This window comes from Lynx rufus, unplaced genomic scaffold (assembly GCF_022079265.1).
Source record: "Lynx rufus isolate CCGP_SWC_20201006 ecotype Redwood Valley unplaced genomic scaffold, mLynRuf1.p SCAF_2, whole genome shotgun sequence".
NCBI lineage: Eukaryota > Metazoa > Chordata > Mammalia > Carnivora > Felidae > Lynx > Lynx rufus.
The window spans coordinates 128,387,645-128,449,460 of NW_025814834.1; the positions used below are offsets into that span (position 1 = coordinate 128,387,645).

The 61,816-nt window shown below is 54.8% G+C and overlaps 1 protein-coding gene across 2 annotated transcripts; it reads right to left on the reverse strand.

Moving 5' to 3' along the window:
* Positions 1-29,438: 29,438 nt before the first annotated feature.
* On the reverse strand, positions 29,439-51,342 carry KCNC4 (potassium voltage-gated channel subfamily C member 4). 2 transcript variants are annotated; one of them, XM_047085937.1, is made up of 4 exons: positions 50,386-51,342; positions 38,230-39,166; positions 35,972-36,175; positions 29,439-29,932 (listed from the first exon to the last, which is right to left on the reverse strand). In XM_047085937.1, the coding sequence occupies exons 1-4, from the start codon at positions 51,061-51,063 to the stop codon at positions 29,871-29,873; spliced, it is 1,881 nt and encodes a 626-aa protein (XP_046941893.1). In that variant the 5' UTR covers positions 51,064-51,342; the 3' UTR covers positions 29,439-29,870. The 2 variants fall into 2 exon arrangements, with proteins under 2 accessions (XP_046941893.1, XP_046941894.1); XM_047085938.1 differs by having other exon boundaries at positions 29,439-29,994.
* Between the last annotated feature and the right edge of the window lie 10,474 nt (positions 51,343-61,816).

A 61,816-nucleotide genomic window follows, 5' to 3' on the forward strand; every position in this document is an offset into this window, starting at 1 on the left:
CCTAATATTAGCTCAGACGTGAGGACATATTCCCCCAGCAGGTGTGTGTGGGGGGGTGGGGGAAGGCCCTTAAATTCTCATGTATTTTTAAAGTGTGCCTCATACACTCAATTCTCCCAGGCATCACTAAATGTATTTTGGTCCAGAAGAGCAGTTATTACCATAGCTTTTGCCCGAGGGTAGTTTTGCCAGTTCCCCAGGCTCGAGGTGGCCAGCTGTCCCCAGCACGGGGTGAGAGCCCGTATATCTCCTCAGCCCACGGTCCCCTCTGCCGCCAGGCAGGCAGTGATTCCAGGGTCACAGTGCATGGCCACTCCTCCCGCCAGAGAAAAATGTGCATGTGGCAGTTGCGGACAGTTCCCCACGCGGACCCCAGGTGTCGCGCTGTCACCAATGAGCATCTGCTGTATACAACAGCGGTATTGTATGGTAAGTCACGAGGCCTGCATACCGCACGTCCGTTGTTTACGAGGCTCTGTTCTCGGCACTGGGCCTACCCGGAGGCCCACAGTCTGGTGGTCGAAGGTTTGGCAGTCCAGCAGGAGAGACAGGACATTGTCAGCATGCTGTGTGCTGATAGTGGCGGCTGGGCATGTAAGTGCTAGCTATAGGAAAGCTCCCAGAGGAGGGACAGCCCAGACAGGACCACAGAGGCCAGGGAGGAAGAGGTCCAAGCAGAAAATGGGTTCGGAGCCGGGTCTCGCTCGGTGCGCACCGAGACCTCACTGAGTAGGCAGGAGGAAGGCTCCCGGAGAATGGAGAAAAGGGGGTTTGATGGGGTTGATGGAGACCAGGAGAGGCAGGAGCACGGCATTTCTCTGTGCTGCCTACAACCGAGAGTTTATCCCGTGACCGGATAAGGAGGCCGGAGGAGGTTAAAGCAACAGGTGTCAAAATGCAAGGTTTTGATGCAAGGTTTGGGAAATCCCCCGCTGGCCTGAACTTTACCTTCCCCTTCACAAACCTGTAGAGCAATGCTACGCCTTGGGGCAAGGTGGGCCGGGGAGGCCTAGAGAGAGGAGAGGCAGGGAAAAGAGACTGAGAAACAGCCAAGGAGCTTTCTCCTGCTGGGTCAGAAGACGACGTGCGCGCTCCCCTGCCATGAGACAGCCCGCAGCGTGAGGCAGTGTCTGATAAGCACCACATGATTGCTGTAACACCTGACGTCTGTTCTTTTAAGCACACAATCATATAACTATTTATAATATATTATACAATTATTCTTTTATAATTTTACAAAAGGGTAGTCAAAATCTATGGAGACTTCTCATTTAAAAGATTTTAGGGGCGCCTGGGTGGCTCAGTCGGTTAAGCGTCCAACTTCAGCTCAGGTCATGATCTCGCGGTCCATGAGTTCGAGCCCCGTGTCAGGCTCTGTGCTGATGGCTCAGAGCCTGGAGGCTGCTTCAGATCCTCTGTCTCCCTCTCTCTCTGCCCCTCCCCTGCTCTCGCTCTGTCTCTCTCTCTCTCAAAACTAAATAAACATTAAAAAAATTTTCTTTTAGTAAAAGATTTTAAAACAAGTTAGAAAATTCTGTTGCCAATTCTTTTCTCAGTGTTCAGGTAGGAGAGATTGAAAGGTATTATAAGCAGGTCATTGGATAAAATTGTGTAACAATGGCAACATCCAAACACCTGTATTCAAGCGCTCTTTTCCTGGCATGAGTTTATTTTTTAGGCGATGATAGAGCATCACCTTTATCTTGAAGACACAGATCAAGAGTGCGTATTAAAAATACCTGACAGCCATTTGTCATTCATCACACAGAAGAGCAATAAAAATGGAACATTTTGTCTTTATAAGAAAACCGTGTGATTTATGGTTACGTTTGGTGGCTCTTTTAAGTACTTGCCATGAGAAAACCGAGGAACCCCCGTGTGAAATGGAAGATCTTCCTGGTGACTTGAGACCCCATTACAAAGTAGGGTGAAGACCCCATAGTTTAAAGACCTTATTTTTTATAAAAGTAATGACGTGAATGACAGCGCTCAGCGTTCGTGCACATCTGGCTTTTGCTTCCTGGCTGCCAAGTGAATGAGTAGCAAGGGTGTCTCTCCTTCGTACTCTCACTCCAGGCTCCCCTTTTCATATTGGTCAATCGTTTTCCCATAAACGATTTTTTTTCTGAGAAAGTCATTTCCTCATGTTTCCCTTGGTGATTCAAAAATAATTCTTTCCAGGACATAAACGAAGTAACAAATCCCATTAATTGAGATCTTAGAAGGCTCTCTGTGTTCAGTCGTATACAAAGCAAACTTCCTATCAGACATACTCTGTTTCCATGTTCATTTTTTAAAATTTTCAGCAATGTTTTCTATGCATCTTTCAATAAGGTCTGCTGACAAAAGATTTCATGTTGTTGCCATGGTGTTTTTCGAGTATTTCAGCCATTTTTCATGGTAAAGAAGCAAGCATTTCCCTAAGGGCATGTGGCTTTTTGTGTTTTGCAATTACTAAGAAACACCAAAAGACTCCTGTATACACTTATCATCACATTTAATGAGATTTTGTTAAATACTGGGGTAAGTATTGTTAATAACTTTAAGCATCAATGAAATAATTGAGGAAGTTTGCATTCATTGTCTGGATGCTTAATTTTTAAATGTCTTACTAATTCGGAAGCTTTCTACAATCAAGAGCTAATATCTCAAGGCAAAAACTCTTAGGGCAATAACCTTCATTAACAATAATAAATGTCAACCACATTTCAGGGAATTATCTTGAAAACGTTGTGGTTTTTTTGTCAACTTCTTTTTTAAAAAGTTTTTATTGATTTAAGAGAGAGAGTGAGAGTGAGAGAGAGAGAGAGAGTGGGAGAGGGGCAGAGAGAGAGGGAGAGAGAATCCCAAACAGTCCTCCTGACATAGGGCTTGAACTCACAACCATGAGATCGTGACCTGAGCCGAAATCAAGAGTCAGGCACTTAACCAACTGAGCCACTCAGGCACCCCATCAAGTTTGTTTTAGGTCCAATTAGACTGTCATTGCTTTTCCCAGCTAATAATAAGAGCTTATTCAGGAGGAGAAAGGTCATCCCAGATTATTTTTTTATTGTTTCTTACGTTTGCATTATTGATAGTATCTCTAATCCAGGTCTCTTTGCAAGAATCTTTTAAAGCCACTTGTTCATTTTGTAAAGATTATATAGACACATAGTAAGCACGCAATAAGATTTTGGTTGAATCGAGAAAAATCTGACAGATGATACAGTCATCATTTCCTCCTTACAAAGCCTTAAGATCTTATGGTTCTCTTGGGGTGCCTGGGTGGCTCAGTCGGTTGACCGTCCGACTTCGGCTCAGGTCACGATCTCACAGTTTGTGGGTTCGAGCCCCGCGTCGGGCTCTGTGCTGACAGCTCAGAGCCTGGAGTCTGCTACAGAGTCTGTGTCTCCCTCTTTCTCTGCCCACCACCCCCCCCACTCACACTCTGTCTCTCTCTCCTTCAAAAATAAACAAACATTTAAAAAAAATGTTTTTTAAAAAAAGATGGTTCTCAAAGGATTGAGATCTATGGGGATCCCATAGATCCCATCTGTGGGGAGCAGTCCTATGGCCTCAATGGTTTGAAATGGGAAGTGAGAAGATTCTATTCCTGAGTTTGGGAGGATCAAGTTCTTAATTCTCAGGGACTTCTCAGCCAAGAAGCATTTTCCTGGATGTCATGCTCTCTCTTGGGAGGAGTAAAAACAGTCCATGGGACTTAATTCTTCACTTTCCCCCAGAGGGATGTATAAAGATGAACAGTCAAGACGCAAGCCCAGGCCTGCCGGCAATTCTGCTGGGAGAATCCAGCCAGTTTCCTTCCCCGATACACAGGGTGGTCTGCTCCAAGCTGGCCTGGTTCTAAGCTCTGAGGAAGTGAGCCTGGGGACAGAACCAGGACAGGATCTACATATGGGTTGGCGAGTCCGGGATCACACTCAAGAAGGCATAGCCCTGTGGCAATCTTTAGGCATCAGTTAGGATTGCATTTGGCTTTCCCTTAACAGAAACCCACGCTGCCTCACCCACATGGGGCTTTGAGTTTTGCCGTATAACAAGAAGTCAGGAAGCAGGGGAGGGGTGTTGTCAGGAGAGTCATGAAGGACTCAGATCCTTCTAGCTTCCTGCTCTGCTATCCTAGTCTGGGGCTTTTCTTTTCAGGGTCGTGGGATGGCCCCCTTCATTCCCACGCATCTCTGTCTCACCCCAGGCAGGAAGAAGGGGAGGGGTGAGGCCAAAATGTAGTCTTTTCCTCTGGGGACTCTGCCTTTTATTAAGGGAGGGACAGTCTTCCCGGAGACATTTACCTCTATGTTATTGTCCAGCCCTGTAGGCATTTGCAAGTGAGCCAGAAAGGCCAGGTATTTCAACTGAACACATCATTGCTCCCACATCAAAGTGGCGTTCAGTTAGTAAAGATTAAGCGGAGAATGGATTCTAAGTGCACCGGGAGCGTCTGGGTGGTCGTGAGTGAACCACCTGATTTCATATTGAATAGACTGACCCTTGCTTTTTCACTCCCCACTTCTCAAAAACCTTTCATCATGCCTTGGGCAATGTGTGACTTAGAAGTATTGTCAGGAAGAACCACACTGACTTGTAACCGGTTCCCTGGGTGCCCCATCATGCCCCCGTGCTGGCCTGCGGTCCACTCTTCGAGTATGGGTGGCAGGAGTCAGGATGCCCGGTCCCAGGCTTTAGTTTACCATGGGGCTCTCCGTGTCCTTGACCTACCTTGCGGGTACTTGAGGACAGCTCCAATTCATAAATAACCGGGGCCATCTGTGAGAAGCTGTGCAAAGGCTGAGGCTCCCCGGTGAAGCCACAGCACCCCCCCTCTGCCGTTCACCCTGACTCCAGGGGGGCACACAGCCCAGCAGCCCAGCAGCCCCAGAGGGCGCTGGATTTCAGCGTCCAGGAGACTGTGTGGGAGGCGTTCCCAGACAAGATGAGCTGGGGGCTGGCAGCGGGGGAGGCCCAGGGCTGGGGAGCTGGCTCTGCAATGAAGCTGTGACTTTCTACAGCTCCTTGGTGAATTTGCCACTTCTGCTCCAAGCCTCTTCCAAGGGGGATATCCACAAGGTCTGTAGATTTTGCTCAAACTGAATTGAATCGATACTAAGTTTGTTCAAACCCTGCGTTAAGAATTTTTGTGCTGTCCTCATGACAGTAGCATAACATACTTGACCCTGAGCAGAGCTAATAATCACCTATGTGGATGATTAGGAGGACGGACGAGTAGTTTTTTGTGTTTTTTTTCCCTCATTTTCTTTTTTTTTAATTGTCCTTTTTTTAATTGTTTTTGAATGTTTCTTATTTTTGAAGGAGAGAGAGAGAGCGTGAGCAGGGGAGGAGCAGAGAGAAAGGGAGACACAGAATCCAAAGTGGGCTCTGGGCTCTGAGCTGTCAGCACAGAGCCGGATACGGGGCTCAAACTCACAAACCGTGAGATCATGACCTGAGACGAAGTTGGACGCTTAACCGACTGAGCCACCCAGGGGCCCCTTTTTTCCCCCTCATTTTCAAATAGATAGATGATAGATAGATAGATAGATAGATGACAGACAGATGATAGAAGTATACACACACACACACACACACACACACACACAAACTGCAGAAAATTTAGAAGTATCATGTTCCCGCTCTTCATTCCTACCATAACCCCAATTTTATTTAGGGTAGCAATGCGCCCAGGTAAAAGATGACATTTCTTAACCTTTCTTGCAACTAGCAAGTGCTAATGGGCTATAAGTGGAACTTAGATGGGCTTTCGGGAAGATTCCTAAAGGAGAGAGGGGGGCAGACAGGGCAGGCACACATGCCCTTTTGTTCCAGTTTCTTCCTCCTTTTCGTGCCTGGAATGTGGATGTGATGGCTCAAACTCCAGCAGCCATCTTGGGTGTTTAGAATCGAACCCCTGTGTTGAAGGCAGTGATGCAGAAAAGTAGCAGGGACCTGCATCCCTGATGACTTTGTCCATCTGTCAAACAGCCCTGTAATACCTGCCTCTGGACTTCTTTTATGAGAGAGAATGACTTCCTCTGCTTAAGTCACCAGGGTCGGGTCTCTGTTAACAACAACAAAAGTAATTCGTAGCTTGCTTAGTACTTGACACAGAGTGAGTGTCCAGTAAAAGTCTGGGGCCGCACAGTTCTCTGGAAAGACCTCTGGGTGATGAGAAGAAGCATGGGCTGAAGAATCCCGTTCCTGTTTTGTCACCAGCTCCCTGAGTGACCAAGTCCGTGCCCTCTCTGGGTCTCAGTTTATTTTCTGTGAGGCATGAGGTCAGGGTAAATGCCCCCTCTGAGAGCTTCTTCGGCTGTTATCCCTCTGAATCTGTGGACTGAACAGACCTGGGTACTCTTTTGGTTTTATATCTTGCTAATTTTGTAGTAGTAGGTGGGTCATTTAGCCTCTTGGAGTCCTGGATTTAAAAAAGAAAAAAATCTCAGTCACCTTGCTTATCAGGCATGCAGGAAATGTTTATTGAATGAATGAGGAAGGTTGGGGACCATGTCACCTGTCTGGTTGCCTCCCCAGATGATAGCAAGGATAAAATGAGCTAAGCCTGCACAATGCCGTCCCAAGAGTAGATCCCCGAAACTCAAATGCCTCCAGGACTGGGTTGACCTGGCCTCCCCCTGCCCCTCACAGAGCTTGGGTTCTAGGTATTTGCCAGGACTGACCTCTACTCAGGATGACCCTGCCACTCTCCCCCCCGCCCCAAGCATCTTCCAGACTGCTTCTTAGATGGCCAAAGTCCCTGGGCGAAGGAACAGAGAAAGAACCAAACCAGTCCTATGCCAGATGTGAGGAAGAAGAAATAGAATCAATCCCTCCGTGAATGAAGTTCCAGAGACAGCATTGCCCGTCTCCCCGCTGACCTCCTTCTGAGGATGCCAGGACTCCCGCCATCATTTGCCGTCAGGAGAGGAGCTCCCGCCATCCAAGGAGCTCCTTGGTTCCCATTGGCCCAGAGCTCTACCTGTGCTGCTGTTTCCCAACAGGAAATTCAGTTGCCCTGACACTCAATCTCCATAGCAACCCTTGCTTTTGAGACACTGAATGGAAACTGCTGGTGTGGGGAGGCCAGTAGCAGAATACTGATTTCTCCTGTGTCTGTAACCACGGCTGCGTCTCAATACCTTTCCAGATACCTAAGGAGCTAAAAATACATCTGGTTCTGTCTGGGGCTCTCCGCCCAGGCTAAGCATCTTAAAGTGCATCTGTGCTCTGACCTGCTAATATCAGTTACCTCAGGCAACTTGGGCCTGGGGGCCACGGAACGGGGCACAAGTCTGGAGGGGTCTGCTGGAAAGAAGAGAGACAAGTGAGCAGGGTCTCCGGAGAGGAAACTGAGGCGTTCCGGGGGACAGCCAGCAGACAGCACTAACTCCCTGCAGAGCGCCAGTGAACTTGTCAGTGCAACCCACGATCCCGGCATTTGGCCATTGGCTCATTTGACAACCTCGGATTAAGCCTCTACTCCATCCTGGAGTCCGTGCGGGGCGCTGGGATTACAGGCGTGAAGAAGAGAGGGCCCACGTGGGCCGTCTGGGCGGCTCGGTTAAGCGTCTGACTCTTGATTTCGGCTCAGGTCTTGATCTCACAGTTTGTGAGATCGAGCCTGGTGTCAGGCTCCACACCGACAGTGTGGGGCTTCTTGGGATTCTTTCCCTCTCCCTCTCTCTCTCTGCCCCTCCCCCACTTGCGCTCTCTCTCGAAAATACATCAACTTAAAAAAAAAGAGAGAGAGCGCACACGTTCCCTGCTCTCACCGGTTTACAGGATGTTTGAAATGGGGATTATCCCTGAAAGTGCAAGCCTACTACGTGTATTCCTGGATGCTGTCTCTGCTCTGCCGTGAGCCTCCCGGCTCAAAGATTATTTGGACTCGTAACCTGGGCAGGGTTTCGAGGCACGGAGTAGGTGGCAAGATAACACGGGGCTGACTGCAATGGCATGGAGCTGAGTGGCATTGCCCCTGCGGCCGGGGCCCGTCCCACCCAGGGCAGCCTCCGTCTCCGGGGGCCTCCCACGCACTCTGGCCAGCACTGCAGAGGGGGTGCTCGGGCTGTGAGGTACTGCATTCAGGATAGATAGTGACCACTCCACCGACACCTGTTAAGGCAGCTCAGGACAAAGCGACAGGTTGAATTACTTCCTAGTGTCCTTGGCAGGATTTGCAGACAGTCCTCCCCACCCCCCACCTCCTTCTTCCCGTAATCACTGCACATGTCATTCAATTACTCCTGCATTTCCCAGAGCCGGAAGCTGTGCAGAGTTTAGAGCAAGCGGTGCGTGCCAGGGCTGCTCCGGAAAAGCAGGTGCCACACGGCCCCGGCCCCAGTCCCCGCTCGAACCCCGGCCTCCGCCATAAGGCACATGGGCCACAAGATGGAGAGACGAGGTTACGCGGCAGGCGCCGTGCAGGCACAGGAAGATCCCACAGATGATGCACCAGGTCACATGAGGGTGCCACCACGACCCTGACTGACTTCTTGAGCCTCAGGGCCTCAGATCCCGTGGCCGGCTGTTTGGCCTGGAGCAAAGAAAAGGGGCTGGGCTCCTGGACGCATCCCAAATCCGTTGGGCCATCTGGCGGAGAATGAGAATGATTCCATGCAGCCTAATTCTCTTTTTTTGGCAAAGCAGCTCCAGATCTGCCCGACGGGGGCATCTTTGCTTTTGGTTCCCTCCTGCAACTCTGTGGGCAAAACAACACCCTGACTCCTTCTGCCCGGATCATTTCCTCCTTCACCCAAGGGAGTAGCAGCTCTCTGATGGTTTTCCTTTCCTTTCCTGCTGGAGAAAGGATCCTGTGGCTACCTGGGGATTGCTCTGTAACTGACCACCTGTCCCTACTGGTGGCTTCCTGCAGGGCCTTGGGTGGAGCAGGGACTCCACAGACCTTAGACGCTGCACGAACCCTTTGCGGGGGTTGGGGGGGGCACCGGGACTGTCCTCTCTTGGACCAGGACCTCTTTGCCAGGTGCTGGTCTCATTCAGGGCTGCACCTCGGGTGCTTCCGACCACTTCTACCCTCTGACTCAAGCTGCCTTCAGAGCCCATCTAAAGACACCTTCCAGAAACAGAGTCCCAGCAGGGCCCTTCCCACAGCTCTGTGGGGGAAGAAACAGTGGACAAAATTAGCTGATCAGGGATACCATTCCATGGCACTGCCGAGCCTATGCCCATGGCCTGGTTGAGGAAAGCGCCCTGTACCCAGGATCAAAAATCTGGGTCCTAGTCCTGGTCTTCCAGCGACCAGACAGCCACCTTAGTTGTGGCGAACCCCTCCGAATCTGTAACCCACCTCACCAGGTTTTCAGGAAGATTCATCCAACTAAGGGATATTCAGATGCTTTGAACAATAACATGGAGATGTGTGAATTTATTCAACACCTACTTTGTGGTTGGCACTGAGCTGGATGATATGGCAGACACAGAAATGGTGGCCTCCACCCTGAGGAAGTTTGCATAATCTGGAGCTGACGCCTCAGGGCCTCAGGGCCAAGAGCCTCAGGGCCGCAAGCAGTGTGACCTCTCTGATGGTTGTTGTTCTTTAGGAAAGGCAAGAGGAGGCAGGAGCAGGGTGGACATGTGACACGTGTGAAACAGGCCAAGGGCAAAGTCCGTGCTCTTCTGGGCCGTTAAGTGTAATAGGAGATTGGGGAGGAGAGAAAAGGGGAGTATGTAGGGCAGGGTCCCAAGCATCCGGGAGGCCTGGTGAAGGAAGCCCATTTTGAGTCGGACTGCATAGATGGCCCGCAAAGGTATTCAGAGCTGGCTTCAGAGAGGTGGCTGAGAGGGTGGTGGGGGAGAAGGGCGCTGAGGGTGGGGGGCACATAGTGAGCGAAGGTATGGAGGCCCAGCTCTGAGAGACACGACGGAGACAACCCTCCCAGTGGGGAGATACGCTTGTGAACACAGGTCGGGCTTTGTGAACACAGGTCGGACTTTGGGCTCCAATTTTAGGCGTGTCACTTAGCAGTCGTTTGTCTTGGACAAGCTTTGTTTGTTTATTTATTTATAAATGTTTATTTATTTTTGAGAGAGCGCGAGTGGGGGAGGGGCAGAGAGAGAGGGGGAGACACAGAATCCGAAGTAGGCTCCAGGCTCTGAGCTGTTGGCACAGAGCCCAACGTGGGGCTCGAACTCACGAATCAGGAGATCGTGACCTGAGCCGAAGTCGGATGCTCAACCCACTGAGCCACCCAGGCGTCCCCGTCTTGGACAAGCTTAATTAGCCTGTCTGAGTCTCAGGTTCTTCGCCTATGAAGACTTGCTAGCCATAATTATGTGCAATAGCCAGCGTGAGGATTATATTAGATCCGGGCCTGAATTTACGGCTCACTAGCTGCCTGACCCAAACAAGTGAACTTCTCTGAGTCTCAGATTTCTCATCTTTACAGTAGGGATTATACCTCCTCCAAAGGACGGGGGTAGGATTGAAGGAGCTGATGTACGTAAACTATTTGGCATAGGGTAAACGCCCAGGGAATGGCGGAATGTGCCAGAACCATTCGAGGGAGGTGGGGAGTCGGGAAGTTGTTTGAGCAGAGGGGAAGGGTTTGAGCCGAGCCACCCACCCACATGAGTGTTCCATGTGAGGGGGAGCCCGGTGGGGAGCAAAGCCTCTCTCCATGCCTCTCCCAGGCTTGAGCCAGTGAGCTAACCAGGCCAGTACCACAGCCCTGCAGGGAAGGCTTTCATACCCTGGACCCAAATGATCAACTTAACGGCTTTATAGCAGAGGCAGGGAAGGAATTCAGAGAGGGCTCTCCTCTGGCAGCCGAGCGTGAGCTGTAAACCTCTTTTCTTTGTTGGAAGGAAAAAGAAATCATTTTAGTGCATTTCTTTTCTTGCAGGCACACTGAGTCACAGAGCCTGGACATCTTCTCCCTGGAGGAAGCCTCCGAATTCCCCCAGACACCCCTGCTGAGGCCTGGAAAGGTAAGTGAGCTCAAGCTGCCAGGGTCACTGGGCCCTGGGTGCCTGGCTGAAGAGTGGGGGTGGGGTACGGCAGGCTGCACAGGCCCCAGGTGACTCGGAACCGCCCATCCCTTCCTGTGGGGTGCCTCCTGGGTGCTCCTTCCTGTGGCCAGTCCTTAGACTGCTACCCGGAGCACCCAGACAGCTCATCGTCACGGGCTTGGTCTCTAAGTCCCCCTGATGTGGGACCTCCCTTGGGCCTATGCAGTCAGGAGAGGCAGCCTGGCGTGAGCAAGAACCGTGGATCCAGGACAGAAACGCTAGCGTTAAATCTCCTTGTTTTCTCTGCCTGCACGATGGGACAGTGTCCTGCCCTGCCTGTCTCTAGGTTCCACGTGCAGGCCGTTTGGGTTAATGTTGTCATCCTAACACCTTACGGACAGTCATGAATGCCCAAGTCGCTTACATGCTTCCTTCCCTCTTGGGTAAATAATCCCAAACCCTTGCCTTCCAATCCAGTTCAAGTCCTGTCCCTCTTTCTGCTACATATTTTCACGTTCATAGCCTGTGGAGCTTAAAGCCCTCTCACTAGACAGCCCCTAAGCCAGGCCGGGCTAGCGTGCAGTGGTGGGGAAGGACCTCACGGCGCCTAACATGGAGGTCCCACAGGGACTCTGGCCAAGCATTCCCTGCCTTGCTGGCACTCCTAAGACCCTCTGGTGGGAGCGGCTGCCGCCCTGGACACCCGGCGTTTTCTCTGTCACCTGTTACTGCCTCCCCTGCCCTCCATGCCTCCTGCACGGCACCCAAAGGCCGGAGAGTTAGCCAAGCCTCCAGGTGAGGCCAGTGCCTCCCAGCAATGCAGACACTTGGCTTCGGGAAGGAACAGCCACCCACGTCCTGCCCGTGGGCTTGGTTGAGCCTCCCAGAGAGGCCGCCGGCCTCTCCTGTCCCAATGGCTGTGTCTGAGCACACAGCACTGCAGGAGCAGGTCTGACTTCCCTCTCTTCCCTCAGGTGCTGAGCTGGGTGCCTGGCTCAGAGCAAGTGTGGCCCTGATCACTGGGCTGGTTACAGGAAGGAAGGAAGGAAGGAAGGAAGGAAGGAAGGAAGGAAGGAAGGAAGAATTGTGCTAAAGGTCTCATCCCCTGAGGATCTGGTTTTCCTCAGGACATGAAATCTCTCCCAACACTGAAAACTCCTCCTCCCCTTCCTTGGGCCAGCCACGCGGGCATATTTCTCCAAGAGGATAATTCCATCTCTTTCCCTGGGAGTTTCCAACCCCAAAATGGCTCAGGCTTGCGCAGTGGTGCCAAATATGGCACACAGATTATTCTGAGCAACTCACAGCCTGGTCTTACACAAATAGTGAAGTAGAAGTGGAGAAGTGGATAATTCTGGTGTTCTCTTTCTTCGTGCCTGTCCTCCCTACCGTCATTGATTGAGTGAGTCACTCATTGATTCATTGATTCAAACTGTTACAGAGCGCGGGACACTGGTAGGTTCAGGCTATACACAGGGACCATGTGAGCTGTGGCCTGGGGAGTTTGCGGCCTGGAGGGAATTTGTCTGTCAGCCAGGAACACAAAGTGCAGGGGGTCTAGTTGATGGAAGGAAGGCCAGGGAAGCTAGGAGGAGGGGGACGAGGCCGGGAAAAAAGGAGTTTGGTCTGGGAAACATCTGGAAGACAGTGTTTCATCTGATCTGAGCAAGGGGGATCCTTCTGCCGGATTCCTGCTAAGGTGTTGGTTGTTAATTAAAGAAAGTGCTAGCCGCCGACAGCGTTAAAGTGTGGCCCTTCCTTTTGACAACCGTATTTGTTTTCGTTGCCTGCTGCCCGGGAAGCGTGAGGCATTGGCATCAAGTCGACCTGGGTTCAACACCTGACTGCCCATCGCTGTCTCTAACTTGGAGCAAGTCATTTGGTTTCTGGAATCTTCACTTGGTATAAACCGGAGACTATCTTCTTCACCCCAAAGGGTTGTTGTATGGATTAAATGGGATGTCACATAGAAAGGGCTTAGCTCAGAGCTGGAACTGCACAGGTGCTCAGTAATGTGGTTTTGACCTCAGAAAATTAAACAAGCATTAATATGATCCAATTCTACTTCCAGGTGTGTTCAGAGGAAATGAAAGGAGACTCTCAAAGAAATGTTTGTACACCCGTTATTCACAATAGCCCCAAACTGGAAGCAACCCAGGTTGGATGAATGGATAAACAAAATGTGATACACACACACACACACTGGACATTAGGCTTAGCCAATCACAAAGGGACAAATACTGCATGATTCCACTTATATGAGGCACCTAGAGTAGTTACATTCATAGAGCCAGACAGCAGAATGGTGGCTCCCAGGGGCTGGGAGGAGAGGAGAATGGGGAGTTGGTGTTTAGTGGGCCGAGTTTCATTTTGGGGTGATGGGAAAGTTCTGGAGATGGACGGTGGTGACAGTTGTACAATAATGTGAATGTACTTTGGTGGGGGGAAGGGCAGAGGGACAGAGGGAGAGAGAGAGTCCCAAGTAGGCTCTATGCTCAGCACGGAGCCGACTCGGGGCTCAATCCCACCACCCTGGAATCATGACCTGAGCTGAAATCAAGAGTCAGGTGCTTGGCCAACTGAACCAGCCAGGGGCGCCAACAATGTGGATGTACTTAATGCCATCAAACTCTACAGTTAAAAATAGAAAATGTTGTTATGTATATTCTATCACAATAAGAAATGTTGCTTTTACTCTCTTTCTCCAGCAGCGGAGTCTCTACAGACTTCTCTCTTGTTCATAAGGGACGTGGACAACCGCAAGCTTGGTGTGACACTTCTAAAAGGTCACCGCCCCTGAGCTTGATGCCTCATTATCAACGGATCCTGCCCAGACTCCCAGAGAGGGCGATTGATTAATCAATGTTCTGTCGAGGCCAAAGAGTCTATACATCACGCTGTTTGGAAGGAAGCTGGCTGTAGACTGGAGTCAGGCAGAGGGAGGAGAGGCGGACGAACATTCACCGAGTGTCCACCGTGGGCTGGGAAAAGTGCTCAGCAGTTGCCAGGCATACGAATGACAAGCTTCTGCCCTCAAGGAATTCACAAGGAACTTCTCCCCTTATGGCCAGCCGGCCATCCCCCACTGTGGAGGTGGCAAGGAGGGGAAAGGGGAAACGATACAGTTTTGCAATTGTCTCTCTGGACTCAGGACCCAGAGAGTTTTCTAGGGCCCCCAGAAGACCTGGCTCCTGAGGCTAGCCCTGCTTACTGACCTTCAACACAAAAGTGCCTCTGTGTCCAGACCTGGAGGAACAGTCAGGGTTGTCTGGTGGGATCGTCACAGTGCTGAGGTTGGTAAGAGCCCAGGTCATGGGCAGAAAGGAAGGGAAACCTATCTGGGTATCCTGCTTCCTGCAGCCCCTGGGCGGGGATGGGGGGTGGGGGGATGGGGGTGCAGGAGGGCCAGGATTTGCTTCTGCTAGCATTCTCTGGGGATCACATGGCCCAAGAGTTGGGGAATCTTTATGGGGAGCCCCCCCCAAATAGTTTAGGGTCCTGAAAAGAAGCTCTCATATTTCCTACATCCCCCCACTAGCCTCAGGCATATGGCAGATAGGGATCCCACTGCAGAGGGTGCCTGGCAGTTCAAACATGAGGTCCCAAGTCCAAGGAAGTGTTTTAACTCATTCAACAAACACCTATCAAGCCCTTACTTACTACCAGGCATGTTAATAATTCAGGCTATGCTCTTAAGCTGGACAGGAGATAGAGGCCTAATTGTAATTTCTAAAAAGTTGAAAGTATAAGTCTCCTACAGATACAGAATAAACGTGTCAAAGATTTTATTTAACTCATCCATTAACGAGGTAACCAATAAAATATGCTGGTTCAAAGAGCCTTTAAGGAACTGGATTTAAAGGGAAGACACACCAGTGCACCTGGATGGCTCAGTCGGCTGAGTGTCCAACTTTGGCCCAGGTTATGATCTCAAAGTCTGTGAGTTCGAGCCCCGCGTTGGGCTCTGTGCTGACAGCTCAGAGCCTGGAGCTGCTTCGGATTCTGTGTCTCCCTCTCTCTCTGCCCCGCCCCGCTCACGTTCTGTTTCTCTGTCTTTCAAAAATAAATAGATGTTAAAAAAAAAAATTCAAAGGGAAGACACATCAAAATAAATTTCTTTGTAAGTTGGAGACAAATCTGTTAAGTGTCCTGCAGAGCAATTAAACGGGTTATCTCTCCTACCAGCCAGAAATCATTTGACTCTCTACTGGACGGTGAACTGGTCTTCTAGAGCATGCCATCCAATAGATATACACTGGGAACCATGCCTGTGATTCAAATTTTTTTAGTAGTCACGTTAAAAAGTAAAAATGAACAGGTGAAATCAATGTTAATAATACATTTTATTGGGGCGCCTGGGTGGCTTGGTCAGTTGAGCATCCAACTCTTGATTCCAGCTCAGGTCAGGATCTCAAGGTTGTGGGATTGAGCCCCGTGTGGGGCTCTGTGCTGAGCGTGAAACCTACTTAAGATTCTCCCTCTCTCTCTCTGTCTCTCTCTCTCCTTCTGATCCTCTCCCTTGCTCACACACGCTCGCTCTCTCTCTCTAAAATAAAAAAAAAAATTAATTAATAATATACTTTATTTAACCCAACAGGTCCAAAATACTGTCATTTTAACATGTGGCATTAGCACTTAACATGTTAAGTGCTCAAAAGCTCTATGTTGATAGCACAGTTCTAGAGAATTAAATAAGCTTTGTGTAGGTCTGTTAAACAAAGCTTCACTATGACAGGGCAGGAGTATGCAGTCATCCTTTTGACCTTATCTAAATTTTGGATAATTTAAATTTTCCCTAATATAGTTAATATCCTAACATCTACATAGGTTCCTTGGCCCAATTAGCAGAAGTACAGGGAAGGTGAGTCCAAACTATGACTCTTAACACAGTTTGTGCAGGGGTGTGTGGGTGGCTCAGTCAATTAAGCGTGGGACTCTTGATTTCGGCTCGGGTCACGATCTTGCGTTTTGAGAGATCGAGCCCTGGGTGGGGCCTGTACCGTCAGCGTGGAGCCTGCTTGGGATTCTCTCTCTCTCCCTCTTTCTTTGCCCTTCCCCAGATCATGCTCTCTTTGAAAATACATAAATAAACTAAAAAAAAAAAAAAAAAAAGTTTTGTGCAAGGAATTCAGGTAAATACTGAGTGCAAACAAATTCTCTTGTAAAGGTGTATCAGGGGCTGTGCAGGGAGAAAATTCTGCTGGTGGGATGGGTGGATCAGGAAAGACTTCCCAAGAGATGAGTAGTTTTCACAAGGTAGACCAAGTGGGGGCTGCTTTGAGCAACCTGCTAAAGCAGGACAGTGTATTAGTTCAAAGAACACTCCTCCTTGAATGTGTGGGGAGGGAGGGACAGGAAATGAGGGTTGATGGGCCAGACGGTCAAGGGTCTTGGGCATCTCACCTCTACCCAACAGGGAGCCATAGAAGGGTTTCCAGAAAGGGAAGGACATGGTCAGACTTGTCTATTAGGAAGACCCTTCAAACAGCTGTTTGCCGTGTGGCTGGTGGAATTTTCCAATTCTTTCCCCTCTCGTTACCCCAGTGGTGAATGGGGATGAAGTCTGCATCAAGGTTGGTAGCTAAAAATATTTCCTAGGCATCAAATTACAGATGTGATGCCCAAATCCAGAGTGAAGAAGGCACTGGCCAAGCGGGCAAGGTGGCTTCTGAGGTCAGAACAGAGCAAAGATTCCTTCTGGGACCTGTGGAGGGGCTGCAGGTGGCTTTTGTGGATTCGTGACTTAGTAGCCAGTACCCTGGCAGCCTTTGGGGCCAAGTGAGTACAAAGTAAGAGAAATCTCAGCTTGGCATTCACTCAGCCACTGGCCAAGCGAGGCAGGCCAGGACACAGGTTTGGGCTGTGTTTATCCCCATCATCTGGATAGAGATAAGGGCTGCCTTTGATTTCTCTTGCCCTTTACATCTGAGAAGCTCAGAGTACTTCATGGGCATTCTCGAAGATGCTGGTCTCTCACTCTGGCAAGAGGAGGGTCAGACAAGGGCAAGGAAAGCTGGGACGGGCACAAATGGTGCCAAGAACCAGGAAGAACTCCTGAATTTTCTTGAGACACCCTCCTTGGTCCCCCAGCTCATCAATGTCAGAGAAGAGGAAGCTAACCTGTGTTACTTCTAATTCTATCTGAAGTGCACAGAACAAGCCACTTTGGGCCAAGAGCCTGTGGCCCCAAGGAAGGTGAGAGGTAGCGTAGGGAAGGAGAGATTTCGGATGGCTTGGTAATCAGTGTCTGTCTTGGTGGTGTGCGCAGTGAGGGTGGGCACCGAGGGGTCCTCGGTCAGCTTCCTTACAACTGATGTGTCACTAAGTGGCCCGTCCGCCAGCTGGCTGTGTTCCGAATATCTGACATGGGTGCGGTTGCCTTCCCGCCACGGTTGAGACCTTCTGTTGACGAAGACCTCCTCTCTTCTGTCCTCCCCCAGAGCTAACCCTCCTGCCCCGGCACCTCCTGGAAAGGCTGTAGGATGGCCTGGGCTCTTTCTCTCCGGTTTAGGTCTCCCCAACAATCCTCTAGTAGAGTCTACCTGCTCAATTTGGGAAGGTTCCTTAGTGTTCATCCAGGAAAGAAGGGGGAGAGGGAGGAAGTTAAGCTTTATGAATGAAATGTCAGGTACTGCGCTAAAGCAGTAAGAATGCAGGATCTTTTTTTTATTTTTTTTTTAAGTTTTTTTTTTCAACGTTTTTTATTTATTTTTGGGACAGAGAGAGACAGAGCATGAACGGGGGAGGGGCAGAGAGAGAGGGAGACACAGAATCGGAAACAGGCTCCAGGCTCCGAGCCATCAGCCCAGAGCCTGACGCGGGGCTCGAACTCACGGACCGCGAGATCGTGACCTGGCTGAAGTCGGACGCTTAACTGACTGCGCCACCCAGGCGCCCCAAGAATGCAGGATCTTAATTGAGCCTTTGGGGGAACCTGCTAAGATGGGCAGTATTATCCCCAATTTTGTAAGCGCTGTAGCTCAGCAGGCAAGTTGTCAAAGATAGCACAGCCAGCGGTAGATGCAAGGCTAGAGCTCCAGTTCTCCAGAGCTGTCCACGGTCAGTCCCAAGTAGAGCTGATCTAACTCTAGAGAGATCTGTGATGGAGCAAAAACCCCAGAGTGACGGCTGGCTAAAAGGAGCCACCAGGGGCCACCTGGCTCCACCTGTTTTCACAGTCTGTGCTGGCCCAGCCTCTAACTTCCAGACTAATCGTTCTTCACGTTGGCGGGAAGTGGGCACAGCAAGTCTGATGAAAGATTCGAATCCTGCCTGTAGAATATAACATACAAACAACGTTGGCTGCAACTTCGGGGGGCGCACGCACCCTGAGAGTCCGGAAATGGTCTTTGAGACCCAGGAAGTCTGCATAGGAGCCTAGGTGGGAAAGAGAGCCAGGGTTTGGAAGGGTGGAGGAAGACAGAAACAGTGCTGTGGGGGCAGGGCGGGAGCAGAGAGGTGGCCACTGACGGCCAGGGAAGGGGTCCCTGGGCTGAGCGTCAGGTGCACGGGGCACCTCCCGGGGTGAAGTGTGTTGGCATCAAGTGAGGTCACCAGAAGGCATCATGGAGCCCTGGGGGTGCTGAGGGGGGCAGGGTCCCCCAGGCCAGTCCTGGCCCATTCCAGAACTGGGTTTTGTTCTACAAATGGATTCAGGAATACAACTCAGAATTCTAAACCTCCATTTGGCAAGCGGGTTAAGATTTCTCCCCCTGGGGCGCCTGGATGGCTTAGTTGGTTGAGCGTCCGACTTCCGCCTAGGTCATGATCTCACAGTTCAGGAGTTGGAGCCCTGCATCGGGCTCTGTGCTGACGGCTCAGAGCCTGGAGCTGCTTCGGATTCTGTGTCTCCCTCTCTCTCTGCTCGTCCCCCGCTCACACTCTGTCTCTCTCTCAAAAGTAAGTAATAAACATAAAAAAAGATTAAAAAAAAAAAAGATTTCTTCCCCTGAAGCCAGAAGTGTCCACAATGACAATAAAAACCCGGAGTGGTCTTGGTCTCAGAGTAACCCAAACCTTCCATCCTCCAAGCAAGGGTGGGGTGGCGTCAGGCTAACCCAGCCGCCAAGGCAGCCTGTTAAAAATAATGCTTACGTAAAGAAAACACCCCCAGAAAAAGAATCCCGAGTAATCTGGGCGGGCTGGAATAAACGCCTCCTGTTCGGACCTACCTCTGAGATGAAATGATCTATTTCTTCCTTGAACTGCTCCCCCAGTTCTGTTCATTCACGTGCTTGCTCAGCAGACACCCAAACAGTGTTTTGGGTTTGCCCAGCTGTTCTATTTCCAGCCTGTTGAGTTCATTTTAGGTTCCACGGTCGGGATTGGTCCCTCCTCCTTCTCCCTCCTCCCTTTCTCGGTCCTCCTCTTCCCGCATTTTCTCACTCCTCCCGCCCCACTTCCCTTCCGACTCCTCCGTCTCCCACCCGTCCTCCCTGCCTCTCTCCCCCACCCCCCTCCAGGATCCCTGCTCTCTGTCTCTCCTCTAGTGCTTTCTCCCACGTCCCTACTCTTTCGGCTCCTATGCCCCAGAGCTCGCGGGTGTGTGTAGACAAGCCCTGGGAGAGAGGAGGACTGCAAGGTGGGGTGCAGGTGGTAGCCCTGGCAGCAGGCAGCTTGGCGGGCTTCTCTCTGGCTTCTCACGGTCAAGTACACAGGTATCACACAGGTGCTTCACGGCCACCAGGAGGGAAATGGCCTCACCAGCCAGTCACCTCGAGAGCATCCATGCCCCGGGGCCCTGCATCATGCTTGGACACTGCCTCCGTCCTGTCATCCCCCTAGTGAATGGCCCTAGCAAGGATTTCGGGAAAAGGGTTTCTAGTGCTTTCTGTTGTGGAAGTCACACCTGCCAAGCCCTACTCCCCTGACTGTGTCTCTACAACACGGCGGATGTGCACAGAGCACCATTCGCCTGCCTGAGCCTGGCTAGCTGTTTCACCTATTTCACCTCTCTTTGCTCCTCCTGGCAAAAAAAAAAAAAAAAAAAAAAAAAAAAAAAAAGGCACAAGCAGCAAAGCCAGTGGCAGCTGAAATTCTGGGTGTGGGCAGTTAATCGATGACAGGAGAGGGGCCAGTGCCACGGGGCCAGCCGCAGCCTGTAGAGCCAGCGGTCAGGGGCATGGGGGTGGGGCAGAGTCAGGCTGCATGGGTTCAGGTCAAAATCGGGATGTGAAATCTGTCTGTGAGATTGCTGTTGGGCTGATCTCCGTGCCTTGGTTCCTTATCTGTCACATGGAAGTGATTAAAAGAGCTCTTACCTCCTAGGTTTGTTCTGAAGATGAATCCGCACAGAAGGCTTAGGACAACGCTTGGCCTGTCAGGCGCTCAGTGTGAGCTATTACTATTTCCAGAAGCACCAGCTCTCCTCTTCTGGAGGAACACCCCAGCCCCTGAGGGAAGGTCAGAGGAATGATAACCTTTCACCTCAGGTAGTGCTCCAGGGGTTCCAGAAGACCCGTCTACCTACTTCCTCATTTAACCTTCATACCTCCTGTGGATGAGGGCAGGGGAGGTTTAATTCCCATTTCACAGCCATGGAAACTGAGGCCAAGCAATGTCATGGGACTGGGCCAGGCTCCTATGGAAACAACCCTCTCCAGCTTCTCTCTCTATGGCCCACTCAGGCAGCGGGGATTTTGCCCACATTGGTGCTCAGAGAGTTGGAGAGGGCAGGAGGCTCATAAAAGAACACTGGTGAAGACTGAGAACGTGGAATATGGAGAAGGGAAGAACCTGGGACACGAGCCCTTGGCTGGTCCACGTAGACTCCAGGGACGGTCTGAAGCCATTAGCACCAGGAGAGAAAGGCTCGCTGGCCGGCCAGAGCCTGGGAAGCTGAGGGGAGTGGGGGGCTGTGGATGGGGGCACTGCTGGCAGTGGGGGGGGGCTGGGCTGGCACACAGTGGTGGGTGGTAGAGGGAGGGGCCCAGCATCCCAGGGAACTGTTCTGGACAGATTCTGAGACCAGACATGGGCTAGAATGACAAGTGTGAATGGCAGAAGTCAGGAGTGAGCGGCTAGCTCATTCCCTGTCTACTCATTCATTCCTCCATTCATTCATTCATCATTGAGCTCCTGAGCACCGAGCAGGAGCTAGAGATAAAAGTCTTAATAAGTGAGTAAATAGTAAGTCCCCATAAACAAGTAAATAAGCAACAGGCTATCCCTGTGCTAAGTACTACACTAGAGGGGCGTACCAGGTACTGTGAGGGTATAAAGGAAGAGTCCAGGGAAGGTTCTCACCGGAGGTGACAGGTGAGCGGGCCTTGAGGGACGTATAAGTCCCTTGAGGGATGTATAAGTGTTTGCCAGGCAGGGGACTCAATACTGGAATATGGAAGGGGGTCCAAAAGGAGAGAGAGGGTCTTCAAGACAGAGGCAACTCCTATCACATATCACTTCTGATTTCCCTTTCGTGCTCCATTTTCTTTTAGTAATCAAAGCAAAGCCAAAATTCCTTGTAGAACTCTGGCCTCTACCTTGACTCACACAAGGAGCTCCTGCTTTCTCTCTCCTCTGGTCAAAACAAACAAACAAAACATCTACCCTCCCTAGAGTTCTCTGGTGTGAGGACTTCTGATAACAGAGAACAAGGCTCTTACTCTATAAGCTGAGAGGAGGTCTAGTAATCCTATGTCCTGGGAAATGAAATACACATGGACCCTGATTTATACTACCGTGTGGATGACTGGCACAAGATACTTTTCTCTGCATATATTAGAACATGAAGAGAGGGTGGAGAGACTAGAAGGACCTGGGAAATGTGCGGGTGTTTGAGGTGCAGTAAGGGTGTAGCGTATTTAGTGAGGATAGACACAAACTCAAGAAGAGACATGGAGGGTTCTAGAAACCAATTTTCCAGTTCTGTCCAGGGAAATGCAGCTGGTCACAGTGCAGCACACTATGTCCAGAGGGAGAGTGCTGCCATTGGAGCCTTCTCACACACCCCCTACCCTCACCATCCCCCCCCCCCACCAGGCTCTCTGGGAGCTGGTTGCCACCTGGGGGGGGGGGGGAGGAAGGTCCTGAGAGAAATGAGGTCCCTAATGGATCTGCCAGGAGTACAAACAGTATCGTTCCCTCAGGGGGAGGAGGCAGTCCTGAGGCATGAGGCTAGACGCAGCTGGGGTGCTGGGAAGGAAACTGGTTCTGACTCCTATTCCTATAGTGCCCCCCTGGTCCACTGAGACGACAGCATAAGCTGGCCACCAGGCTGACCATGTATTGGCCTGGGAAGGGGGAGGGTCCTGGGGGAGCTTGGTGCCGGTAGTGGAAGCCGTGGCAAAACTCCGCTCTCCATAGCAACCTGGCAGCCGCCACCCCAGGGAGGGCCACCATGGCAACAGCCGGGCCAGGAGCCGCTCCTCTGGGGGCTCTGGGCCTCCTGGGATCACCCCTGGTCTTCCCGAGGGCCAGCTGCCTGGGCCTGGGCCAGGCGGGACACTGAGGGTATGGGGAAAAGTCTGTTTTTGTTTGTTGCCCCCCTCCTTTTTTTTTTTTTTTTAAGTTTATTTATTTTTTAGAGACAGAGAGAGAGAGAGAATATGAGTGGGGAGGCGCAGAGAGAGAGAATCCCAAGCAGACTCCACACTGTGTGCAGAGCCTGACTTGGGACTTGAACTCACAAACCATGAGATCATGACCGGAGCCCAAGTCAGGAGTCAGACACTTAACCGACTGAGCCACCCAGGCTCCCCTCCCTTGTTTGTTTGATTTGAACATTTGATCACGGATATTGAATTTTAAGTGACTGTCCTTGGACCTGGGGCCTAAAGGTGAGAAACCGTGGGGGGAGGTGGTGAGTGGGTCTCTAGGGAGATAAAGAACAGAGTTGCCCATGGTTAAGGAATCCCAGGCTTTGGTCCCTACAGAGGTCCCCTCAGGGGTAGTGACACCCCAGTGGCCCGAGGCTCTGTCAGCTGAGGGCTCAGGATGACCCGGGAGGAGCCCCACTGTCCCACCCAGAGGCCTGAGCTGGACCAGGAGGCTCAGAGTTCCAGAAAGAGTGCATATGGGTGAGGGGGACTGGCTTGAGGGCCATGCTGGGCCAGGAAACTTGTTTTCTGTCCCTCTTTCCCACCCCCCAACCTCTCTCGCCGCCGCCAGCCTTGTCTTTTGCCTCTTCCCATCTGCCTTTTCCCCAGAGCACTTACCCCACAGGGCTCGGCCCTGAGGGGAGCCAGGGTGAATGAGCTCCCTCAGGTGGCTCACCGGTTGGGGAGGGGGTTTGACAAGTTCCTGAAGTTCCGAAGTTCTGGAAGGAAGAGCAAGAAGAGCTAAGAGAACTCCCCTCTCCGCCTCCCTCTCTCTCAGTCCTCATTATTCTGACAGTTTCTCAGGCAGGAAATGCATAATGTAAAGAGAAGAGCTTTCACGTTACTCCCCAAGGACTCCCAGGAATGCCCTAGAAGTGAGGTGCAGAAGCCAGCTGGAGACAGCTTGGAGGAAAAACATAGGACGCAGTTCAGCGGCTGCTTATGGCACGGCCATGTCTGCCCATTCATTCATTCATAAACTATTTACTGAGCCCCTAGCACTGTGCGAGGCCCCAGGTACTTACAGGGAGGCAGCCAAGGGGCAAATACGTGGTTACAAAGCATGCTAAGCACCCCGAAGAAAACAACACGGGGCACTGGAGGGGGCCACCAGGGAAGTGACATTTAAAGCCACACCAGAGGGGTGAGACAAAGGGGTCAGGTGAGGTGGGCACAGTGTTCTATTAAAGGTGGAAGAGGGGCGCCTGGGTGGCGCAGTCGGTTAAGCGTCCGACTTCAGCCAGGTCACGATCTCGCGGTCCGTGAGTTCGAGCCCCGCGTCGGGCTCTGGGCTGACGGCTCAGAGCCTGGAACCTGTTTCCGATTCTGTGTCTCCCTCTCTCTCTGCCCCTCCCCCGTTCATGCTCTGTCTCTCTCTGTCCCAAAAATAAAACGTTGAAAAAAAAAAAATTAAAAAAAAAAATAAAGGTGGAAGAGACGCTGTGTGTAACAAAGGTTCGGGGGCTGAGGGAAGAGGGGTGTGGGGGGGGGCACGGACAGAGGCAGGGAGGGGTCTGAGGAGGCACAGGGCCGTGAGGGCCCCCCTTTACCTTGACAGAGTTTAGATTTTACTCAAAGTGCAGTGGGAATCCAGCCACTGTGGGTTGAAGATGGGTTAACGTGATCTAGTGTCCATTTTCGGAAGGCCTGTCTGGCTGCTGGGAGGACACTGGGGTGTAGACAGGCAGCTGGGGCCCAGTGAGGAAGGGGTGAGAGATGGAAGGCTTGCGAGGCATATTTCAGAACTAGGAATGACAGCATTGAAGTGGGCTGGAATGAGGGTGGGAGAGGTTATTATGTGTGTATTTAGTCTACCGGTCTTTTGGCCTAGCCCCCCATTAGAATGTCAGCTCCATGAGGGCAGGGGTCCCGCCGACTGGGTCACTGTTGGTTCCCCAGGATGCAGTATGGGCATCTGATAAAGATTTAACGTGAGTGAGTGAGTAAGGTATGAGAGGGAGGGGTTAACGATGACACCCTGGTTTTTGCTCAGCCTCAGTGTGGATGGTGGTAGCACATGGACGGGGAGAGGAGGACAGGGAGGGAGAACCGTGAAATCAGAGTCCAATGTCAGGGGAGCGTGGGGGTGCTTTTGAGGGGCTGAGCAGGCAGGGTGAGTGGGTGTGGAGAGCAGGGAGGGGAGGGGGTCGTGCTCTCTGGTCACTGATGCACATACAACATGGAAAGCAGTGCCTGGAATAGAGAAAAAGTTTAATATATGTTTGTTGGATGAATTAATGAATAAATGAACAAATGAATGAAGTTGAGAGGAGAGTTCTGGGGCTGGACCTACAAACATGGCTGTCACCAGCTTCTGGAAGGCGTTTATGACTATAGGAGTGGGTGAGATCACCTAGCAAAGTGGGTGTAGAGAGAGAAAGGAAGGGACCTCCTCAGGCCAACCCTAGTCCCCACACCGGAAATTGCTGATTTACGAAGCAGGGAGCCTAGCTTAGCAAAAGCAGAGCCTGGCCGTTCTGGGAGACTCTTATGGAATAGCCCTAAAGACAGGTAAATATGGTGACTGGGGGTGGGGGTGCAGGCTGGCCCCTCAGCCCTGTGAGAAACGGAGAAGCTTCCAGCACCAACAGCAGGCCTCTGACCCCTCTGACCTGGAGCCACAGCTCTCCTGGCTCCCTCTCCTCAGCCCGTGATGCTATGGTCAGGCCCAGGTGAGGTTCCCCGGGAGAAAGCAGCTCCGAGCGTCCCTGGCAGCCCTTGTGGCCCCTAGAGCAACCCATGCTGTCCGGGGCTGAGGTGTGGTGACCACAGCCCCAGGTGACTGGGCCAGCTCACGTGCCACCTGTCGTGTTGATCCCACAAAGGCCTGGAGCCGGGCAATGAGGGCAGGTGCTCACGGTGATAACGCTGTCAGGGCCCGGGAGGCTGCAGGGGCGGGTACTGGCCACACATCGCAGGGTATCAACCCAAGCGAGGGTATCAACCGAGTCATTGAACCAGATGCACCACAGATGCCAGTCTCAGCCCTGGCATACACCCAGGATTGGCTGGAAAGAGGCAGACAGGGAGTCTAGCAGGGAGTTCCCCTCCAGAGCGAAGGACTTTGAGGAAAATCATGCCAGGAAAAGAGCTTATCTGGGTCCTGTTAGGAAGACCCCGGCTCCAGACCAGCCTCCACCGCTGAGTAGCTGTGTGGCCCCCTGTCAGTCAGAACGTGTGAGAACCGGAAGAGGTCTTCTAATTCAACCTTCCATGCCGAGCGGAAGTTCTTCCCACAAACCCTGGCACGTGATCACCCAATGTCTCTCCGGACATTTCCAGGGACAGGAACCTCGTACCCACAAGGCGGTCATTCCTATTCGGCAGTTCTGTCAGAAAGGTCTTTTACCAAAGGCCTAGAAGGACCCAGCGCTGGATGTTAATAGTGTGGCCTCCAGGGAGGAGAGTAGGACTGAGGGAGGATGACAGGGCCTTCCTTCCCTGTTGATTTGGTATGGGATGCTTTCAACACCATGTGGGGAATTTGTAATAGCAGGAAAACAAAAAGCCAGGTTCTTCTTTATTTGACCCCGATCTGTCCTCCTAACATTTCCACCTACTGGTCCCAGGTCTGCTCTCCGGGATCAGAAGATAAGCTAAACCTACTTTCCCTCAGATGCCTTCAAATACTGAAGATGGGGGTCCCTTTTCTTCTGCAGGCTGAGCTGCTCCTGCTATAACTTGGTCTCCAGACCCGTCCCCATCCCAGTCACTCCCTTCAGACAATAAAACTCAGTGGGTTGCAGAGGAAAGAATCAAGAATTCCATGAGTTGGGTGTTATGCTAATTAACAACGGCCCCTTTTCTGTGGGGGGTGGGGTCAGGCACTACCAGGGCACCCACTTCCTCAATTCCAATTGAGGTGAATGAAATGAAAACCATTAAAAGCACAAATCCCTGCCCTCGGGCTGATGACTTAGAAGCCCCATTCCATTTACAAGGCAGGAAAGCACTGGACTCTTGGAGTCAGACTACTTGGGTTCAAATCCCAGCTTGGCCCCTTTTTGGCTGGGTGACCCAACATGGCTGTCCTGCAGTTTCCTCTGTGAAACAAGAATAATGATGACACCAGTCTCGAAATGAGTTTTTAAGAGCATTAGATGTATTGCCCGGCACTCAATAAATGTTAGCTGTTTGGCATTATGACCCCCCCACTCTCTCTGCCTGCTTCACAAGAAGATGAGGGCTTTACCGAAATGACGCTAATTCATAGCACTTATTTGAAAGGTGAAGCCAGAAACCAAACTGGGGTGGGTTACTGGGGGGAAGTTGCTCCACAACGCTCCTCCTCCCCGCCAATATTTGTAAGCAATGATCATGTGCCCAGGGTTTTACAGGCACTGCTCACTGGGTTCTCCCAACAGCTCCATGAGGTAGTTGCCATCAATACTCCCATTCAACGGGTGAGGAAATAAAGATTCACACGGGTTAAGTAGGTTAAGTGACTTGTCCCAGGTCCCACAACTAGGAAGTCATGGAGCCAGGACTCCAAGCTGAGTGTGAGTGTGTCTGACTCCCAAAGTTGGTCTTGGACGCCGGTGTCCTGTTCTTTGAACCAGCCCCCTCGTTTGGGCTCAGCCCCTGCTTTTTTGAGGAAGCCATGGCCTTCCTTTCCTGACAGCCCTGCCCGCTGTTCCTGTGAGGTGAAGCGGACGGGTAGTCTGTTCTCGCTGAACTCTCCGCCCCTCTCCCCTCCAGAAGTCTGCACCAGCGTGTCACCGGGGACCCTGCATCTCCTTGGGTCCCCTGAGGGCCACCCTGGCCTCTGGTGCCCCGGGGCTGTTTGCTGGTTCTTGGCCCCTGACCATGAAACGGTTCCACACTCATCTATGAAAAACAAAACAAAACAAAAACCCCCAGCCATCTTGGACGTGGGCCCCGATGCATAATATCGTTATGGAGCCAGAAGTACATCCCATCCCATTATGGCCTGGCCAAGCTTCTCTGAGGCCAGCCTAGCTGCAAATGGCTTTCTCCGGCCTGGAAAGGGGGGGCAGGGGCGCAGGCCCTGCTTGCCCTCCGCGGCCGGGCGAGATCTTATCTTTAATTGACAACTGGCAGCCTGCCATTGCTTTGCCTCGGCCGGCTCAGGCTCCAAGCCCGATTTTCTCTTGTGCCTCAAGAGCAGGCTTCCCCTCACTTCTTCCGTCCCCTCTGCCTTCCTCACCCCCTGCCCCCTGTTATGCGCTTGTCCTTTCTTGGCGTGACTGAACACGGCGAACTCAGAAGTCTGTGGGGAAAAGCCTGAGAGCTCCGGAAAGGGGTGAGGAGGGAACGAACACTTGCTGTGGGCATCTTCTCTACGTCATAGGCACACCGAGGGCACTGGGCCCGGGCCTTACACGCGCGGTCTTTGAAACCCAAACTGGGCTGTTGTGATCCCCTTTCTACAGAATGGAAAACTGAGGTTGGCTGAGCTGTTCCCAAGTCACCCAGCTAGTAAGTGGCTTTGAACCGAGGCCCTACGACTCTAGACTTTGAACCGAGGCCCTACGACTCTAGTTTATGCCTAGAGTAAGAGGGTGAGGCGAACAAACATGTGCCCAGAGCTGGCTGCATGATTTACGGAGCCCGGTGCAAAAATGAACACGCAGGGCCCCTTCTTCCATCATTTCAAGACGGTGGCAGCTGAGCAGGAAGGTGTGGGGCCATTTGGAACGAGCGCACAAGGCAGCACAGCTGGGAGCCAGCCCTGCGTGTGCCTCCATGTGACTGAGCGGGGAAACAACAGTGAGGGGCACGTGTCCCCATCGCTTACCCAGGATTCATTTATTCCCCATCGCTAAGTGGTCCCGGATGTGCCACCTGTCCCTTGCCGGCCTCAGTTCGTCAGCCATCCAGTCATCGCAATGACTCTGGCATCCCCAGGGCCTTGGCCCACATAGCACTGGTGCAATTCCAGGGAAGGTGGCGGGGGGGGGGGGGGGGGTCCTGCACAAGCAAGCAGGAATACAGGGGTACGCCTTCCAAACACATCTCTTCCGCGTCACGGAGGGGGTCAGGTGGCGGCGGTGGAGACCAGAACTCTGCCTGGGAGCCGGGGGTCCCGGGTCAGCCCTCTTTCACGACCCCGGGCAAGCCTGTCCTTCTCTGGGCATTCGTGCCTAGCTCTAAACGCAGGGGTTGGCAGGCATCGGTGATTCCGGGCGGGGAAAGGGCTAGGATCGGAGTGTGTTGCATGTCTCAGGTGTTGGGGTGGAAGCCCGGGGAGGTCCCCACAGACACAGAGCCAGAAAGGAGAGGCGGACGCAGTCACTCGAGGCGGGAGCAGCAGGACGCTCCAGATGTCTTTATTGGGGCTCGAGCACAGCACGACAGTGGAAGGCGCGCAGACAGGGAGGCAGGGCCCAGCCTAGGCATGCCTCAGACACACACACACACACACACACACACACGAGGGGACAGCTTTACAAAAGGACTGACCAACGCCAGGGAGGGGCAGGGCGGGTGGGACTGCGGTGAGAGGGCCGCGGGAGGGGCAGAGGCCAAGGTTGAAGGGGTCACCTGGCCTCTGCTATTGCACGCGTCCTCTGGCCACTGGCCAGGAAGTACAGTATTGCAACTGGTCTCCGCTTGCCCGAGGCTTCCCCTTCTCAGACCCCTGAGCCAGAGGGGCAGACAGACCCCTTCCCTGCCCGTCTGCCCAGCAGCATCTTTGAAAACAAATGGACGGAGGAGACAGAACAAAAACCCCAAAATAAAAAAAGACAAAACGCCCCTTCGGTCCAGGACACAGGTAAGGTGGAGGAGGAGTGGAAGAAGCTCCAGAGGAAGTCCCCTGGAAGTCCCCCAAAACTGGGGCGTGGGGTGGGAGGTAGAACCCCAATCTGGGGTGGGGTGGGGCCAGTGGAGCAGTGACCCCGGGGGGCAACCGGACCTTCCCCACAGACCACCGGCCACAGGGGAAGGAAACAACCCCGAGGGGCCAAGTCTGGCCTGCCTGCCCACCCCCCTCCCCCTTGGGACTGGCAGAGCCCAGACGCTCTTTCTTGGGACATTCCACACACGTGTTCAGCAGAAACAAGGAGTCAGTGAAGAAGAGGGGGGCCTGGGGGCGGGGCCTGGGCCTGGGGAGACACAGCCTAACAGAGAAGACAGACCACCAGTAGCACGTGCACCACACACGAGTATAGTACGTACGAATATAGATACTATATGTGCATATATATCTCTTCGGTGTACAACAGAACAGAACATCAGACCCAGATGGCTCTGGGCCTGGAGGGTCACATGGGAGGTTTTCCGTCAGTCCTGTGCAAACAAGGGTCTCTGAGTCTTTCCCAGCGAAAGATTCTTGCCAGGGTTCCAGAGTTTCCCTAAGCCTTTGGCTTTCTGTCTGTCTGCCTGCCTCTCTCATGTTGGTGCCGCTTAAGAGAGGGTGAGGACTTCAGCCTGGGCATAGCTGGGCGAGAGGGCGTCTTGGCAGGTCTCTGTGTTTAAAGAGCACAGGTGTGAGACACTGGGACGCACGCTTTCGGCTCAACATTGCCGTCTGGGGGGGCAAGGAGTTCAGCAAAAGAAAGGGAGAAACAAAGAATGAGATGTTAGAAGGAAGCCAGCTGCTGACCCACAGCCTGTGGGCTAAGGACTAGGCCAGGAGCAGAGCTGGAAGGCATGGGGACCCCGGGCTAAGAGGCCAGGAAGAGCAAGGATGGGTCAGCGAATGGGGTGAGCCCCTTCATCACCCCTCTGCCTACCCAGCACTAGGCCAAGGTGACTCGTAGGCCATGTTACAGCTTATCTCCATACCTGCTCACGTAACGAGCTCCAGGAATCACAAGCCCTCAGGTCTTCAAAACCCCAGTGCTGTGGGCGGAGGGATCACAGCCCTACATGCTGGCATGGAGGGAGTGGGGGACGTTCCTGGTGTGGCCTGGAGTCCAACCTGGGCGGCCCACCCCCGCATAGCTCCACCTGCCACCTACCACCTGGGGCCACTCCATTGTCCCCGGGGCGGAGGGACGGGGGTGGCTGGTGAAGAAGGTGCCTGAGTGTGCTGCCCTGTCGTGCCCAGCCACAGTTCCTCAATCTGGCAGGAACAGAGTTCTAGCAGTTGGAGGGTGGATGCCGAAGGGGAGGGTCAGGGAGGATGCACGTGTCCATCTCAGAAGAGAAGGCCAGAAAGGAGCATCTTATTGAGAAACCCAACCCTTCTCAGTGAGCCCTTCTCGGCAGCTCAGCCTCAGCCTGGAATGTCAGTGGCCTGGGCCTTCCCTTCCCCTACCCTCCCAGCGGGGGCACAGGCAGGGCGGGCAAGGAGGCTGCTGTGGGGGCAGGGATTTGGGGGTGATACTCTCTGACCAGGGCAGGGGAGGCCCTCCTCTCCCAGGAAGCTCTGTGACAGGGTAGTCTGGGCCCAAGGGGGTGACTCCTGGAGCCCCAGCCCTCGGGCTGGTACTCAGTCTCCCCTCTGACTCCCGGCCTACACTGAACAGACATCTTCCACCTCTGGTTCCAGCTCGCAGCTCTTCCCAGAAGCCCCGGGGGCTGACAAATGCCTCTAAGTTTGTCAGCAGGCCTGGTACAAACTCGTAAGGTGAACAACTCCTACCCCGGCTGCTTCCCTGCTCTGTGGGGGAGGGGGTGGGCCCCAGCTGTGAGGGAAAGGCTTCTAGAAGACAAAGTAATGGGTACAGGTCCAAGTCTACACCCAACGTGAAGCCAACCGTGCTCTCAGATTACAGGTGGAAGGGAGAGCCTTCCCCTAAGGAGGGAGGCCCAAGGTCTGGACAGGCTGAGGCCCACGTAGGCAGCTGCGTTCCTAGGCAGGGCCCCGTGTACAGTGGGTCTCTGCAAACTCCAGGACTCACTTTGCCCCTTCCCAGGGCCCTGGGAGGTCCAGAGGTCCTGAGAGGTAGCAGCCTACTCAGCCGTCCTGTTAGCTAGGTCCTCTGTTTCCCCCACGGAAGCCAGAGAACCAGGGGGGACAGGTGGGAGCCCATCTCCCAAGGCACCAGGGGCTCCAGCTTGGCACTCCTGCATCATGTCGCCCAGGGACATCTGTGCCCACCGGAGGGGTGCCATGAGCATGCCCATCCCTGTGGGAGGGAGGAGAGGGAAGGAGGAGGTGGGTACCGTGGAAACTTGGGCTCCTGACAACTTGAGGGCTGCCACAGAAATAGCCAACTCAGTTCCCCGAACCAGAAAGGCAAGTCAGAGGAGAAAATAGCTGTGGCGTCCAGGCTAAACTGGACACCTAGCTCATCACATCCCCATCAGACTCAGGACCCCTGGGCAAGGAGCCCTGCGGGGCCGGGACCGAATCCGTCCTCACGAAGGAAAAGCAGCTGGGCTCTCAGATTCAGCGATGAGACGGTGCCTAATGTCTCCATCCTGCTCCACGGGGCTTCCCAGCCCCGGTCACTGAAAGGGGCCTGTCCAGGCCACATGGATGCCGCTGTATTTTCTCATCTCTTAGCGGGAAATTTCATTCTGAGAACAAGCAGGAGACAGGCCCCACAGGCCACAGCAGGGCTGGGGTATGCCAGTACCCATCGTGAACACACTTTTCCGGAAGGGACATTCGTGTGTCTGCCCGAGGCTGAAGACAGACGGCACGGAAATGGGGGTGCTCCGGGCACAGGTTTTTCACAACAGCCAACCTCATGAAATGGTCTGACCTTTCTGCCCAGTGCACCTTCCGGGGTGGCCTCCCAATCCCCCAGCCTCCTGCCGAGTCCCTGAATTCTGTCCTTCCATTCCTATCTTTGCCCACCCTGGAAGGAGCAGATACGGACCTTAGTCATTCCCTCTACAAAGTTGCATAATCTGACTCTAAAAATTGCCAGGCGCACGGCTCCACTGTCAGGTCTAATTCCCATCAGGTGAAACAGGAAATGGCTTGGCCGAGGCCTTCTGCGTTCCTGAAGCTGAGGGGGCCCAGAGAGCCTCCCTGGCAAGCTGCTGGGGAGGGGCCGCCTGCAGCCGGCCCTGCCTGGCCCGGGAGTGGCCACGTGCGAGGGGCAGGATGGCTTCTGTCCCCACGCTTCCCCTCAGCTGCCCCTGCCCAGGGGGCACCCCTGCTCACTCAATGACTCACAAACCTGTTGTGCTCCTGGGCTCGTTAGGTAAATGAATACACTTAATTATAGAAATTAGATGAGTCTCCGGTTCTGGCAGCAATACAGAGCGCAGAGGCTGGGTGGGAGCGGCAGGTGACTCAGAGGCAGGGCTGGGAGTTTGGGGGAGCGGAGAAGGAGGGAGGAGAAACTGTCGTGGAAGCAGAGAAAGCAGCGCGGGAGAGGCACCACTGCTGGGGCGCAGATGGGGTGCGGGGCTCTGCCGCCGGGTGTCACTCCGGAGAGGAGGGCATTCCCACGCCTAGGCAGCCAATCGTGGGGCCCTAGGGACCCCCACCTGCGTGCAGGACCAGGGCTGGGGAACATCAGGCCTCCTCTCCCAGGGCGGCACGGCTCCCCTCGCGGGCCTAGCTCCCTGCACACCAGCAGAGACGCCCCACGAGACAGCCTTATTCTTGGCTGGTCTGGGTGTGGATGGACAGACAGACAGACAGAGATATTCAGTGGCAGGCTGGTTGCTGACTGAAGGCCACGAGGAATGAAAATGCATTTGCTGTGATTACGATGGGGCCCTGAGGGCAGGCAAGGCCCAGAGGCACAGGTCCTGGGTGGGGGGCTGGCACGTCCGGCTCAGGATGGGGACCGGGGAGGTGTAAGCCCTGGGCGTAATCTCCCCCTTGTTCTCAGGCTCCAGAGCTGAACATTCTGGGGAGCTGGGTGCTGTGGAGGAGAGGCTCAGGGGCCTGGATTCTCCTGCATCCCGCCCGGCTCCCTCAGGCCCCAGGAGGTATGAGGGCTGGAGGGCATGTGAGCGTGTGTGCCCGGGGGTGGGGAGAGCCGAGGGTGCCGCTAAGGGGCCGGGTGTCCAGGTGGAGGGCTGGTGAGAGGGTGGAAGGGGTGGGAGAGCGGGAGCTTTCTTGGAGGGTAGGGTGAGCTGTATCTTGATGCCAGTGGAGACAGCCCCAGACTGGTTCCAGCTGCTCCAGCTATGTTGTTTAGACTCCGGGACTTTGCGCAGCCTTGGTGAAGAAAAGGCACATGGGTCAGAGGGGCCTGCTTCCTCATCTGAGCAGCTCCGTGGGATCCATGCTCCAGGGGACCCCGCGGGGCAGTCAGCCCTGGGCTGGTTGAGGGGTCTGGCCTGCCTGGGAAAGGCTCCCTGACGTTCTTGGGCTTCCAGGTCACCTGGGCTCCAGAGGACAGATGCCAGGGCCACACAGCTGATCTCTGCCCTGTCATTGTCCCCAAGTAAGTTCCCTTCCAGCTACACATACACCCCCCAGCCTCCAGCACCTTTCTACACCATCTTCGGAAGCCCTGATCAGCACCGGTCACCATCCCCCCCACAGGGAGTTCACACTCTGACACTTGGGCAGCTATAGGCTCACAAGGGAGTCTCCGCCCGTGGCTGAAGGAGCCCTGGGCCCCCTACACCAGGTCCCACACGTAGCCCCAGTGCAGAGAAGGGAGGCACGGTCTGGCATGGGGAAAGTTGCTGAGTGCTTGCTGGGAGTTTGGCGATGCTAACTGCCACGCTTGCTTAGCAGGGCCTGTTTCCCAGCAACCCACCTGTTCCCTCTCGAAGGTCACTCTAATTGGCTGAGCTGCATGCTTGTTGCCAAGAAGCAGTGTGGAGGCATCTTGAAAATAGAGCAGCCGGGCCACACGAGCTCCCAGAGAGATCTGGCGGTGCGGTACACGCTCCCCAGCCCAGGCACGTGCCCCTCCTGCCCCGGGTGTGACCCGCTCCCCACCTCCTCACGGTCCCGCCTGACTTGTACCCTCACAGCCTCTTCCACACTGCTACTTCTGCCAAGCCCCTCACAATACTGGAGTGCAAAAAGGGCTGTCGGGCAGTCAGCTCGAGGCCTACATGGGAGGCAGGGTCCCCTCTGCCCCACATTCCGGGCCATCACTCAGCATGCTCCAGCCACAGCAAGTCTCTGGGTCTGAACCAGGACGCAGCAGAAGCCGCTGCGTGTTTGTGATGGGGGGCAGGAGAGACAGGCACATCCAGAGCCCAAGGACTGGGACACGCAGAGGACAGGGAGACCAGAGAGACGCAGAAGAGAGTGTAAATGGTCTGAGTACCTTCGACCTGCAGCCCCGTAGCTGGGGCCTCTGGGCCATCTCCTTCCAGCTGCCAGATGGCAGCTCCTGCTGGTGACACCCAACAGTACATATGCCCAGCACAGCTGGACACACACCTCTCAGCGCCTCATTAGGGTCAGGGTGCCCTGGGGATCCCGTGGGGGCAGGGGCTGGGAAGGTGCCCGTGCAGGCTGCATGAGATGAGCAGGCCAGGAGACATGCTTGGGGGGACAGAGGCATCACAGACACTGCCCCAACTCACTCAACCCAGACCTGGACTGGAGTTTGGGACAGTGAGAAGTGGCGGGGGTGGGGGGGTGTGGATTTGGTTAAGAAGTGGCCTGAGAACCCAGGGACAAGCTTTGTTTCGGGAGGAGTCAGGGTTTGTTCTGGAACTAGGTAGGGCATTTAGGCAGGTTAAGTCACAGGGACAGGGCAAGAATGACAAAAAAGTGATCAGGAACCGGGCAGGAGCACCTGCTCTTGAGACTCTTGTTCTCAGCCACTACCGACCCTCAACCATCCTCCATCATTGCTGACCCCCTTTTTGCAAGTAAGGAAGCCCTAAGTCCACGGCCCAGCTTCTGCCCTGCTCCTGCCCTGCTCCTGCCACAGCTAGGGGCCTGCCGATGAATTTCAGCCTTTCCTTACAGGAGAGGACGGGCTACTCTCCTGAACCCTCCAAATCCATCAGAGCACACCTCAGAGGGGACACAGAGTCCCTACCCATCCCTACCCCCTTCCCCACCCCTTGGTCACCTGCTGGCTCTGCCTCAAGAGGCGTGCAGAGCTGGGCTGGCCCCTCCCGGGCTCCTGGACCCCCCAGGGCAGGATGAGGAGGTCAGGCCTGTGCTAGGCTCTCCAAAGACATCACACCAGCAGCTCATTCTTATCCTGACTCCCGAAGGCTCTTGGTATCTCTCGGGACTTACTTGGGAAACCTTAGCTGTGTTTAAGGGAGGTCTAGGGAAAGTCTGGCAGTGACCCTGTGGAGCCAGGCCTCAAGGTCGTGGCAGGAACCAGAGGAAGAGGTGGTGATCAAATGGAAGGGAAAGGCAGGGGCCGCTGATTTGGCCTGCCCTTAGCCTCTAGCACTTAGTCTTTCTTCCCTGTGGCCATGGTGGGGGGCTGGGAGGGGCGTGGGTGCTAGGCTCTGTGAACCTCTGGGGGATGCCGGGGGCCTTTCTAGTCCAGGGAGTGGGAGATCAGGGTACTCATCTTAAAAGCGGGGGCACATCCAAGGCAGAGGAGATGGTGGCCAAGGCCTCAGGGGAGGAGGGGACCTTAAGGTTTGCAGGGGACACTGGGGAGACTCAGCTCCCTGGGGGCTCTCCACCTGCCCGGCCTGGGGAGCCATACCTTTCCGGACACTACCATCGGCACAGGCATAGTCCCCGGCGCTGAGCAGGAAGCAGGCGGCTGCCTTCTTGTTTTTGTCTCGGGGGCCAGAGCGTCGCAGGGCCCGGCGCTCCTCAGGGGTGGGGGCAGAGGCCAGGGGCTGGGTGAGGCCAGCTCCCTCCTCATCGGACAGCACCGCATTGGCATCGCCGTTCTGCTTGGAGTCTAAAGGGAGCAGACAGAAAGGAGGCTGTGTGAGGGGCTGCTTGGGCCTTCCTCATGGGCTCACCTGGGGGCTCTCCAATCCCAGCCCTAGAGCGTCACTCCCCTCACCTGAGGGGGCCTGGCATCTCCCTGGGAGGGCCAGCGAGTGGGCCTGGCCCTGGGGGCAGGGGGCGGAATGCCCTCCTTCCCTCTCAGCCTTGGCCTAGGGTCGTTCCCGGGACAAGGAGCCACAGATACCCCAAGCCGGGGCTCCTGAATTCTGTCTGCCGCAGGCTGTCCTAGGAGATTAGCCTGAGGCAGGCGGCCGACTCTGCTTCCTCCTTGGGGCTGGCTCAGGCTGACACTTGGATGAGTTTGCATTCCCTCAGAGAACACCCGGCTTGCTGGGATGAGGGCTGGCACCGCCAGGGTTAAACCAATAAATAGGCCTCCACGGCCATCTCTCTGGACCCCCTGTAGGCGGTTAATCTTGCTCACCAGGCACCTCAGGCAGAGTCAAGTACCTAAAGGATTTGGAGCCCTCCGCTTGGGGCTCGCCTGTCTGGGGAAGACCCTGCACAGAGGAGGCTCCAGTTCAGCTCCCACTGCTGTGGGCTCTTAGCCCCAAGCCCCTGCCTCCGTCAGGCAGCACAGTGGGCCCTTGGCTGGCTCGCTCTGAAGGCAGCGGCCTCAGCATGGGCCAGGAATGCCCTGACCACGGCCAAGTAGTTAGGGTCAGGCTGAGGTGCAGCTGACAGCAGCTGCGGGTAAGTGTGCATCCAGGAGCTGGTGCAGGGACTTGCGCATTTTGATATTAGGTTTCCCTCCGAGCTCTGAACGGGCCTCGGGGTACAGCTGAAATTCCCCGAGGCCCTGGCTGGGAGATTTCCACCCAGGGATGGGGGAAGGGGCACCACTTTGGTGGGGATGAGGGGAGCCTGAGGGGGGTTGTTCCATCAAGGCCCCCAAATGACCCCAGGGAGTGAGTAGCCCCAGCATGTACTACCGCCACCCCCCAACAGGCCATAGGTGAGTGTTATGAGTCAGGCACCCCTCTGGAGAGTGAGTCCCACTTTGCCCCCAGAGTTTGGCCAAAAGCTGCTACCTTTGTCTCCTGGCCCACCCCCAGCCTCCCGATGGCCTGGCGTCCAAGGGCTGCCCAGGCGAGGAATCCCAGACCTCCCTCCGGAGCCCCTCCCACCACACTTAGGCTCCGGCTCTCCAGCCTAACTCCAAGTTTCTGTGGGGTAAGCCGATTTCCTTTCCCCTCTCTTGATGTAGGTGGAAGCAAGCTTTCCAGGGGTGGCCTTTCCCATCCTTGAAGAACAGGATCCAGACCCGGAGGCCCTCCCCCTCCAGGGTGCAGAAGCCATTTCTTCTACCCTTCCTTTTCCCCTGCCCGACACTGTCTGGGCTACTCCCTCTCGGTTCCCTCCCATCCCATGTTAAACCCCGAGCCGAGGACTCAATCTAGCTTGTGCTGAACAGAAGGCAGCCTCCCACTGCTGTTACGTTATCACATTTATTAGGCCAAGAGACATCAGACTCCAACGTTTGGAAAGAAATGATTCATGTGTTGATGCACCTTGGCAGAACAGCTGCCCTGCTCTCTAGCTAACAACGACAGCGCCTGATGCTTGTAGAGTGGTTTTCACTTCTCCAAATACTCTCAGATATGTTATTCATTTGGGTCTCCTCAAAGTCTTGGGGAGTAGGAGATGACTCCCATTTTACAGGTGAAGAACCTATGATCAGAGATGGTTAGTGACTGGCCTCAGGTCACACAGCACCGTGGCCAAGATGGTACTTGAATTCACAGCCCCGTGCACCGCCCGCCGCAGCCTAAATTGGGTGGTAAACTCACCCCACAGACCCTAATTTCAGAAAGCTATTGGAAAACCAGGAGAGAGAGAGATTTGGCCTCGGCACTTTCTGCTTTTAAAGACACATCTTACACACTTAGGGCAGCCCGGGACAATAAAGGACAATCCCAAGTCCCAAGGGCTGAGGTTCACTTGGGGACTCCCTCCACCACTGGAGGGGAGGTGGCTTTCCTTCCCAACCCCCAATCTCACCTGCCCGTTTCCTCTCAACCATACCCTCTTCTGGGGCAGGGGGGCTGGTATCACTGTAGGTGCTGTCCCGGGGCGAGGTCTCCTCAGACTTGCAGTAAATGGGTGACTCAAGCTGGGGTGGCCGGGGCACGTGCTTCTTTCTTTTTTTAGGCAGCTTCTGCTTGGCCATGGCCAGGGAGTAGTACATGCCGAAGTTGTTGACGATGACCGGCACGGGCATGGCGATGGTGAGCACACCAGCCAGTGCACACAGCGCCCCCACCAGCATGCCCGACCACGTCTTGGGGTACATGTCCCCATAGCCCAGCGTCGTCATGGTGACCACCGCCCACCAGAAGCCAATGGGGATGTTCTTGAAGTCGGTGTGGTCGTTGCCCCGTGGGTCGGAGGGCCTGGCGCCAATGCGCTCGGCATAGTAGATCATGGTGGCGAAGATAAGCACGCCCAGGGCCAGGAAGATGATGAGCAGGAGGAACTCATTGGTGCTGGCACGCAGGGTGTGGCCCAGCACGCGCAGCCCCACGAAGTGGCGTGTGAGCTTGAAGATGCGCAGGATGCGCACGAAGCGCACGACGCGCAGGAAGCCCAGCACGTCTCGGGCTGCCTTGGAGGACAGGCCGCTCAGCCCCACCTCCAGGTAGAAGGGCAGGATGGCCACGAAGTCGATGATGTTGAGCAGGTTCTTGACGAAGTCTAGCGTGTCAGGGCAGCACACGATGCGCACCAGGAACTCCAGTGTAAACCACAGCACACACACGCCCTCGATGTAGGTCAGGATGGGCTCTGTCTCCACCTCCCGCCGGAAGTGCACGCTGGTCGTGTTCCCCACTCGGTGGATCTCTGTCACGTTGCGGTCAATGTTGAAGGCCTCGTGGGTCTCCAGACAGAAGGTGGTGATGGAGACCAGGATGAAGAAGAGAGAGGCGAAGGCCACCACCTGCGGGCGAGGAGGAGAGTGGGGCGGTTGTCAGGGATGGACGGGCGCCGTCCTGTTTGTGGAGAGTGAGGGCATGGGTCACCGGAAGGAAGGACGTTAGATGGTGAGAGGCGGGATGAAGGTAGTCGTGGGCTGGAACTCCCTCCTCAGAGGGTCTTTACCCATCTGCTCGGGTATTTTAAGGTAATTCTTCCCAATCTTTGTCACGGCACACAGAAGAGACAGGCTGCTTCTGGCTGGAGGCAACTGGACAGGAAACTATACTATTGCCTACGATGCGCCCCCCCCCCCCCCCCCGCCCTTAATGCTCTGGCTCCGCCCACTGCTGACTCTGGCCCCGCCTCCTGCCTAGCTCCGCGCCCCTGTAGAAGGGTCGTGCCTTAAAGCTTCTCAAACTGTAATGGGTATATAAATCATCTAGGAATCTTGCTAAAATCTGATTCTGATTCTGATTCAGGGCCAGGGTAAGGCCTGTGATTCTGCATTTCTAACAAACTCTCAGGAGAGGCTGCTGGTCCACAGACTACACTTGTAGTAATTAGGCTTTAGGGGCAGTGGTCCTCAAAGTGAGGTCCCGGACCAGCTGCAGGAGCAGCAGCACTTGGGAACTAGTTAGAAATGCAAATTCTTGACGCCGTAAACTTACTGAATGAGAAATACTGAGGGTAGGGCCCAACTATCTGCTTTAACAAACCTTCCAGGTAATTCTGATGCACGCTAAGTTTTGAGGTCCACTGTGTTAGGGATATGCCCAGAGAGAGGGCCTGGAGGGAATGAGTCCGGGCCTCTTTCTGCCAGCTGAGTCTTAGAACTCCAGCCACGACCCCCCACCTCCTCAAGTCCCAAGTCCCAGCCCCTCTCTACTACCTTGCAGCTTAGAATGTCCCAGCCAAATGCCCAGACAGTGAGAAGTGTCTGAAGGAAGGTAGCACGTTCCATAACAGGAGACAAGGGGGGTCTGCCCAGAATAACCACCCCTCCCCTTCCCGACACCTGGCATTTCCTGGGACACTGAGCTCCAACAAAAAATAAACTGCACCCACTGGGATCGGAGTGTGGCAGGGGCTGATCCAGACGGCTCGGATCTCGGGTAGAATGATGACAGTGGCACCCGGCAAAGGAACAGCTAGGTTTAAGTGTCCAATCATTATGAATGGAGATGAAATGCATGTGTAATAACACCAATTACAGAACCCTCATCTGTTATTCATGCAATGCCATTCACCACTGTCGGGGCACCTGTTGCTGGGGTCTCCGCCCCCTGCTGCTGCCTGTCCTGCTCCGTGCGTGGGGATGAGCTTCCTCCCTGGGCAGAGGGCCAAGCTTAAATAGGTGGACGGGGAAGGACTGTGGCCCCATGGCCACTTGGCAATCCCCACACACTGACTTCCACCTGGCCATGGCTAATGGTGCCCCTCAGGGATGCTTTCCTCCCTGAGAGTCTGCATGAGAGAGGGGGAGAAGGCACACCTTGTTCTTAGTATTGCAAAACACCAATGGAGAATACAAGGGAAGCTGGGAAAATGAAACAGCAGCACCTCCGGGGCTTCTGGAGCAGAAGCAAGTCTGAGAGAACTTTGGGAATGAACATCCATTAGCTGTCTGTTTTGTCCTGGCACAGCTGGGCACTTGGTACGTGTTACCGCCTTTGGTCCTCCCTGTGACCCTGTGAGGTAAGTCTCATCATCTCCTTTTAAGGAGGAGGAACTAAGCATCAGAGAGGTTTAAACGCTTGCCTAAGGTCACATAGCCTAGAAGGGTTGGAAACCAGACTTGAACTCAGAACTGTTTACCTTTGGAGGCTGTACCTTCTCTTCACACCGCACTGCCTTCACCACCTCCCAGGCACGATCAATTCACAGACCCAGGAAAGTCCTCTCTGAACTGTCAATAGTGTTCCTAGCCAACTCCTTGATGACTACTATTTTACCCTTAGGGTTGTGTACCTTGGACTTAAGACAGACACTCATTGCACAGTAACACATCTTATTTACACTTGACCATGGACAGGTTGATCAAATGCAGCAAGGAAGGAGAACGGAGGTAGCAGACCACTTTCCCCACTTGAACAACTCTGCCTGGAGCTTTTCCTGTTTGTGTCTCTCCTATGAAGGTAAATTTCAAGTTCCTTTTCTGATCTCTCTCTCTCTTTTAAGTTTATTTATTTATTTGAAGAGAAAGAGAGAGACCCCAAGCAGGCTCCACGCTATCAGCACAGAACCCGATGTGGGGCTCGATCTCACGAACCATGAGATCATGACCTAAGCCGAAATCAAGAGTCACGTGCTTAACCGACTGAGCCACCAAGGTGCCCCTGATCTCATTTTTCTTCCCCGAGAAAGGTGCTATCAAGGCAATACAGACCGATGTGGGTATGAGGTAAACGGCTCCAGCCTGGGGGCTCTCCGTGGCCATCCAGAGATGAGCTGGTGGTGGCACCTGTTGAGTGGCCACCGTGATGCTGGGAACCGACTCCGGGCACTGCTCCCATCCCCAGCAGCAAAAGGGGTGGGGTAAGGCGTGGAGACGGCATACCCTAGCTCTGCCAGGAAGCATGGGAAGCAGGAGCCTGCTCTCTCCGAGGAAAAATTAGCCAGGAGAGTTGGCCCACCTGGGAGCCGAGCGTGAAGTTAATTAGTGATTTGGAAAAACAAGTTCAGGAAGAGCTGCCAAGGGGCTGAGCAGAGGGCACAGAGAGGGGAGAAGGGGAGGGAGGGCAGTGTGCCGGCCACCCTCTTACCCACAGGGCCAACGAGCCGGCCTTGGTGCCTTCCTCACTGGCGTCCGGGCTCCTTCTGCAGCCGCCCAGTAAGTACAAACCACCCCTCCTGCCTTAGGGAACAGCCCCCTGAATTCCTGCAGTGTCCACTCACTTCTGCTGTTTTTCCTTAGAGCTGTTGCAACTATTTCCTCGTACCACTCACCTCGGCCCTCCCAGGAGATGGGGCTGATAAAGGGTAGCCACATGTGCCCATTTCCCAGGCACGAGAAAGGGCAAATGACTCGCTCAGGATCAGGCAGAGGCCAGGTCCCCTGACTCTCAGCTCAGAGTTCTTTCCACTTGGTCCTCTAACCAAACAGTCCACTCCTCTTTGGTGACATCTTCACGGGGTCTCAGTCTCCCCTGTGACCTCTCGAGGGCTGGCAGCAGGTGCAAGGCAGGCCCCAGAAAGCCCCCCCTTCCCCAAGGAGACAGGCACACCACCTGAGGCTGAGCTGGGACAGATGCAGGCACCTGGGCTCTGGTGTGTTGCCCCAGGTGGGTCCTGAGGTTACAGGTTCCCCTGTCGGGCCCCAATGATTCCTTTCTCCCTAGGTTATTCCTGAACTGAATTATTTTGTAAGCAGTGGTCCTAAGCAAGTGCAATCAAGGCCCTTCACCTCCAGCAGCAGGGACACTGTTTTTTTTTTCTCCCACTCTATTTATTGGGGGCTTCCGGGGACAAAAAAGGACCGAGGAAGGAGGCAGTGGCTGCAACAGCACCCAATTTAGACATCAAGGCCTTGAGCTGGAGCCTTCTGAGCGGCCCTTGCTGGGCCATCCCATACAGCTAGTGGGGTACACTTGTACCTCCTTCCCACGGTACCTGCTGGGCAGAGACTGAGGACAAAGAGCTAAGGAGCCCTGGGGTCAGACTGCCTGGGTCCCTCATCCTGGCCCAGCCACTCACTAGGTAAATGCTGCACTTTGTACGGGTCTCTCACTACAAAATGGGGCCAGCACTAGCTCCCAGCCAGGGGTGTGGGCATGGTCTCCAAGGACCCTTACATGCAGCTTCTGAGAGGCTGAGTTGGACCTGGAGCCAGAAACATCACAAACATCTTTGCTTTTTAGAAGGAAACGGACCCCAGGAGCTCACCCAGTTCAATTCCCTTTCTGCTGGTTTTGCAACCAAAGAAACCGAGGCCTGGGGAGAAGGGACTTGCCCCGGTTCCCATGGTGGAAGATGTCAGTTCTTTCCATGCTACCTGAGGACACGGGACATAGATTCTGCTGGAAGTCAAAACTGCCCAAGCGGAAAATTGCTTATGTGATCTGGTTTGGCCAGCAGCTACGCTCCTCCCCGCTGGAAGGATGCGGGAGGGTCTCACCACCCTGGACAGGAGGTTCCGAGCCTCTGTGCTGGAAAGCACCGCCCCTTCCAGCTTCCTGCTCCATGGGCTCCCCACACACAGGCTGGCTGTAGCCTGTGGGGGACCCACCTGTCCGGAGACCCAGGTGTTTTGGCTGGTGAGTCAGCCCTGTTATCAGCCTCCTTCACCAAGCTCATCCTAAAACTGCCGATGGTAGGAATCTCAAGTCACGTGCTTCTGGGTACAAGCTGGTCTCTGCTACTCACTGCCTGAGAGACCTTAGGCAAATTTCTTAACCTCTCTAAGCCTTAGGGTCTTTGCCCATAAAATGGAGATCTTTGCCCATAAAATGGCCTACTATCTGCCAGGCACTGTTCTGGGCGCTGGGGAACAGCAGGAAACAAAACAAACACCCCTGCCCCTTAGGCCTTACATTCTAGGAGAAGGAAACCATCAACAAATAAGCAAATACACATAGTATGCCAGATGGTATAAGTGTCAGGAAGAAAAATAAAGAGGAAAGGAGGTAGAGTATGAGGAGGAGGGAACTATTTCATTTTCTTTTTAAACTATTTTTTTCAATTTGTTTTGAGAGAGAGAAAGAGCACGTGCACGCGCACGTCGGGGAGGGGCAGAGAGCGCGAGGGAATCCCAAGCAGGTTCCGTACTGTCAGCACAGAGCCCTATGCAGGGCTCGAACCCACGAACCATGAGATCATGACCTGAGCCGAGATTAAGAGTTGGACGCTTAACTGACTAAGCCACCCAGGTGAGCGGAGGGACCTATTTCAAATAGGGTGATTAGGCAAGACCTCAATGCCAAGGTGACACATCTAAGCAGAGACCTGAAGGAGTGAGGAAGTGAGTTATATGAAGATCCAGGATACCTGGAGAGGCAGAGGGAACAGGCACTGCAAAGGACCTGAGGCTACAGAGTGCTTGATGTGTTGAGGGGGATGAGAACAGTACCCACTTTATAGGGCTGTTTTGAGGATTAAAAGAAATGATATTTGTAAAACTCAGCACAGAGCCTAGAGTGTCTCAAGAATCTGGCACAGGCTGGGTCGGGGGGGTAGGGGGGAGGTGACAGACACCAGTCATTGGGAACTGAATACAATCAGCGGGGGCAGGGGAGGGGGGCCCAAGGAGAAAGGGCCAAGGAGACAGATGGACCGATAAACATAAGAAGACTCATGCCCAAAACCTATATTAAGGATGAAGTGTAGGAGAAGAGAAATCTGAGAACACAGCCAAAGACACTTGCAGAGAAGATCGGTGGGGATGGGATGAGGCGCTGAGGCTTCCGGGGAAGTGAGGTCCTAGAGCCCAGGCAGCGCTGTAAAAGGAGCGAGCAGCCCTGCGGGCTCAGAGGCAGGAAAAGAGAGAAAACGTGTCAGGCAAAGCATCTCTGAGCTGTCCCTAGGCTCCTGAGTGAGGGCCTCAAAGTGCAGGTATCAGCCTAGCGACCCCTGTTCCTCTCCTTTCATGGGCTCCCCTGGGAGCAGACCCTGGCCCTGGGACCTCCTATCCTGGTTCCAGGGGCCACAGCCCGCCGCCACCTATGCCCCCCTTCTGCCAAGCCAGCACGTGGGGCTTCTCAGGGCCTCTGGGCTGCCGGGAGCTGATGAGTCCGGCCCCAGAAGGAATTCATTCCAGCCCAGATCGCCGGCCAGGAACATGCCCAGCCAAATGCGATTCCTGGCTGTTGCCTATCTGTGTTCCGTGCTGTCCTATCTCTGCCGGGGCCGGTCGCCTGGCGAGAAAATTCGCCCCTTCCTTAACTCCGCATGGTTAAAGCACTACTCACGGTGAACGTTTATTTATTTATTTATATATTTATTTATAGCCTGCCTCCTTCTAAAAATTATTTAAGAGAGCTAAGTCATTATCCTGCAGGGCCTATCCAGCTTAACTTCTATTTCCTCCTTGAGGCTTCCCTGCCGGCCAACCATCCCCCCACCTCGCTTCACTTCACACAGAGGTGGGATTTATGGCTTTTTCCTCTCACCTCCTGTGGGGCTTTATTCTTTAAGAGTACTGTGGCACCTCTCATGATCCATCTTGTGTTATTACTATTTCTTGTCACCCAATTTCCTTCAACTGCCACCGACTCCACCTGACCTAGCTCCCTTTAGGAACAGGGACCATGTCTGACTCGTCTCTGTATTTACAGGGCCCAGCCTGGTGTCCGGCATGTGATAAGTTCCCAATAAATGTTTTCTGAATGACTGGAGCCAAGGGGACTGCCTACTTCCTCTCCAGGTCCTGGGGAACCTGTCACGAGGAGGAGACGTGGCCAGCCCCACTAACTCGGGCTAGAGGTGACCGAAATGCCCAGGAATACCTCCAGGCACATGGGCTCTCAGACTCTGTGGCTTTCCAGGGTGGGCCAAGGCCACTGCCTGATGGGGCCCCCTGCCAGAGGCTGGGTAAACATCACCCAGCCTGAGAAAAACCCAAAAAACCCTAGCAGGGAGCTGGGCCAGAGGCTGTGGTAGGCTGGGTGCCCAGGAACAAGGATGGCCTGAACGTCCTGGTGCCCAGCACACCGGGTTCGGAGTGAGGGCAGGACAATGTCCACGGGTGGAGGCAAGGAGCCTGGGGGCTCCCCGTTCCCAAGCCCCAAATGCCTGGCTCTGTTCCTGCCCATTCCTCCCTCATCTCCCCAAAATAGCCCAAGTTTATTTCAGCCCCTCCCCCACTTTACACCCCACCCCAAATGGTGACAAACAGAAACACCTCATTATCCAGAGACAAGATGTTCAGAGGCAAATGTTGGTCTGTTCAGAACAAAAAAGAAAAACACAAAACAGACCCAGGAAGAGACTGCCTCGGGACAGGGTTGGGGGACAGGCCAGGGCACCGAGCCTCCCAGGCTTGGCTTCTTGGCTCTCCCTAGCCCAGCCGGCTTGGGACCAGGGGGTCCTGCCCACCACCCAGCTAGTCCCAGTCAATGCCCATGTCAGAGAAGCTGGGGGGCCTTCAGAAAGGATAAGTAGGAACAGAGCTCTGCATTTTCTTCCAAGAAGGCCTCCATTTCACTCCTCTGCCGGGCCAGGGGACACCTCGTCACCTCTCGTAACTAAGTCCCCTTTCTTTTTGTTCTATGCGAGTCCCACAGTGAGAAAAAACAGAGAGCAAGCTCGGATGTGAGCAATTCTAGGGAGTGAGGGGATGGGAGCTTTAGTTCGGAGGAGGAAGTGAAGGGAGGGATGGCAGGAGAGCAGAAGGCCCCCTCTGGGGCCCCCTAAAGTCAGCGGCCTTTTCCGGGCAAGAAGGCACAGGAGGCGGCTGAAGCTGTGGCACAAGCACAGAAGTGGGTTCACAAGATCTGGGTTTGGAGCCTAGTTCAACCACCAGCTGTGTGAGCAAGCCCCTCTGGGCCTCAGTTTCCCTCAGTGTAGACTGAGGTTAATGATCCCTGCCTCACAGAGGCCAGACGAGATACTAGAACAAAGCAAAAGTGACCTGATACGCAGTGGGTGCTCAGTGAAAACCCAGCTCCAGCTGCCTTCCTGGGACAGTAGGGATCCTTGGGCCACATCCTCTACTCGGAAGGGGAACATTATGGGAAAACGAATCCAGGTACTGATTTAGCCGAAGGAGAACGACTATCCTCCTTTTTCTTTTTTTTTTATTGTTTTTAAGTTTTATTTATTTTCAGGGAGGGAGAGAGAGCATGAGCAGGGGAGAGGGCAGAGAGAGGCAACCAGGCTCCGTGCTGCCAGCGTGGAGCTCAATGGGGGCTTGAACTCACAAACCGTAAGATCATGACCTGAGCCGAAATCGAGTTGCATGCTTAACCAACTGAGCCACCCAGGCGCTCCAAACCACTATCGTTCCTAACAGGACTGATAACAGCTGAAGTCAGTCTAACCCCTGGGTCCTCAAGAGGTTGGGAGTGAAGGGAGGGGAGTGTCCTAGGGTCCTGTTCCTCGGGCCTCCTGTGTGCCCTCAGCAAATAAGGAAGGCCTTATTCTACCAACCTCCTTGCTGCCAAAACCCTGCTGGTCCCCCTCAGTCTGGCAAGCCACCCTGGCTGTGGCTGAGGCTGGGACTGTGGGCGCTGGGCAGGTGGGGACAGAACCAGCCTGCCCCATGCCTGCTTTCCCACACCAGGCCACAGAAAGAGAGCCACCAAAGCCCCGCCACGGGCCTGGCCACCGTGAGGGGAGCAGGGGTGAGCACCCTGACTGACCTAGAGCCTGCCTGAATGGGAACAGCTCTGCGGGCCAGGCCAGTAGCTACGCAACAGGCTCCACAATCAGTTGAGTTCACTTTCCGTTTGTATCTGTTTTGCTCCTGTCATAACACACTACCCAACTGGCCAGCTGGGTGCAAACCGACGCCTGGGGCGGGCCCTGCCCCTCTGCCCTACTGGCCTTCAGTGGGCACCCCGCGTCCACGGCTGATGCTGCAGGCCCCAAGTAGGGAGGGTATGCACAGACCCAGTGGACAATACTTGCTGGAATGGCAGTGTTATTGGCCGCAGGTAAACAGAGTGAGGAGGGCACGGCCCCAGATCGCCTACGCCCCAGGCCCTTAGACCTTGAGGGGTGGCAGAGTAAATGTCCCTGCTGATGTCCCCATCTGCCCCTGGGTTTTCTGATGTCATCCACAGGAAGTACAGAACCTCAGAACACCTTCCAGGCCAGAATAAGAAACAAACCACCCCTTCACCTCCAAAACAGCCTCGTTCAGTGGAAAGAACATGTTGCAATCGGAGGAGCAGGGGCTTTGACTCACAGCACGCCACTATCTGGCTGTGTCATCTCAGGCAAGATGTTTACCCTCTCACAGGCCCAATCTACTGAATGGGGAGGAGATCTCCACCGTTAAGTTGATTGGGAGGACTAGAGATTAATGTAAGTACCTGCATGGCATACTCAAACCAAAAGCCATTAGCAATTTTTTAACAATTACGTATTCTCACTTGTCTGTCCCAGGAACAGCTGAATTGAAGGCTTGCTTCTGCCTGGTGCTCCTCAGCAGGAAGCAAGTCGACTTTTGGCATGAGTGCCATTAAGCTCCACATAGCTGTTCACATCAGTGTTACCGACCAGAAAGTTGGAATCTAAGGGAGGTTCCTGCTCTGCCCTTAAGTGTCTTTGACGGCATCGAACACCTCTGGATCGTGGTTTCTTCATCGCTTCAGTATTAGAATTAACCCTGCCCGGCCCCGAACTCCTGGCCTCGGCTGGAATGCCCTGGCGGATGTGATTCCACATCAAACGGGCAAAAGTATCTCGGGCTCCTGGAGAAACTCAAGAGGTCAACTAGGCTCTGCATTTATTCAATGAGCCCCCAGGCCGGCCAACCCTGGGGTTTGTTGAGCAGAAGGTAAACTCATAGATGGCACAGCCCCTTGGAATCCAAGAGAGAAGCAGCAGAGATGAAAAGTTTCCCAGAGGACCCAGAATGCTCAGGAACAGGACCTAGCTCCCCTAACCACATCATTTCATTTCTGCCTCCCTGCCTTGTCCCCTTTCCCCATTTCTAGGAAGCCAAATCTACTGCCTCCCCCTAGCCCCAACTTAAAAAGAGCCTGAATTAGCCCGTACCTGTTGCTCTCCCCTAGTACCCACAGCCAACAGCAGACACTGGCAGGGTTAGTGAACTGCATGAGAAGCCCCCAGAACTCACAGCAGACCCAGGCCAGGGCATCATTTGGGCTGATCTAAGGGCTGTAGGGAAGAAACAAAGGCAGCTCCTGGCCCCAACTTCCCTCTCAGTCCTGACAAAGGGGTCTGCCTTCCGGGGGCTGCCCTGGGATGCCTTGGCCACCAAGACCTCTGTTCCTCCCAGGCCAGAGATGTGTCTGCCCTGGTCTAGCGTTAACACCAGCCTGGCCCGCCATGCAGCCCCCCTTCCCAGCCTCCTGCCCTCCCCTGCGTGGGGAAGTGGAACTTTCCCTTCCATGACCTGGTTGAGGCCCAGCACAGGAGGGGCCAGGGAGGGTGGCAAGGGCTCTGAGACTCATTAATAGGATGACTTGGGATGCCAGAGGTGAGGAACAGCCAGGCTTTAGGCTGCCAGCCATGAAGCCAGGCACCAGCCTCCGGGGTTCTCTCTCTCTCTCTCTCTCTCTCTCTCTCTAAAGAATCTGAAGCCATCCTTCATGGTTGTTTTTTTTTTTTTTTAAGCCGTCCAAGTATATCCCCATCCCTCCAATCCCTTTCACCTAAGGGGGGGTAGGAGAAACTGGACTGACCTGGGGAGGAGGTGGTGGGATAGGACTAGATCTATGCCACCCTCTTCTCCCCCCCACATACCCATTTCAGGCAGTAACCCGAACCAGGGCTTTCTGGGAAGCCAATCTGTGCCGCAGCAGGAAGAAAAGAAGTGGCAACAAATTTGGGATCATCACAGGCAGCCTGTGGCTGGCCACTGACCGCGGGAGCCTGCATCACCCAGAACATTAGGCCCTTCCTGTCTAACTGAAGCCAAGACATCCCAGGTGACCAGGAAGCCTTAGGGGCATGGCAAGGGGCAGACATCTTGACTTATCTCCCTGAAAAAAGGGCTCACCAGAAACCTGGATGAGAGGCCTGCGTTCCGGTCCCAGCCCTGCCTGGGCTGGAGCTGGTGTCCCTCTACAGAACTCATACTTCACAGCGTACCCGGCTGCCCAGAGCATTTAAAGGAGGTGGCACCCATGGAAGAAGCTAACACATGGGCCTGCCACAGAGTAGGCGCTTAGCACACCCAGTTTTCTTCCCCCAAACCCTGACTCAGGCAGGAGGCCTAATTCCAGCTCTCCAGGCCGCTGGCCCTGTGGAGGAGTGGGGGGTAAATGAAGAGAGGCAGCCTGTGCAGAGAAGGGGGAGGAAGAGCTCAGCTAAGGGCAACCCACTCCCTCGGAGGGGATGCGGCAAAGCAGGCAGCTGGGATTAGGTCCAAGTAGTAAGTCAAGTGCGTGTAATCTCCTGATGAGGCGTGCAGGAGAGAGGGTATGTGTGTGGGGGGGAGGGGGGAGGGGGCGGGGGGGGTGAGTCCCCTGGGGTTCCATGGAAGACAGAGGGAATTGGGAGGGAGGCAGTGGTAAAGGTAAGTCAGTCTCGGCCCAGCCCGCTCCTCCCGGCCCCCATCCCCACCACCACGGGTACTTACACACCCGAGAGGAGGCTCAGGTTCCTGTCACTCACCCTGGCCGCCCGGGAGGAGTAGGGATCTTCGAAGAGCGCCCACATGCGGGGCTGCCAGCCACGGCAGCCCCCCGACCCCGCGCCGGAGCCTGCACCTCCCTCATGGGGCCCCAGGCGCTGCAGGGCCAGCTCCCGCTCATCATCGCCGGCCTCGTCGCCGGTCCCTGCGCCACCGCCGCCTCCGTCCGGGCTCTCGAAGATATCGAGCGCCTCTTCGGCATCGCGGTGCTGCCGGTAGGTCATCCAGCAGCAGGGCTCCACGTCGGTCTCGTCGATGCCCCAGAAAGTGAGCTCCTCCTCGAAGAGCGGCCCACACACGTCGGCGGGGCAGTGCAGCTTGCCGGTGCGGTAGTAGTTGAGCACGTAAGCAAAGACGCCCGGGTGCCGGTCGAAGAAGAACTCGCAGCTCCCGCCGCCGCTGCTGCCGCTGCTGCCTGCACCGCCGCCATCGGACTCGGGCCGGCCCCCGCCGTCGGGATCCGCCAGCCAGGCGAGGCGGGTGCCCGGTAGGGTGCGCAGGGTGCTGCGGTAGGTCTCATGTCGCGTGCCGCCCACGTTGATGATGATCTTCTCCGACGCCTCGCCCTTGGCCATCTCCTCCTTCAGACATGTTTTGGACGGAGGCTTGTTCCCCGACTTGCGCCCACGGTAGGAGGAGACACACACCGAGCTGATCATAAGAAGCGCTGCGGGGCTTCGGCTTGGGGCGGCCGCTGCCCTCCAAACACCCTTCCCAAGGAGGCAGCGTCAGACGGGGGAGGGGGAGGAGACGAGGAGGAGGCAGGAGGCGGCGGCGGCCCCCTCTGCGGCTTGGCCCTGCCCCTGCCTCCCCCCGGGGCGCGGAGCAGGAGGAGTTGGGTTTCTCCGGTGCACAGGTGGTTGGGGTTTGGGCAGGCAGCTCCGGCGAGGGAGGCAGGAGGGAAAAGGCGAGCCGAGGACCCAAGCGAGGGGCCCGGGGAGGCAGGAACAAGCCCTCACGCTCCCCGGCTAGGACTGGACACTCAGATGCTCGGGCCCCCGGACACGCCCCCCCCTTTCACCCTCAAAAGGCGAGTTAGCGCACAGTCCAGGCTCACTGCGAAGGTCTGGGGCGCGCGCGCGCTCACACTCACACTCACAGGGGCCACCCTCCGGCTCCCGAGTCCCGGGAGCGGCCGGCTTCCCCGCGGCGGCGGCAGCGCAGCAGCAACAAGTCCTCGGAGCGGCTGCCGGGGCCGAGCCGACGCTCTTAAGGCAGCCGGCGGAGCTCCGCGGGCCCGGGCTGCTTGCGGTCAACACGAGGCGGCGGCGGCGGCATGTGGCCTCTTCCCCCCATTCATAAATCCAGCTCAGGGCTCGGATGGCGGGCGGGGCTGAGCGGAGCGCGGCGTTCAGGCGGGCGGGGGCTGCGCAGGGCGAGGCGGCCGCAGAAAAACAAGCGCGCCCGCAGGAGCGAGCCTCCCGTCCTGCGTCCGCGGCTCGGCAGCGGCTAGGAGCGGCGCGGGGCTGGCGCTGCGCAGCGGGGGCCGTGCTGGGGCGGGGGGGCCTCAGACGGGGCGTCCTGCGCAGCGCCGAGCCTGGGGGGCGGAGCCGCTCCGGGGCGCGGGGCTCTGGGCTCCGGCGGCCGAGCGGCCAAGGACACCTGCAGGCTTCCCAGGCAGCGCGGATCGAGAGCTTCAGCGCAGCGCCCCGGCGCCGGGCTCCAGCGATCTGGCGGCACTGGGAGCCACGCCATCCGCGCGTCTGCCCATCTCCGGGCGGGGCGCCGGCCTTGGCTCGCGGCAGGAGGCGGGCGAAAGGTGGCCTAAGGGCGGGGGAGCCTGGGCGCCGGTGGGCTGGGGCCCAGGGGGTTCTCGATCTCCCTCCGGCGTTGGTAGCGGATGCCACTCTCTGGTGGCGCCTTTTCTTCTCGGCCCCGCCTCGCCCGGGCGCGCCCTCCGTTGGGCGGGGTGGGCGGGGCCGACCGGACTCGCTGCAGGGCCCGGGTGGCGGGGCTCAGCCTTCCTCCGCTGAGCCGAGCGGAGCCGAGCCGAGGCGCGTAACCCCCTCACCGCCAGCGCCCAGCCCAGCGCGCCGCCCCTGCGCGCGTCCGCCACCGTCCCCCCCCGCCCCTCCGGCCCGGCTCCCCGCCTTCCCCGAGCCCGCAGCTCCTCCCACTGCAGCCCCTGGGACACCGAAGGGCTCGCGACCCCTGACCTCTAACCTCCGCCCGCCCCTTCTGGCCGCTCTAGTCAACTCCCCCTCCTGGTTGCGGTTTCATTGCGGCGGGCTGGAGGACGGGGAATAAAGGGGGTGGAGAGACAGTGTCGAGTGGAGGAGGCTGCCCCCTCCTGTCCCAGACACCGTGTTGGGGCTTCCTGACCACCCCGCCCCCATCTTGCGCCTGTGAGGCCCAACTAGGCCCAAGATGACTGTGATCTCGATACCAGCCTCTATCACAGTCAACAAAGACCCTGCCTGCGGTGGAATGGGGGACCTGGCGGCCTTGCGCAGAATTGGCTCCTGGTCTGGGTGGAAGAAAACCAGAGTTCTGGCACTATTGTGGGTGTGGAGTGGGTGGTCCTGAAAGATCATTAGGTTAAAGCCATGGCTCCTTGTTGCCCTGAAAGCACATAGAAAGTGGCCGCAGCCTGCCGTCCTGCCTTGTGACTCCTTCCTGGTTCAGTGTTGTTTCACTCATTGCAATTTGTCTCCTCTCCCCTCCCTGACCCTGAGGTCTTTCCAGCCTGCACTGCTTTTTCATCTTGATACCTCCCACACTGCCTGCCTGGAGAACCTGTTTGCTAAGTGATTGAGAAGCTGCCATACCCAAAACATTAGGCACCAACCCGATCTTACTGGCCTCATCCCAAGAGCAATTTCTAGATTCGTTTGTTTTTATTTGTTTTTAAGTCCAGAGCCTCTTCTACATCTTTAAGTTAATCCTCATTTTTTACAGCTTCAGGCTGCCTCCATGTCCATCGGGATGATATACGGAGGGTTTTAAGGCAGAAATACAAGGGGATTGACACCTGCTTCGGATACCCGTGTACCATCCAACTTCCAGATCAGGTAGTACCTGGCTACGGTGGGAAAACAAGACAAGGTCCTGGTGTGCTCCAAAGAAAGGTTAAAAGCTCAGTGCAAATGCAAGGGATTGTCAGCAAAAGTCTCATTAATGAGGGCAGAAAAACAAAGGGACTGTGGTCTTTGATGATTCGTACTAATATGCAGAGGAGGTGGGTACCATCCTGGACTGTAGCCAGAAACACACATTTGCTGGTACCTCTTTTGTGTCCAGTCCTTAATATCTGCATTTCAGAGTTTGGCTGGCTTTGGGTTTGCTGCAGCAAAGAAGAAATATCCCAGATGTGACTGGGAAGAGAAGACCTGGGACTGTCCAGAAGCTGGAGAGCCATAGCAAGGATGTTAAAGAATTGACTGATGAATAGCTTTCAAGTGCTATCTGGTTGTGTCCTGGCAGACTCCCTTGGGGTCTCCCCCACTTTGCATTTTTCAGGCTGGCTGAACTCAGTCATTCCAGAAAGAGTGAGAAATTGGTGGGAGTGGGGTAGGGGGGAATGAAAAACAAACAAACGAACATCCTAGCATCCCACAGCTGAGTCATTTGTTTATCCAGTAAATATTTCTTGAGTACCTACTGTGTGCCATTCAGGCAATGGAAATCAATGAATAAAACAGAGACCTACCTGCCCCTGCCCCCAACCTCATCCCAGCAAATCTCTGCCCTCTTGGGGCTTCTGCAATGTTTGTGGACAGTAATAAGCATGTGGGGGGAGAAAGCTGCCAGGGAAATAAAAGGCCTGGAGGGGAGGTCAAGAAGCTGGCGTGGGGGTAGGGAAACCCAGGAAGAGCCAGGTAAGACAGAGGGCCCAGCCTGGGAGAGGCAGTGAGTAAATGTGCGCTGGGGGTAGCGTCCCTGACTCAGCACGCCGACCAGCTCCTGAAGATGGGAACTGAGCCTCAGGCCGGAGGCCCCCAAGAGCAGTCCTCACCACTTTGCTGAAGGTTTTATCCCAGAGCTCTGGGCTAACCTGTTACCTAGCCTTTCTGGAATTTTCTGGGGGATTCAGTACGTTGCAGCTGGCTTGTCTCCGTTGGTTCTGTGTGCATGAGCTCATGCTGTTTCCCCAAAGTACAGAGCCCAGGATAGATGAGAGCCCCCTCCCCAGCCGGCCTGTGACGGCCTACTCTGGATGGGTGGGTGCTGCCCCCTGGTGGTACTAGGAGTCCCTGCTCCTGATTGAACCTCTGGCCTGTGGGGATGAGGAGAAAAGGGGTTTAAAGGCTTGGGGTGAGGACAAATTCTGGGCTTCCCGTCAATTCCAGTTTCCCATCGGGGACCCTGCATTCTCTTGCCTTTTCCCATTCCTCCAAGACCTCTATAACCAGCAGGCTGAAGCAAGATTGAAATAGCTTGGAAATTCCTAATTCTACAAGCCTAGTTCCCTCTAGTGTCACCTTTTCTCCACCTTCCTTCCCTGGGCCCTGTGGTTTCTTCTAGCAGTCAGAAAAGAGCACCCATCTGGGTGCTAGTTCACACAAAAGTGGCAGCCACAGTGGGCTTCCCTCACCAGCAATAAAGGGTGTGGCAAAGTGTAGGAAAACAGGGCAATGTCTGCTTCCAGGGTGACACTGATGAGGGCTGGCGAGCCTTTCTATAGCCCTTCAAATAAGGCCCTTGGTCTCTGAGAGCTGAGGCTGACCCCGCCAACCCAAAGCTGGAAGGCCTGACATCAAAGCCCTTTGCCCTTCCCCTTTCCCTACTGCGGCTTGGAGTGGGGCTCAGTCACCTTGGGGTGACAGGAGCCATCCAATATCCTCTCTGTCTTCTTGCTTTGGACTCCACTTGTGTTGAAGGGTTCCAGGCCTAGGAGCAAGTCCCACTGCTGTCAAGCAAGGATCTCTCCAATGATACTCACATGACCCCCTTTTGGCATTCCAGCTCTGGCCAGGGACTGACCCTTCCTCCCTGAGGCCCAGGTCAAGGAGCCAGCATCCTTTCCCAGCCTGCTCTGCTCCCCAGCCCAATTAATTGAATTGTCTTATCAGCCATCATCTCATCACTGGGGGGAGGGTGATAGAGCCTTTCCCTCGCTCTCATGGAGGGACTAGGGAAGAGAGCCAGAGGAGGCTGGAAGTCTCTTGTTTGCTTATCAGTTCATTTAACCCTGCCTCCCACCCCCACCGCAGGCAGCCTGCAGAGACTAACAGGCTCCAGGTGAAATGCTGAGAGCCTTCCCAAGTGGGATCCAGGGAGAGCCAAGCATAGAGGACAGCCCTCGGGGCCCTGTGGAGGTCAGCTGTAATGGTTCTTCTGCACAGGGGCAGGAGGCAGGGTTGGGTGGCTGTGATAATCCCAGCGAAGGTGTGTTTAGGGCCCTAGGGAACTCAGAAGATGGACTTTAATGTCCCAGCTCTTAAAGTGCCAACAGGGTGCAGGCCACAAGCTCAGGCCTGGCCAAGACTCAGAGCCTCATAAATCATGGACCCCGAGTCATAGGGCTGGCAGGGACCTGAGTGCTACCTCACACATACATTCTCCTTGAGAGATTTCTGGCCTAAGGAGCAGCAATGAGCTCTGGGAGACTGAGCTGGGCCTGTGGTTGGGCCAGGGGTACAGAATGATATGGGGTCGCACGTGGCCTCTGCCCGTAGAACAGTATTCATGGGAGTCACAGTACCAGGACCAGCTCAGTAGACCCCCAGAGCTCTCTTTGCTCAAAGTTGCTGGGATAGACACTCTGCCTGTGTCCAGAGACAGAGCGCACAAGTGCACATGCACACACACACACACACACACACACACACACACACACCCTAAATCAGGGCCCACCTGGCAGGACTCCTTGGCACTCAGCATCTCTCCATCTAGAAAAGTACAGTTTCCTCCCACCTGGGCTAAATTCCAGCAAAACTGGTTCATTCCATTAGAGTGGTTAATTAGTTCTGATGGGCCCAGCCCCCTCCAGCAGTGTCCTGGGGAAAGACGACGCAGTCGTCTGGAGAGGCAGACCAAACACTGGCTCCTCTTGGATGCTCATGAAGCCCAGGGATCCTTCCCCATTTGGGTCAGTCTTGGGAAGAACAGAGAGACCCAGAAGCCAGCCAGCTCTGCCCCAGGGAGCCACAGGGGGGATCTCCACCGACTCTCTCTGTTCTGCAGCTGGCTCTGTGGCTGGCACGGAGTAATCGTAATAATGGTTTGTTTGTTGTTGAGTGACAGACGTCATCTTCTCCCCATTTCCTGGGTTTCCTCCCACATAAGACAGTGTTGGTGAAGAACGCATCCGTGTGCCTGGAACCAGCCAGCGGGTATGACAGTGGCAGGACATTCCAAGTCACCTGATGACTACCCTGCATGAGGCAGGTGCCCCCGCCTGACCCTTATTTGTATTTTCTCAGCGCTTGGCACACCCCTAGGACTCAGACGCTCAGGTCATGCTTGAGGCAGGGAATTAATGTTGGTGGGATGAGGGTGGGCAAGGGGGGAAGCTTTCCTTGTAAGTACTTGCAGTACCTAGATTGGGAGTCTAGGCTTTGGCCCTGGTTTTCCCCCCGTCTGCTTGTGGGAAGTCTGGATAGATCTCTTCCCCTCTCTGGGCTCGAGTTTCTCCAATCGTCCTATGAGGAGCTTGGGCCACATAATCAGCAGGGTTCATGTTCTGGTTACTATCACTCTGAGGCAAATTACTCCCCAAATTTAGCGGTGTAAATACAAAGAACATCCTATTTTGCTTCGGATACTACTGGTCCGGCAGATCCGAAGGGCTCAGTGGGACCGTTCTCGTTTAGGGTCCCTCATGCAGCTGCAGTCCAATGTCCACTGGAGCCTCAGACCTCTCCAGCTCAGCTCGACTGAGTGCTCGCTGTGGTACGTTCATGTGGCTGTCAGCTGGGAATTGAGCTGAAACTGTGCATGGGACCGCCTCCAAACACACAGCTTCTCTAGCACTGGCAGTCTCAGGGCAGATAGACTTCTTACATGGCAGCTGGGATCCCCCAGGACCACCATCCCTAGAATGCATCCCTAGACATGGCATGACTTTTCCTGAGCTAGCCTCACAAGCCATCTAGTGTCACTTCTGCCATACTCTGTTGGTCAAAGGAGACGTTTACTCACCCTGATTCCAGGGGAGGAGCATGGACTCCACTTGAAGCATTAAAGAACTTGGGGGCTTTTTTTTTTGAACCATCACATCCCTGTGGTTTGTAGAATCCTTCAACCCTGGCCCAAGCCCTTATGGTTGGCTGAGACTCTGTGGCTTGTTGAGGCTGGTTTTTTTTTTTGGGGGGGGGGGAGCAGTGTACACGATCTGTGATACTCCCTTCTTTGGAAACAACGCCTTCTCTCCCCTCCTTTCTTAGTTTCTTTGGGTTTTAGGCTGAATCCGTCTTTTCTGAATAGCTCTGCAAGAATGGCTCATTGCATGGGTAATGGGGCCCTTGGAATGAAACTGGACCCATGGATCTACTCCAGCTGCAAGAAGGAAGGGAGCTACTATTTAATGAGCACCTATTATATTTCAGTACGGAAAGAGTTCTGTACTGTATTCTAGTAGGGGTTCCAGAAGCAGGTCAGTTTTTCCTCACAGCAATCTCTGCAAGGAAGAGATTTGATCGTCATCCTCCTTTTACAGATTAGGAAATGAAGTTTCACAGGTTTGTGACTTGCCCAAGGTCAAACGATCGGTGACAAAGCCGTGACTCAGAAGAAGCTGTTCTCGGGGTGCCTTGGGTGGTTCAGCTGGTGAGGCATCCGACTCTTGGCTTCAGCTCAGGTCATGATCTCACAGTTTGTGAGTTTGAGCCCCGCATCGGGCTCCTGCTGACAGTGCAGAGCCTGCTTGGGATTCTCTCTCTCTCCCTCTCTCTGCCCCTCCCCCGCTCACTCTCTCTCTCTCTCTCTCTCTCTCTCTCTCAAAAATAAATAAATAAATAGGGGCACCTGGGTGGCTCAGTCGGTTGAGCAGCTGACTTTGGCTCAGGTCGTGACCTCGCAGCTCGTGGGTTTGAGCCCCACGTTGGGCTCTGTGCTGACAGATCGGAGCCTGGAGTCTGCTTCGGATTCTGTGTTTCCCCCTCTCTCTGCCCCTCCCCAACTTGTGCTCTGTCTCTCTCTCTCTCTCAAAAATAAATAAAAAACATTTTAAAAAAAAGAAAAGAAAAAGAAGTCTGGCCACCCGGAGATGAACCATGCTGGAGAGGCCAGGTGTAGACACTCTTCTGGTGACAGTCCCAGCTGAGCCCAGCCTTCCAGCCATTCTTACTGAGGTGTCAGCCACTAGGATGAATGTGAGTGAGGCTGCCTTGGACCCTCCAGACCAGCTCCTCTGCCAATTTACCACCACTAAGTGACCTCAGTTGCCACCAGAAGAGCCCCTCAGACATGCCCTGCCTGAATTCCTTACCCCCAAAATCATGAGATATAAGAGAGATAAAATAACTTGCTCTAGGTCTCCTAGGAACTGGGGGGGGGGGGGCAGCTGACATTTGAACTTGGACTTGGAAAGTCTGACTCCATAGCTCCTTCAAACCCACTGCTTCTTAGTGGGTTTATGTGTGCCTCCTGGCAGGGAAATTGACATTTCAACCCAAAACACTACCTTCAACCAAAGGATTGAATTTACAAGGAGGGACGTTTTCAGCACAGGGACTTTCTCAATTAAGAGGTACATGGGGTGATAAGAGTCTGGGGACATAGGGGGTGGTTTCCCTCTGGAAACCTCAGGACAGCAGGGGTTGATTTACCTATGTTTGCGTGTCCATAGCTGGCACAGAACCTGTCACCGTGGACGCTTAATAATTGTTCACTAACAACCCACAAGGCGGAAGTGCTGGAGTTGGAGAGGAGGGTAGGGGACCAAAGATCTGGAGAGAAAGGTTTTCCTGCCATCTGGTGGCTATTTCTGGAATGACACCTTTTACTTCTAAGGAGAAGGAAATGGAGGGTGGCTGGGGGCCTGGGCTGCGTGTGCAGATCAGGCAGCAGCATTTCAGACTGGAGTGGGGTGCGGTAGGGGGGCCTTTACCGTCCACTAAAGTTTGCAAAAGATCAGAATTTAGAGCATGCTGTTCACATGAGATTAGACGTGTGGAGCACTCGGACCCCAATAGGGCCTCCTAGAAGCGTGTGTGTTCAACACCCAGGGCAACGCTTAGGCAAAGAAACACACATCCCTCCTCAGCCTTCCCCCAAACTCGTCAGCCAGCCAGCACCCACAACCCACGGCAACCCTCTCTGCCCCATTCTGTCCAAGCTTCTCCCCCGGAGCTGCTGCTGGCCTCTAAGGCTTCCCCCATCCCCTCTCCCTGAGCCTGAGGCGGGTCAGAAAGGCAAGAGGGGTTTGGTAAGAACACTTTATTGTACACCGTGGGTGGGGGGAGTAGAAAGGAAGGAGGGGGTTGGGGGATGACGATGCCTCGGCCCCTCCCCTGGGCTGAGCGGTCTTGACCCAGGGCCCTGGCCAGTCATGGGGCACACGGACTTCATGTCTCTGCTCTCTCCCACCGTGGGAGTACTCTGGGGGGACAGGCGGGTATAGCTGTGAGGAAGAGCAGAGGGGGAGCCCCCTGCCTATAATACTACAGGCCTGCTGAGGGCCTGGCACCATGCAGCTTGTGGCCCCCAGCCTCACCACCTATGGCAGGCTGACTCAGGAAGGCTTCTCCTGGCACTAGGAAAGACGTCCCCTCAGATTTATTGCTGGAGGGCAAAAGCCAACCCCTCACCAGTATGCCCCACCTGTCCACCCCCATCTGGAGCCCAGGCTTCGCATTGCCTCAGCGGAGTAGGGCTCCCCGAGGAAGAAGCTGGTGACCGGGGCTGGAGGACAGGCAGGAGCAGGGACTGGGGGACGCTTTCAGGCACCCCCCCCACCCCCTCCCTGCCTGCCCTGAGTCCGCTGTCTCCTGTGGGCACTGCATGGACAGCACCAAAGCCAGTAAGGGACGCGGACCCGGCACAGGGATGTGGGGGCCTGCCCCTCCCACTCCTCCAGGGAATCTGGGGCTGGAGCTCACCTTGTCAGATGCCTCACCTCTTCTGGCCTCGACCAACCGCTCCCAGCCCCCCTGAGGAGTGAGGAGTGTGTGTCAAAAGCGCAGGGAAAGGGAAGCTGTTCCTTTCTGAGCCCTCTCAGGACTGTCTCAAGGACGAACACGGGACAGAGGCGCTGGGAGAGGCTCTCCTGGGGTCTCCCCATCTTAAGAAACCCAGCACTTTTCCTCAGGATGAAAACCTTGTGGCTCCAGAGGGAACAGCAAGAAGTTGGCTAGAAAATAAATTTGGGGGCTGTCCCCCCCACCCCAAAGCCCCTCCTTCCCTGTTTCTGGCAAGCCCAGGGGTAGGAAGGTAATGGGCCACCAGCAAGAAACACCTGCCTTTCCCCACAGCACCCTGCCCCGAGGCCTTGCCTGACAGAGCCGAGGGGGGAGGCAGGGAGAGGGCCAGTGTGGTCTGCAGGGACGTGGTGAACACGGGCTGGCACGAATCACCTACACGCACCCACACCCAGGTAGGGGCACGCACCACACACACACACACACACACACGCACGCACACGCACGCACCAAGCTCCAGGCCTTACGTCTAACACAGCAGAGCCACAGCCGGGACGGGGCCCGGCCTGCAGCCAAAGGCTACAAGCACTACCCGGCCCGTAAGAACCAAGCAGACGGCCCCGTTCAACCGCCCTGGTGCAGGCTGGCAGGCTGGGGCCTGGCCCAGCCACACGCTACAAAATTAAAAATATATCAAATATACAATGAAAATAGATCTGTACAGCACTGAGGATGAAAATAGTCCACCAGCCACAGTATAATATTGGGTTTGTCATTTAACAGCATTTACACCCACATGTACAGATTGAATATACAATAGAAATAGAATATATAGAAGAGTATATATAGTAGAGTGTCTCTCCTGGGGCCTTGCTTTTCCTGTTGCTAAGTCTGCTGGGATTGGGCATGGGGCCAGGTAGGAGGTGTTGGTGAGGTGCCTGAGGCGGGATGCTGTGCCCCAAAAGCTCATGTCTTCGGGGACATGTGGGTCTCCTTCCCCCCCTCACACTGAGAAAGGACAGGTGTGGCCAGAGGGCTGGAAATGGGAGCAGAGGCGGGGGGAGGGACTCCCTGGCAAGTTGGTGGGGGGACCATGGGGCTAGGGGATGAAGGAGGGAACCCTGGGCGTGGCCTGTCCCTCCCAGCGCTGAGAACACGGGAGTGACTCGGGACGTTGCGTGATGGTGCCCGGGCCTAGCACTGTGGCCCGCTGCTGCCCCGTGTACTTCAGCTCTCACAATTGGAGTTCTGCCATCCCCGCCAGGCTGCCTGCCTTCCATCCATCCACGCCCGTGCATCCACGCGACCATCCTTCCGCGAGCCTGTCCAGCGCTCTGCAGACATTATTCTCCAGCCAGACTCCAGTCCTCCCAGCCTGCACTCCGAGGGC

What these genes read in the sequence shown, in the direction of transcription:
- KCNC4 (XM_047085937.1), bottom strand. Translation starts at nt 51,063, where the DNA reads ATGATCAGCTCGGTGTGTGTCTCCTCCTACCGTGGGCGCAAGTCGGGG. An exon ending in ACTCCTCCCGGGCGGCCAGG is followed by an intron (nt 39,167 to 50,385) that starts GTGAGTGACAGG and finishes CCTCGCCCGCAG; the next exon opens with GTGGTGGCCTTCGCCTCTCT. An exon ending in CGATGGTAGTGTCCGGAAAG is followed by an intron (nt 29,933 to 35,971) that starts GTATGGCTCCCC and finishes CTTTAAACACAG; the next exon opens with AGACCTGCCAAGACGCCCTC.